We start from the raw sequence: 72089 nt of genomic DNA, 5'->3' as shown, positions 1-72089 counted from the left end.
TCTGTGGGAAGAGCAAACTTGACAGGAAAAAAACAAAATACAAAGCCCCATTAAGAAAGAATTAGAATGAGAGTAATGGTGATAGGAATGGAGAGAAACTAGATTGAAGCCTTGTTTAGAAAATAAAACTGCAAGTATTTAAGTCATTCTCCTATCTTTTAGTCTCATTTATAGTCTTTCCTAAAAGCCATTAGATTAACTGATGTTTCGAATAAAACTGGCTGCTTGGTAATGTTAAGAAACATAGACTTGTGTTTAAACTCGAGTCCAGGACTTATTAATTCTCTGTTGTTGAGCAAATTGGTTAACTTCTTGATCCTCCATTTCCTCATCTGTAAGATAGGAATAATAATTCCTACCTCACACGTTTAATAGTGAGAAAAAGGAAAATAGTAAATGTCTGTGTTAAAGTATTAGAACAGTATCTACCCAAACAATGAAAGATCATTTTTTTCTTAAGAAACGAACAGTTTAACTATGACTATACAATAAAAGCAAAATGGTGTGTTAAAAGTCTACATGCAAATACAAAATAAGGGTGTAGGAATTAAGCAATATATTCATGTGGAAGCAGGGCTATTTAAGGGAGATAAAGTGAAATGAGTAAAACTGTATTACTTTTGTTTTGTTTTCCTTGATTCAATTTATTTTTCCAAGTGGGATTGTGTGAATAGCAGAAAGTTCTCCTGCCAAAATAAAATAAACCGGAGAAAGGAAAGAAGGTAAAGATAAATTACATGTGCCAACATATAATCCTTTTCAAATTTGGAAAAAGAATGATACCCTTGCTGGCAAGTCAGTTGGCCTCATTAGAAAGAAAAGCAAAGGTGAAGACAATGGATGAGATATATTAATACAATGACTTACTTTGATCAGAAGCCAGAGATGGGCAGCCAAATGCAGCTGTTTCACCATATGAGTTCCTTTTCATATCTTGAGTGCTGTATCTCCCTGGGTATGAGGATAAAATCTCTTCCATGAGAAGCCAGGAAAAGTTTCTTTAGTCTTCCTAAAGGGATTGAGAATGAAATTAATTATCAACATGGCAAATTTAGAACTTCTTTATGTGTCTCGTGGATATTTAATTCTAAGTCACACTTCAGAGGCTGGATTTTGAGCAGAGAAGACACGAGTCTGCATGTGAAATCAACTTTTGCCTCTATTCTAGATGCACCTGCTTGATACTAAACAGTGATTTCACTAAGATAGGTGGAACCACTATTAATATCCTAGCACCCTTCTTATGTCTGCAATCACAGGCAGCCAGTTACCCCTAGGAACAAATACTCATTTTTTATCATTTTATTTCTTTTTTGTCATAAAGTATAATTTTTGGTCACATAATATAAGGATAAATTGTGTTGACCTTTGAATATCACCAAAAAGCAGAACATCTAGGTTTTGATTTTTTTTTCTGACACAGGTGATAAATTTTCATTACTTTTTTTTTTTTAGTTCATCTCAGTTCTGGACTCCTATTAAAATGGTTTCTTGAGAAATTCAACATAATGGCATTGAGATCATGTGGCACTGAGCCTCAGTATTATCCCTACAACTTATTCTCAAATGTTTTTTTTATTTAAATATTATCATTAGAATAATTGGAATCTAATATAAACAGCAACACAATGAACTGTCCCCATTAAAAAAAAATAGCATTTATTTGGCTCTGTTAGCTATTAGTTGTGTCAGGGGAAGCACACTGAGTGAAACCACCCACCCTGGCCAGGAGTGAGTTGTTTTACAACAGGAGGTCCTGGTAAGGAACATGTAACTAAAAAGCCACCACCAACCAGAAGAGTTCTGGAAAGGTCAAAAGGTGACACCATGCATCCAACCACCTTCCAGAATCCTTCTTGTGGCATCCATTTTGGCTGAGAAATGCGTGAGCCACCAGGAAGGACTCTGAGTCATAATGACTGGCCAAAGACAACCAGAAAATAATCCCATCACCATAAAACCCAAGACTGCTAGCCATGTGGCAGAGCAGTTCTCCTGGGTTCCCTTACCCTAATGCTCTCTGCTTGGGCACACCTTCCCAATAAAATTTCTTGCTTTGTCAGCTCATGTGTCTCCTTGGGCAATTCATTTCTGAGTGTTAGAAAAGAGTTGCATCATGTGGGATCTTCATTGCATTAGGTGAGATCTTTTGTTGTAGCACATGGACTCTAGTTGTGGAGTGAGTTTGGTTCCTCTGCGGTACGTAGGATGGTAGTTCCCTGACCGGTGATCAAACTCACAGCCATTGCATTGCAAGGCAGATTCTTAACCATTGGACCACCAGGAAAGTCCCTTGCCCCAATTTCTTAACCTCATACTAGGTACCATCATACTGGGCCTTCTGGAGTTTCCCTGGATGCCTTCACACACAAGCTGGCAGGTAGGCAAATACATCTGCCCTAGGCTAAAATCTTTGGGCATGGTCCCAAGATTGGGTGTTTCTTTAGCTTTGCTGAGATAGCTGTAAATGCATGATAAAGGACTTTGCATCACTAAATACAAAGAAATCCAGGTGAAGTGACAAAAAATCTCTGCCCTCATGGAGGTTACATTTTAGTTGGATTGTGGGACACTGTTCACAAGCACATAAATAAAATATATGTTATAACTCATAGAAATAAGTGCTACAGGAGAAACAAAGCAGAGAAGGGGACAAAGGGCATAGACAGAAGTACTATAATTTTAAACAGTGTGTCCTGGGAAGTGTGAAATTAGAAGACACATGTGAGCAGACCTGGAGGGTGTACAGAAACAAACCATGAAAAGCCTGGAGGGTTGTCTTTTAAGCAGAAGTGGGTGCTTCCAGTGTGACTGGTAGTGTGTTCTATGGTAGAGGGGTAGCAAGGAGGCCAGTGTGGCCACAGGGATGTGAGCCAAGGGAAGAGGAGTCAGAGATAAGTACAGAGAATTAGTGAGCAAGACAAGAAAGCAGTGGAGTAAGACCGGAGAAAGAGCAGGTTTGGGGAAAAGATTAAGAGGTCACTATGTAGCATCTTTAGGACCAAGGTACCTACTATTAGCCATCCAAGTGGAATAAGTAGGCTGCTAATGATCAGGATAAAATTCAGGGAGCAATGACTCTGAAGGAAGAGCTGTGATTAGCATTGTGCTAAAACCCAAGCCATGTAGGATAGAAGAGCGGATTAAAAAAAAAAAAAATCATTCTGCAAAGAGGACTATGGTCAAATGAAGCAGAGAGATCATGGCATTGGAAAGCTTAGAGCCACCTCTGAGAAAAGAATGGGGTTGGTGGGACATTTAAAGATCCAGGTGGAGGCAGTATGTTAATTCTAAGGTGGAAAAAGAAATCTAATCCTAGTGTGGGTAAAGAATTAAATTTGTTGAATTCTTCTCATTGTATTTCTCTGTTAAAACCAACAATAGCAACAAAAACAAAACACTCAATTCTTCTGTGAGATGTGAGTGACATTTTGATATGTGTCTATTATAATCTGGGGAACAATGAAGAGGCAGAAAGTACTAAGGAAAGGATGCTAAGCACTTTCGAAGCATCCTGTGAAAGTTCCAGCAAGGATGTGTAGATTAGGACGTGTGATCACTTGGAGACCCTCATCAGACTGAGCCATAAAGGAGGGAAGCAGAAATAACCAATTCTCTTCAACAAAAGGCAGCAAAAACCTGGATTTCCTGCTGATACCACACATACAGAAGATATACACTATGAGACAGAAAAGAACCACTTTTATTATGATAAATAAAATAATTACTCCTCTACTTGATCCCTTTCTTTTGTTCTAAAGAGTGCATGTGCATGCTCAGCCCCTCAGTCATGTCTGGCTCTTTGTGACCTCTTGGACGGTAGCCTGCCAGTCTCCTCTGTCCATGGGATTCTCCTGGCAAGAATATTGGAATGGGTTGCTATTTCTTCCTCCACAGGATCTTCAGAATATAAATGGGTTGCCATTTCCTCCTCCTCCAGAGGATCTTCCCAACCCAGGGGTCAAACCTGCATTTCCTGTATCTTCTTGCATTGGCAGGTAGATTCTTTAGCACTGAGCCACCTGATAAAGTCTGTTCTGGGATCACCCGGAGGGATGATATGGGGAGGGAGGTGGAAGGGTGGTTCAGGATGGGGAACACCTGTACGCCTGTGGTGAATTCATGTTGGTGTGTGGCAGAACCAATACAATATTGTAAAGTAATTAGCCTCCAATTAAAATAAATAAATTTAAATTAAAAAAATAAATAAATAAAATTAAAATGATACAACACCTAAAAAATAAAAAATAAAGAGCAGTATTCTTTCAAGAGTCACAAAAAACAAAACTCTAAAGTCCACTTGTGTAGTAAATTTCATAATGTATCATCTTCAAAATAATTTCTTTTCTCAGTGAATGATTCAAAATTTAGCCTTGCTTAGAAGGAAATGGCAACCCACTCCAGTATTCTTGCCTGGAGAATCCCAGGGACGGAGGGGCCTAGTGGGCTGCCATCTATGGGGTTGCACAGAGTCGGACACGACTGAAGCAACTTAGTAGCAGCAGCAGCAGAGTAATCTAGAATCAAATCCACAGCAGTGAAGTCTGGTTTACATATTTTTTATGAAAATATAACATTTCCCTTTTGGTTGTGATTTGTTGTTCTGATCATCTTTGGATGAGGATTGGAAGAAAGGAAAAGTCCATGAAATAGAACCCTATTATGAGAATTACTACATATAGCAGGAGTTTTTAACTTATTGGGGATCAAAGAGTCTATCAAAAGTCAGATAAAAAACTATGGACATAAACTAAATGAAAATAAAAATAAAATGGTTAGCCCAGAAATATAAACTAACATTTTCATGAGGCTCAGAGTTACTTTACCTAGAAAACATTCATGTGCCTCATTAAATAAAAGGTAAGTTCTGAAGATATCAGCAGCAGCTGCTGCTGCTGCTAAGTCATTTCAGTCGTGTCCGACCCTGTGAGACCCCATAGATGGCAGCCCACTAGGCTCCTCTGTCCCTGGGATTCTCCAGGCAAGAATACTGGACTAAGTTGCCATTTCCTTCTCCAATGCATGAAAGTAAAAAATGAAAGTGAAGTCGCTCATTAGTGCCTGACTCTTAGCAACCCCACAGACTGCAGCCTACCAGGTTCCTCCATCGATGGGATTTTCCAAGCAAGAGTACTGGAGTGGGGTGCCATTGCCTTCTCTGAAGATATCAGTTAGTGGCTAGCAAACCAAAATGAATACAGGGCCGCCTCTTGGCTATCCACTGTTTCACAAAGCCTTTTTGAGAGGAGAAAGGAAATAGAGTGTCAAGTTAATAAACCTATTGAAAAATATGGACTTCTCTAAATTTAGTCCTTTAAACCTGAAAAGCCATCTACCTTTTAAGACAAAGGGATTTTTTCTGCACAACTTTAGAGAAGAGCTGTTTAGTAATGATGCTTAATTTAAAGCAGCTGTTGCTTCTCATAAAGGAGATTTGACAGCACTGCTGGATGAGCCATGAGTCACACATGAATATGGAATTAGCCAGATGATCATTTGTTCAGTTGTCAAGATCTGTCCCTCAAGAATGTAAGTTCGTTATGCATGTGCAGTCTTTGTGAAAACACCAAAGAAGGAACACACTTTTATTATGGACTAGGGACTTTGGATTCATCCTCACTAAGGTAAACCACTATAGAGAACACCTGGTAAGGAATGCAAAAAAGAATTTGAATTTTTAAAAATTATTATAGAATGCAACTAGTTCTTCTCTACTGTCCCCAGGGCATGGTTATAAACCAGGGCACTCTGGTCCATTGCTGCATAGATGGTCCTTCCTAGGATCTTCTACCAATCTGGCTTCTGGAGTAGGGGACTTGTAGTTGAGAACAGAGATGTAGAACTAATTTGACATGACAGATATAGAACTAGATCAAAGAGTTACCCCCTCATATGTTCTATGAATAAATATTAACTTAGCTAAGTTTAAATGACTCTTACACTAGATGAGGTATCTTAGACTGGACTTAGACAACCTTTCCTTCAGAGAAGAGCATGATGTATAGAAAATGGTCTGAGTGATTGGGGAGGGGATGAGGCCTCTCAGATCTTTAAATATTTAGATGTATGTCTCTGATTATATCATTAGAAATCACATTCTTCAAAGCTTAGAGAAGATCATGTTCATTAATGAAGCCTGAGAGTTGTCTGAGAGAGTGCATTATGTTTTTCCTGAGGAACACACACACACACACACACACACACACCAAAGTGAATTTTGACATTTAAAAAAAAAGTTATTCTTAATGAACATTTTTTCTTAGGGAGAAATGTCTATGACAGAATAAATATTAATGTAACTAAAGAATGCATTATTCTTAAATCATACAAATCACATTCAAAGCTTGGAAATTAATAGATTTTTTAATGGTTTTAGGCTTCCCTGTTTAGCTCAGTTGGTAAAGAATCCACTGCAATGCACGAGACCCCGGTTCAATTCCTGTGACAGGAAGATCCACTGGAGAAGGGATAGGCTACCCACTCCAGTATTCTTGGGCTTCCCTTGTGGCTCAGCTGGTAAAAATTCCACCTGCAATGCAGGAGACCTGGGTTCGATCCCTGGGTTGGGAAGATTCCCCTGGAGAAGGGAAAGGCTACCCACTCCAGTATTCTGGCCTAGAGAATTCCATGGACTATCCATGGGGTGGCAAAGAGTCAGAAATGACTGAGCAACTTTCACTTTAATGTTTTAAGTCAGTATTGAAGGCAATTTTAAACCTATTCTTTAAATTTAATTTACAATTTTACACTGTTGATGTGAAGACCACATGCTAATGAGAACTTAAATGCTATGAAATACAAACCATGATACTATTGAATGTGTGTAGTTTTAATAAGCTCCTAAAAGTTAACTTGTACAATCTGTGCAGACTGGTTAAGACTCTAAACTTGAGATGGTTGCATTATGCTCTCCAGTTTGTGCTATTCTAAGCTGTTCAGTTTATCATTTCTATGATACTCTAAGTCAAGTGAGGACAGCTTGATTTTGCTGATAGCTGATGAAACTGTAGAATGCTGCATAATTAGATAGAAGGGAAGTATCTATTTAAGAAGGAAAATAAACATCCAGGAAGTTATTTTATGGTGGGGGAACAGTTGGGTAAAGGAATATGGAAAATATTTTGTGCCCTGTTACCCAACTTTTCCAAGAACTTTGATTTAGCTTTTGTTTATAGCATTAAGTTCGGCATTCCTAAAAGACCTTACTTAAATAATTGCCATTTGAATGGTGCTTTATGATTATGAAAGTGCTCCACACATATTGTCTCCTTCAGGACTCCAAAATAACTATGAGATAGATAATGTTGCTACCCAACTGAATAAGGATGCTTGGGCTGTCTGAATTTAAATTATTTCCCCAAGATTATACATGGTAAGTGATAGAAATGGGAAGTAAATCTTAAAGTATTCTGCCCTTTTATCAGTGCCATGCTGTCTTTCACTTGGGAATTTCCAAGACTGAAAAGAAGAAGGAGCTGTCATCTTGACTTGCCTAAACTATGGTAAAATCTCCTTGACTTGTATCTCCCCTTGCAGCCTCTCCTACCCAGTGGTGATTTCTAAAGTAGGAGCAATGAATTCACTGCTGATTTGGGATGCTTCAAACATCTTAGCTCAGGAAGAAAGCTCTTAAAAATCAGCCACATATATATGTGTTAATATACGATATTTGTTTTTCTCTTTCTGATTCACTTCACTCTGTATAACAGAATCTAGGTTCATCCATCTGAGTTCAACTGACTCAAATTTGTTCCTTTTTATGGCTGAGTAATATAAATATACATGGAATCTAGAAAAATGGTACTGATGAACCTATTTTCAGGGCAGGAATAGAGATGCAGACATGGAGAATGAATTTGTGGACACAGTTGGGGAAAGAGTGGATGGGGCAAACTGAGAGAGTAACACTGGCATATGTATACATTGAAAGTGAAAGTGAAAGTCGCTCAGTGGTGTCTCACTCTTTGTGACCCCATTATACAGTCCATGTATTCTCCAGACCAGAACACTGGAGTGGGTAGCCATTCCCTTCTCCAGGGGATCTTCCCAACCCAGGGATCGAACCTAGGACTCCCTCATTGCAGGCAGATTCTTTACCAGCTGAGCCACAAGACATATATAAAATAGATATCTAGTTGGAAGCTGCTGTATAACATAAAAAGCACAGCATATATATATATATATATATATATATATACGCCCACACACACACACTTAAGGCTGATTAATGTTGTTGTATGGCAGAAACAATACAACATTGCAAAAGAATTATCTTCCAATTAAAAATAAAAAAACAAACACAGCCAAACCTCATTTGCAGTAATGATAATAATAGTAATTACTTACATATATTTCCATTCATTATGTGGCAGGCACTATGTCAAATATTATATGTATATATTATCTCGTTTATTCTAACCAGAAAGCTTATGAAGCTGCTGATATTATTATATCCTTCTTCCAACAGAGGGAATAGGGAAAGCTGCAAGATCAAGTTACCATTTCAGGATGCCTTATCTTCTCTCTCACTAGGTTCATTTCCTTTTCATTAAAAAGGTCAAAAATAGAAGGGTTGGGGGTATACTGCATCTGAATGTAAAGAAAACTGTTTTCAAGTGAAAAGTGGAAGGACTGTAGCAGTGGCACATCTTGGAATTTGAAGTTGAGGCAGGAGGTATATGAATCCCCCAGAGTGAAACAACTGGAGATTCATTCCCTATGGACTTAACCTCCAAAATATCAGTAGCAGGACAATTGAGAGAGGATACTGGGCCCTGCCCAGATAGAAGATAAGAGACCACATATTTTTCATTCTCAAAGTCAGGAGACCTCTCCTACTACATATGTGCAGAAAAGTTCCTTGGAGTTCAAAAGAGGAGTGATGCTATGTGATCCTCTACCCACGGGCCTGGCTAAGAAATACGTGCACGCACACACACACCCACAGGAGGATCCTGAAATATACCAAATATGGACTTACAGGCAAATTAAAATGATTGGCCAAAGGAAACCCAGAAGAAATGCCCCATACAAGTAATTCAAACTACCATATGGGCATAACTAAGCAATTCTGAGTCTGCCCATGTGTCTGTCTACATGTACTGTACTTTTTTCCCCTTCTTAATAAATACTTTACTTGTTTACTACTTTCCATCTTTGTGGAATTTCTGCAAAGATGAAGAGCCACGGTCTTGTTACTGACCATTGGTCTAGTGCTTAGGATTCCGTGCTCTCACTGCTGCGACCCAACTTCAGTCCCTGGCAAGGGGCCGAAGCCCTGCTTCAAGTGCTGCAGGCTGAAGCCACTGGAGATCAAACTGTTTTATAAATTTTGCTTACGATCAAAGAGAAAACTTAGAAAGTTTCAGATTACAAAGAAAATTGCTATTCTCAAAATCCAAGAATGAGACACAATGGGTACAAGATGACCATAACCTTGATATATTGGTATAGAACTCAAATTAGTTTACATAACTACATCCAACTAAATCCTGATTACACAAAATGTTTCTGAAATATTCTAAATAAGTAAAAGTAAAAATAGAGGGGCGATTAAGAGATGAAAGAAAAGAAAAATTGGAAATATAATGGGATATGGCTCAAATTAATTTACATAAGTAGATCCAACTGTATACTGTTTATATGAAACACTTCTGAAACATCAGTTCAGTTCATTTGCTCAGTCATTTCCTACTCTTTGCGACCCCATGGACTGCAGCACACCAGGCTTCCCTGTCTATCACCAACTCCTGGAGCTTGCTCAAACTCATGTCCATCGAGTTGGTGATGCCATCCAACCATCTCATCCTCTGTTGACCTCTTCTCCTTCTGCCTTCAATCTTTCTCAGATTAGGGTATTTTCCAATGAGTCTGTTCTTTGCATCAGGTGGCCAAAGTATTGGAATTTCAGCTTCAGCCTCAGTCCTTCCAGTGAATATTCAGGACTGATTTCCTTTTGAATGGACTGGTTGAATCTCCTTGCAGTCCAAGGGACTTTCAACACCACAGTTTAAAAGCATCAATTTTTTGGCGTTCAGCTTTGTTTATAGTTCAACTCTCACATCCATAGATGACTACTGGAAAAACCATAGCTTTGACTAGATGGACCTTTGTTGGCAAAGTGATGTCTCTGCTTTTTAATATGCTGTCTAGATTGGTCATAGCTTTCCTTCCAAGGAGCAAGCATCTTTTAATTTCATAGCTGCAATCACCATCTGCAGTGATTTTGGACCCCAAGAAAATAAAGCCTGTCAGTGTTTCCATTGTTTCCCCATCTATTTGCCATGAAGTGATGGGACTGGATGCCATCATCTTAGTTTTCTGAATGTTGAGCTTTAAGCCAACTTTTTTGCTCTCCTCTGAAATTTTGTGAAACAGTGAACATTTAAAAAAAATAAAGCAAAAAAAAAAAGAAAACAATCAGCAAATGAATACTGGGGAAAAGGAGAAACTGAAGTATAAATATCAAACTGCTTTGATACAGCCAAGAGAGAGACTTGGTACTTAAACCATAACTGACTTTTGTCTTGAATGATGGAACATGTTTGTGACTAGAGGAACACTGTCTTTATAAAGCTGTATAGTCTTTTTGCAACTAGAGGAGGAAAAATAAGAAATCTTAAAAGGAGAGCAGAGCAGTTTATCTTTTGTATAAGTTAGGACCAGATAGTCTCAGAGCTGGTGTTGGCGGTCTGAGCTAGAAAGAGATCCTTTTAATTATATGAGGGTAGTTAAAAAAAAATTGCTTGTTGTTTATAGCTTCTAAAAGGGATGTTTAAATTTTTACTTATTTCTATTTGAGCCATGTAAATGAGCTCACTCAGCTCCAGGCTCTCTGTAAAATACAGCACAGACACTTGTGTACATGCTGCTGGATGTGCAGGGCTCCAAGTGTGTGGCTGTGTGTATGTGTGTTTACTTTGGGTGTTTTGAGTGACTATTGGTCAAATTTTGACTTATCCAAACACCTCCTAAGTTTCTCAAGATTTTGTCCTTTTTCTCTTGGGCTAATAATAGCAATAATAAATTGCAACTATAAACTATTATCCTCAGATATGTTACATGAATATATCTGTGCACATTTCTTAGGTATATAACTTTCATGTGATTGTTAGAAATTGGCTATGGAATGCATGTAATTCATGAGAAATTTCTATCCAAATTTGTGATGTTGTTCTTAGAATAAAGCAGAGAGAATGCAACCATTACACATAAATACAACCATTATGCATACAAATGTTGTAAGATAGAGTTAACCTTACCATGCCCAGTAATTTCTGCCTGGAGAAATTACTAGAGTTTAATTGTTCTCCACAACTTTGGATCAGATACCTAGGTTTGAGGAAAGCCCCTGTGCCTACATCCACACCTCCACAAACTGAGTCTTTTTCATTTAAATCATTAATAATCTCAAGAAATAGGAAAATACCATAGAATCACAATAAGTGATAAAGGGCATTCTGAGTTATAGATACCAGACATACAGACATAGAGGATGCTTAAGTTGCTATTCTCCAATTTTAACCAAGAATAAATATAGAAGCACAAAAATTCACTAGTCTGGATACTAAAGAATGTTTTTTCCCCCACCAGTGGTCATAAAATTCTTAGTTGATTTAAACTCAAGTAGACAAATAGTCAATCAAACAAATTAAGAGAAACAAAATAGATTCTCTACCATTTCTCATCCAAAAGATGAAAGATCTCAATAAACCTTTAGTCTATTTACAATGATTAGCCAATAATAAGACCATAAAACAAATTATTAATCATTGTGGTCATCAGTGAGAAATAATAACTTATCTGTCTTTAACAAACCAAAAAACACCATAACAGAAAACAAAATTATTGGAGAGGAGAAATCAAATTTTAGAAAAATCAGCCAAGTTCCACTATGATTTGGAATCACCGGAAAGAGACTTGCCCACTTCTCTGGTAGGGAAGTTTATCCAGTTCTGTCAGGTAAATCCATTGAGTATCTCTGAGGAAAACTTCTAAAATTAGATAAAATTATGATATTTAAGCTTAGTACAAAAATAGGAAAATAATTCAATAAAAGGTGAAACAGCCTCAAGTTTATAGAGTATATAGTATAATTTAATATATATTAACAGAGATATTTGGAGAAGGAAATGGCAACCCACTGCAGCATTCTGGCCTGGAGAATCCCAGGGACAGAGGACCCTGGTGGGCTGCCGTCTATGGGGTTGCGCAGAGTTGGACACGACTGAAGGGACTTAGCAGCAGTATCAACAGAGATATTACAGATCAGTGGAAGAAATAAGAATTATTCAATAAAAGGCCCAGAGATTTAGTTATTTAGAAAGAAAATAAAATTAAGTCATAGTCTTATACTATCTAGCACAATCCAGTTCAAATATATCAACTGACAAAATTAAAAAAAAAAATCAATCAGACAAAAAACAATCTGATTGTTTTTACACTGGGGGAAGAGTTTATAATATAGCTGTTTTTTTGTTTTTTGTTTTTAACTCAGATAAGAAAGCTTGATTCTATGGTACTCTTGGTCTGTGACATATTCTTGTCTTTGGTAACTTCTAAGCTCTCATTTTATTCCATTTTTTTTTTGTTTGTTTGTGCTAATGTTCATGTCTCATATTCCTTCCCACCCAGAAAATAGTTTTATGTTTTCAAATATTGGTAGTTTCCATTTATATGTTCATATGTATACATGTTTTTTAGTCTTCATGGGTGCCTTTGTTATATATCTCATTATTTTGTTTTCTTTACTCAGTATCATGTTTCTAAAATTCTGCCTGTTGCCATGTGTACTATTATGACATTGCTTCAAACTGCTTGCATGATACTCCATGTTGGGTGGGCATGGAGTGATTTTGTGTTTTGTTTTTGGTTTAATAAAGGAGAATAAGTTATTGTTCCCCATTGGTGGAAGCAATGATTGAAGATTTGATTTTATGCTCTGATTATTTGATGAGCACTGTAAATGGATCAATGGTTTATAGATATCTTTCATCTCTTGAACGAGAGATAAACAAGAATTTTTGTTATTGATTACTTTGACTGCCTACTAGTCTGTTTGAATTCAGTAGACCCTTTGAAGTGCTACTGACTGCATTTCAATTATATCCAACTTCTGAAACACAGTTACACCTAAATGACTTCATAGATGGTCCTCTGTGCACTTGCACGAATGTTTCTTTGGCATATATACCCAGGAGTATATGGTTGTAGGGAAGGCTTATGTTTAATTTGAATAGATGGTGTCAGTTTGTACTATAGAATGATTCAGTTCAGTTCAGTTCAGTTCAGTCGCTCAATCGTGTCCGACTCTTTGTGACCCCATGAATCGCAGCATGCCAGGCCTCCCTTTCCATCACCAACTCTCAGAGTTCACTCAGACTGACGTTCATCGAGTTGGTGATGCCATCCAACCATCTCATCCTCTGTTGTCCCCTTCTCCACCTGTCTCCAATCCCTCCCAGCATCAGAGCCTTCTCCAATGAGTCAACTCATCGCATGAGGTGGCCAAAGTACTGGAGTTTCAGCTTTAGCATCATTCCTTCCAAAGAAATCCCAGGACTGATCTCCTTCAGAATGGACTGGTTGGATCTCCTTGCAGTCCAAGGGACTCTCAAGAGTCTTCTCCAACACCAAAGAATGATTACAATTATCCAAATGAATTTGATAGCCTTACAAATGGTATAAATAGACTAGCAATCTTTACCTAAGTGAGGCTACAGGAATAGAAGCAAGTTATTAGATTTTAGTTAATCTCAGTTGGTAAAAGGGGTGAATTCTCTTGTCTATCACTATAACGATGCTGCATTATTAACCACCCTAAAATCAATGGCATACAAGCCAAGGCCTTTCTTTCCTTATGCACAGGTTTGTCTGGGGCTGCTCTGCTTGAGTCTACCGATCACTTGGATTTGCTTCCAGATTCTGGGTTACATTCTGATCAGTTTTAGTCATCTCTCCCCTTTCTTTGGATCCACAGTTACCTGAGGCAAGTTATTGGTGGATGATAATTCTGAGTAGGAGAACAAAGAGGATCATTAAGGCTTTAGCTTGGAACAGACTGTTAGGTAGGAAGACAGGCATGAGCAATGAGGGGTGGCCTGGCTGAAAGGGATCCAGGTGATCCCTAAACTCTCTAAACTGATCTTTAAACTCCATTCCAGACACACCCAGGAGACCTCACAGATATGCTACAGAATAACCACAGAAAATTTTCAACTCTTGCACCCTAGGCACACAGTGCATACAAAATAACCATAGGGGCTTCTCCAAGTGACCTTAGGTAGTTAGGTAGTTAGGAGTCTATTAAGGACTCATGAATATTCTACATCTAATTATAGAAGACTGAATTATCGGAAGACAAACAGTACAGCCTGCTGTTAAAACTTGCAATTGTCAACTGGCCTTGAGTGTATGCCTATTTGCATTCCCTTTCATTGACTGGTGGTGGATAGAAGCCTTACTTTGCACCAGGCATAACCAAAAAGAGATGACTGGAAGTATAAATAGGGGAAACCAAGAGGACTTGACAAGAAGAACAAGAAGGGCTTCTTTGCAGCTAAGTTTGTTCCCATACCTTAGGAATCTCTGTCTAATAAAAAATCTGTTTGAGCTGAACTGAGGTATAACTTATATATTCAATGCTCTTTAGTCAATTGCTCCAAGTTTTTGTTGTGAGGAGATAAAGACCAAGGCAAAGAAATAAACTGACATGACAGATCCTTATTTTTGTAACTAAGATGTATAAGGGGTTGGAGACCATAATAAAAATTAGACCTGGCAGAATAAATGCCCTTTAATTCAAATTTTCTTTTTAAGTAGAAATACTTAACAGACTTTTTTCTGTCCCTTTACAGCATTCCACATTTCTTTGAGAGTTACGGGCATTAGGCCTAAATGAGTCCCTTGGCTTGTGGGGCTCAGTTGTCACTGAGTTTGAGCAGCACTGTGAAAATTATCCTAGCTTTTTTCTTTTACCTCTGGATTATGTTCCTATTAACTGAATTAAGCAGAATGAAATGTAAAATAATTGAATGACTATGCCTTAATTAAAAAGAAAGAAAAAAGAGCACTTACTTTCTCATTGTTCTTCATTTGGAAAAAGCAATTAGTTAAATTTTAGAATACTTCTAGTTTAATCAGAACTACAATGATATTAATTTATTTAATCCTAAAAGCATGGGCCTGGTAAGATTAATTCATTTTTTAAACATCAGATTCATTCATCAGTATATGCAAATGATGTCACATATAACACTATCTTTCCCATTCATGCCTGTTCACATTTTCTGTATGCAAATAGATCTGCTCTTCATTGTAAGTGTATTTAATCACTACATAAGCAACACTTTACTACTGACAGCTGAACAAATGAGATCTCAATGCTATGTTCAAAAGACATCTTGATTAAAAACATTTAATGACTTTATATATATATATATATATATATACTTTCTTGAATGCGTGCCTGAATGATTCTTACAAATTCAAGTTTCTTCTATTTTAAGAAGGGCAAAATTGATGGAGTTAGTGAGGCATTTTGAGAGAAACATAATTGTAACAAGACCCCCAGACTCTTTGTCACCTCAGCATTCCAAACAGAAGTATCTAGCACTTAAAACATCCTTATCCTTTAACCCTAAATTTAAAAATATCCTCAGGAGATTTCCCTGGTAGTCCAGTGACTAAGACTCCACACACCCAATGCAAGGGGTCTAGGTTTTATCCCTGGTCAGGGTACTACATCCCACATTTCCCAACCAAGTGTTCCCATGCAGCAACTAAAGATTCCTCATGCCTCAAGGAAGACCCATGGCAGCAAAAAAAAAAAAAAAAAAAGAAACACTTGGTATGGTGGTTGATCTAAGTTATCAGATTCTTATCAGCGATCAGAACTTAAAAATATTTTCTGAATACAAAAAAACCTCTGACTGGTAGAGCTATGTTCAGCAGGACACTCCCTTGCTTGGTTTACATTGCTGGCCCTACCCCAAACCAGGTATCTGCTCTTTCATCCCATTTCTGAAATGGGGCCAAAGTCTCTCCTAAAGTGTTCAGTAATCCATACTAGAAACTCATGAAAGACACATTTACACTCATGGCTGATTCATGTCAATGTATGGCAAAAACCACCACAATATTGTAAAATAATTAGCCTCCAATTAAAAGGAAAAAAAAAAAAAAAGAAGAAGACTGAATGGTGCTTTCTTCATGTGTTCTATCTCTGTCCTCAGAAACAGAATCATAGCTAAAACTGCTGTGGACTCTGTAGGAAATTTTCCCAACTAGCAACTAATATTCTCAAAGGAATGCTTTTAAGCCCAATTTTACTGCTAGTATTTTCACTTCTAGCAGTGTTCATTACAAAATTAACAGTGACAATTATTTGCATATTTTTTCATTATTTCCTTCCAGTAATTCAGTCACTGCCTGCAATGCAGGAGACCTGGGTTCGATCCCTGGATTGGGAAGATCCCCTAGAGGAGGGCATGGCAACCCACTTCAGAATTCTTGCATGGAAAATCCCCATGGACAGAGGAGCCTGGCGGGCTATAGACCACAGGGTCACAAACAGTTGGCCACAACTGAGCAACTAAGCACAGCACAGCTCAGTCACACCCCCCTGACAGAGCTTGACTCTAAGTTCCTGACCTTTACAGAGAGATGTGTGCACAGTGGGCGCAATGAAGGTCAGACTTTTCATCTAACAGATGGAAGATACTATCAGTCTTACCTTCAAGGTCCATGGAATCAAACAACTCGTTACCAGAGGTGGTGATCAAATTGATAACATGGTCTTTAATGGATTTTATCTCCTTCTCACTTTCATTTTCCTGTTCTTAATTCCTCCTCCTTGTGATGGGCTCTAGAATTAATCATCCACATTTAATTTTTTATCTCAAGCTCTACTTTTGTGAGAACTCAAACTAAACCCGTACCTTCACTTCCCCTTATTTCCCTTCTGTTGATTTGTCTGGTTATCTTTCTATTTACTCATTTGTCTTAGAGACATTGTGTTTAGATGAAAATCATGGCATTGAGAGAAATAATAGGTCCATGCATTAGTAGTATGTAATGCTAATAAATGTCAAAATACAAACACTTTTAATATTATAAGTGTGCTTTTACAGGATTTTTCTTCAGAATATTAAATATTTATGCATCTATAGAATATTTTTACAAAAAAATGGGATCCTACTATCTTATATCCACACATATGTATATAGAGAGAGATTCTGCTTTTCAACTAATCTTAACATGGTATTTATTTCAATAACTCTAGATATAAAATCAGAGAATGCAATGGCAACCCACTCCAGTACTCTTGCCTGGAAAATCCCATGGATGGAGGAGCCTGGTAGGCTGAATTTAGAAAAGGCAGAGGAACCAGAGATCAAATTACCAATTTCAACATCATTGAATGGGTCATTGAAAAAGCAAGAGAGCTCCAGGAAAACATCTACTTCTGCTTTATTGATCATGCCAAAGTCTTTGACTGTGTAGATCACACAAAAAAAAACCTGTGGAAATTCTTAAAGAGAAGGAAATACCAGACCGCCTTACCTGCCTCCTGAGAAATCTATATGCAGGTCAAGATGCAACAGTTAGAACTGGACATGGAACAACGGACTGGTTCCAAATCAGGAAAGGCGTATGTTCAAGGCTGTATATTGTCACTCTGTTTATGTAACTTAAGTGAAAGGAAGTGAACGTGATGTCGCTCAGTCGTGTCCGACTCTTTGTGACCCCATGGACTGTAGCCTACCAGGCTTCTCTGTCCATGGGATTCTCCAGGCAAGAATACTGGAGTGGGTTACCATTTCCTTCTCCAGGGGATCTTCCCGATCAAGCCCAGGATCTCCTGCATTGGAGGCAGACGCTTTAACCTCTGAGCCACCGGGGATGCACAGAAAATCATGTGAAATGCTGGGCTGGATGAAGTACAAGCTGGAAACAAGTTTTCCAGGAGAAATATCAGTAACCTCAGATATGCAGATGACACCACCCTTATGGAAGAAAGTGAAGAAGAGTTAAAGAGCCTTTTGATGAAAATGAAAGAGGAGAGTGAAAAAGTTGGCTTAAAGCTCAGCATTCAGAAAATGAAGATCATGGCAACCAGTCCCATCATTTCATGGCAAATAGATGGGGAAACAATGGAAACAGTGACAGACTTTTTTTTCTTGGGCTCCAAAATCACTGCAGATGGTGACTGCAGCCCTGAAATTCAAAGATGCTTGCTCATTGGAAGGAAAGCTATGACCAACCTAGACAGCATATTAAAAAGCAGAGACTACTTTGCCAAAAAAGGTCCATCTGGTCAAAGCTATGTTTTTTCCAGTAGTCATGTATGGATGTGAGAGTTAGACTATAAGCAAAGCTGAGTGCCAAAAAATTGATGCTTTTGAACTATGATGTTGGAAAAGACTCTTGAGAGTCCCTTGGACTGCAAGGAGATCCAACAAGTCCATCCTAGAGGAAATCAGTCCTGAATATTCATTGGGAGGACTGATGCTAAGGCTAAAACTCCAGTACTTTGGCCACGTGATGCAAATAACAGACTCCTTGGAAAAGACCCTGATGCTGAGAAAGATTGAAGGCAGGAGGAGAAGGGGACGACAGAGGATGAGATGGATGGATGGCATTATCAACTTGATGGACATGAGTTTGAACAAGCTCCAGGAGTTGGTGATGGACAGGGAAGCCTGGTGTGCTGCAGTCCATGGGGTCGCAAAGAGTTGGACATGACTGAGCGACTGAACTGACTAACTGATCTTAGTTGTGGCACTTGGGATTTCATTGTCATGTATGGGAACTGTTTAGTTGAGATATGGGGAATCTTTAGTTACAGTATGTGTGATCTTGTTCCCCCATTAGGAATTGAAGCCAGGTCCCCTGCATTTGGAACGTGGAGTCTAAGCCACTAAACCACCAGGGAAGTCCTCCTTGCAGTACTTTAGATATTTTATTTTCTTTCAAACTTCAAAAACTTTGGAATGTATTTGGTTGTAGTTTTAAAATGGATATCTCTTTTTAAGATGAATTTATAAGCATTTTTTCTTCAAGCTTACATTATCCGAAAGACTCTTATAGTTAACCATAGAATTTTCTTGAAGCAAATGTATGTCTTCTGTCACATATTGGTTCAAATCACAGTAATCAAACACCCCCAAACATTACCAAGTCTCTTTCTCTGACCCAATATATGCTTCTCTCTGCTCCTCACTCCTAAAAGACATCTCAATAATTTTGTAAAATCTTTACAACGTGCTCAGTCCATGACAGTTTCCCCAAATTAATATTTTTTATTAATATTAATAAAAATAATACATTTATTAGTCAGCTGTGAAAGTGACAAGCTAGAGAACAGAAATTAATATCTATTTGGTATTCTTTGGCCGTATGTGATTTGGTAAAATTGTTTAGTAATTTTTTAATAATATTTCAAAAATAAAACCAAAGAACTTACCCATTGGTTAAACTTAGACTGCATAAAATTGGCACAGTGAAACAAACAAAATCATTCAGAAAGGGTACATCATCAAAATAATATAATTTGTATAGTCAGTTTCCACGAGGAGGATTAGATTCTCCCTAAAGCAAAGATACTTTGTTGATCTTGAGAAACACAAAATACTTTTGCTTGTAGAAGCTTGAAGTCTGGCAGATGGTCACAAAATATTACCAGAAATATGAAATAAACATTGTCAAATGCATTCCATATTTTACAGGCAGCTCAACCAAAGTAGCTTACAAAAATCTAGGGTCATTAAACTATATAACTAAAAATGTTATTATTTTGATGACAGTAGTAAGAATGCAGTTATTTCCCCCTTCAATTTTGTTTTCTAATTTTAAATACATTTTACATAAACTCTCAAATTACCTGGGAGATAAAATTAGCTTTCATATTATAAATATGAAAAAAGAAGTGATTACTCTTTTCCTGAAGAATTATTGTCTGTGATGAATGACAAGATGCTGGCATAGAATGCAGTCACATTATACATACCTATCCCTTCTCACATAAGGTTTAGATCCTAATTAATTCGGTGAGGTGGAAGAAGGAGGATTGATGTTAGGAACCAAAAAAGTGATTAATTTGTCACACTGATCTGAGGATTCGTCATTTCATTTTGGTGGGGAATCCTCAGCCATGAAGCAATGATTAGCAGAACCTGTAGCAAAGCCTAGATTCAAACTTAGGAGTGGCTCAAGAAAGACAGTGAGTCTTGAGTCCTAGGAAGCTAGTGAGACTCATGAAGAGCTGCCAATGCCACATCCAAGAAGATCAGGACCAGAAAAATATAAACCGTTTGGCCTAACTGCACAGTTTTGGCCAGGAATCATCCTAGTCCTTTGGTAAAAGGTACTCTTGTACACTGTCTTGTCCGAAGAATGGCCACACATCTCCCTGGTCTGAGCTTTGGCACCATGTTGTGTATTTTTGAGAAAGGAAGGGCTTGGAGCCATAAACAGAAGAGGCATCTGAGATAGAGCTGGACTGCCAGGTACTCAGTGATAAAGAATCTGCCTACCCATGCAGGAGACATGGGTTTCATCCCTGAGTTGGGAAAGACCCATGCAGGAGGAAATGGCAATCCACTCCAGTATTCTTGTCTGGGAAATCCCATAGACAGAGAAGCCTAGAGGCTACAGTTCAGGGGGTCATAAAGAGTTTGGACAGGATTGAGCAACTGAGCATGCATACACACATGCTGTAGAAAACTGCTTTTGCTCATGAGCACAGGGGTGCTTTGTGGGGTGCATGAGGACAATGTACTCTAAAATAATACCTTTCTTTTATCATTTATCTTCCTGAAGAATATAAATATCCACTTTAAGGTAAGATGTAGTATTTGCCAAAATTGTAAACCACACTGAAGAGTCAATTCTGGGGTTTAGCAAAACTTCTCCCCTCCCCCATCTAATCTAGTATCTAGTTGTCTAAACTTTTGTTATGTGGTTTAGCATCTATGTTAAGACTAGAATGAGAAAAAATGTAGAGAAAAAAAAAAAAGCAGAGGAGTATAGAAAGAGGAATGAGGGGCTGTATTTCATTGCTAAGACTTAAATTGCAAGTAGGAGGGATTATCTTGGAAGACACAAAATATCTCAAATTATTAAAATTTGATTCTTGTGCCCTAATGATGTACATCACCTGCCTAGCTCTAAATTGCTGTTCTCTTCACTACAAGCCAGTCTGCAGCTCTTCCATTGACTGCAGCATTTGCCAAACCTGTTCTATTCATTCCCTGATGTCAGTTTGCTATGAAAACAAGACACTAGATGTGGTAGTGAACTGATGCAGGTTCTGATGTAAGAGATGCCCTCAACCTGTACGGTGTTCAGGAATACACGCAGTACCAGCCCTCTCCACACAGAATAGTGGTACCCATTCTCTTCTCAAACCAGTCCTGGAGCCACCACTGATATTGTTGGTATCTCCATTTATATCTTATACAAGGAAACAAACAAGAAACATATGGACTTGTCCAAAAGATAGTGCATTTCAAGGTGGAGCCCCTTACATGACAGAGTAATAAGAGGTACTTCACTAACCCTATCCACATTGACTCTTACAGGGCAGAAGAAGCACTTTGGCTGAATCAAAACCCATAACTCTTAGGAAGAACATAATGCTTCTGATGATGTCAGTTATTCAAGACAGGATTGAAAACTATGAATGACTGCTAGCATTTTCTCAATAAAATGCTAAATAACCCAAGGATATCATTTTAACAAGCAGAGAGGAGGTGATTGTGAGCCTCACACTTGATAAGGAAAGCCAAGGTGACAATGGTTTTATTACTGATGGTTAACACTGACAGCTTTCCAGGGAAATGTTTTGACTGACTGCATCACCAAGCTCATTAATGAATTTGAAATTGAGGTTAATTCTAAATAAGACTGCAACTGAGAGGAGGAAAGTCAAGTTCCAATAACCAGCTCCCTTTCAGCAGAAGTCTAAATGTCAGAGGACCATGCAGATATAACAACGGCTGCCTCTTATTTCTTATCAAATGTTGGCAAGGAAGCAATTATGGACATGTACAGACAAATAGACCATGATTCCTGCCTGCCCAACACTTGGGAGAGTGGTTGCAGAATCCCGAGATAACTGAAATTGACTCTGTTGATAGATAAATAGGCCTCTGCTGCTGCTGCTGCTGCTGCTGCTGCTAAGTTGCTTCAATCGTGTCTGACTCTGTGCGACCCCATAGACGGCCTCCTACCAGGCTCCTCCACCCTGAGATTCTCCAGATAAGAACACTGGAGTGGGCTGCCATTTCCTTCTCCAATAAATAGGCCTCTAGAAGAGAATATCCAGGGGCAGGCAGCCTCTTCATACCAAACACCATGCTTGATGTCTTCTGATTAGAAAGCTCCTTATATAACCTTTATAATGCTGCTTCCACTTGAGGACACTCCTCCAACCCTATCTGCTCCTCACCCATGGATTCCAGATCTGGGCTCCAACAAAGTTGGGCTTACTTTTGAAAATGGGCTTCCCTGGTGGCTCAGATGGTAAAAAATCTGCCTGCAATGCAGGAGACCTGGGTTTGATCCCTGGGTAAGAAAGATCCCCTGTAAAGAAGGGAATTGAAACCCACTTCAGTATTCTTGCTTGGGAAATCCTGTGGACAGAAGAGCTTGGTGGGCTACAGTCCATAGGATCGCAAAGAGTTGGATACAACTTAGCGACTAAACGAAAACAACAACAACCTGTACTGTGTCCCATAACCCAGTTCACACTCAGGTCTTAAGAGACTTTGGGCTTCTGCAACAATAATCCCATGGGTTGTGCCTCATTATACCTGACATTGTTTTGTTTTATAGAAGGAGGTTAATTGGTTGCCAGATCACTGATCACAAGATAAATGAAGACATAATGAAAATAGCAAAAAAAAACAAGAAACTCAAGATTGTATTGCCATACTTTATCTCAGTGGACTTCTGTGATATCCTCATGTCAAAAAAATGTTAATTTATGTCTGTAGATTCTAAGTGCAAGCTATTAATTTGTTTTTGTGGTTTCTAGATAAACAGAGATGAGGTGGGGGAAAATAAGGTAACTACCAGAGAGTAAGCAAAAGGGATTGGACCAGGAGGCTAAGCGAGTTTCACTTTATTTGCCAACTTCATTTCATTTTTAGGGATTTCCTGAAGCACTAGGCAGCCAAGGAGTGTGAGGCTGTATCCAGACTAAGTCAAAAAGAGGCAAAGGCTGACTAGTGATGTTGTCAAGGGAGAAAGTTGGGTCAGGGAGAAAGTAGAGAAGGAAGAGTTAGGAGCAAAACTTGGATCCTGTGTTTACTATCCCTTGATGAATAAAGTGGTATTGCGTGTTAAGGACTAGAGACCCTAACTGCACTAATAAATCATAAATAGCTCACTCATAAAATATTTTGAATCTTACTGAATAAGGACATACCTGCTGCTTTTGCAGACTGAGCTACATAACTACTTAAGACCTGAGCTGAATTCACAGAAACCAACATAGCATTATATGGAAAGAAATTCATTTAATAGGCCTCCAGTAGAAAATATTGTTTGTAATGTGATGCATTGTTTGAAAGAGGAAATCTTTTAATCTATACTTGATTTCTGATGTCAACAATAAATTTTTAAAGAATGACAAATAACTCCATTTGAAATCAAAAGCAAAGGCAACAAAAGCAAAATAAACAGTGTAACTACATCAAACTAAAAAGCTTCTTCACAGCATATTAAAATAGAATATTATTTTACTTTTAGGTGTATAACAAAAGGTTCAATATTTGTATATATTGCAATATCATCATACAGTAAGTTTAGTTGACATCTGTTACCATATATAGCTACAGAATTTTTTTTTCTTATAATGAGAAACTTTAAGATCTATTCTTTCAGCAACTTTCAAATTTGTAATATAATATTATTAGCTATACATTGGTATGGGTATAGTCTCCATGCTATACATTACATCCCATGTTTTTTTTTTATCTTATCACTGGAAGACTGGAAGTTTATACCTTTGATTCCCTTCACCTATTCTGCCCACCTCCCATCTGTGCCTCTGGTAGCGACTACGTTATTCTCTGTATTTATGTGTTTGTTCATTTTTTTTTTCTTCAGATTTCATATATGAGATCATATGTCATTTGTCTTTCTCTGTCTACCTTATTTCACTTAAAAGAATGCCTTCAAGGTCCACCCATCTTTTCACAAATGTCAAGATTACATTCATTTTTATGGCTGAATAACATCCCACAATAAATCTATAAAAACAACAAAAAAAGGTCAGTCGTGTCCAACTGTTTGTGACCCCTTGGGCTATACATTCCATGAAATTCTCTAGGCCAGAATACTGGAGTGGGTAGCCTTTCCCTTCTCCAGGATCTTCGCAACCCAGGGATCTACAATAAATCTATATTGATAGATAAATACAAAGACAAACAGATAGATAGCTTGTTATCCATTCTGGACACTTAGGTTGTTGTTGTTGTTTGGCTACTGTAAATAATGCTGCAATGGACCTGGGGTGCATATAACTTCAAGTTAGTATCTTTATTTTCTTCAGATAAACATTAGAAGCAAAATGGTTGGATCATATGGTAGTTTTATTTTTAATTTTTTGAGGAACTGCCTATTTCCATAAGGCCTACACTAATTTACATTCCCACCAACGGTGCACAAATTTTCCTTTTCTCCACATTCTCACCAAAACTTATTATTTTTTGTCTTTTTGATGATACCAATTCTAGAAAACAATAGCACCCCACTCCAGTACTCTTGCCTGGAAAATCCCATGGACAGAGGAGCCTGGAAGGCTGCAGTTCATGGGGCCACTGAGGGTCGGACATGGCTGAGGGACTTCACTTTAACTTTTCACTTTTCACTTTCATGCATTGGAGAAGGAAATGGGAATCCACTCCAGTGTTCTTGCCTGGAGAATCCCAGGGAAGGGGAAGCCTGGTGGACTGTTGTCTATGGGGTCATACAGAGTCAGACACGACTGAAGCGACTTAGCAGCAGCAGCAGGTGTGAGGTGATATCTCACTGTGGTTTTGATTTGCATTTCATTTTATAATTAATGATATTGAGTACCTTTTCATGTACCTATTGTCCATCTGCATATCTTTTTTGGGAAGAATGTCTATACAGATTTTCTGCCCATTTTTAAAAAATCAAATTGTTTTGTTTTAATATTGAGTTATATACACTCTTTATATATTTTAGATATAAAACATAAAATATATGATTTGCAAATATTTTTTTCTCCCGTTCAGTCTTTTGCCTTTTTCATTTTCATTGATGGTTTTCTCCCTTTTTCAGTCTTTTTCATTTCATTGATCGTTTCCTTTACTATGCAGAAGTTTTTTAGTTTCATGTAGTTACACTGTTTATTTTTGCTTTTGTTGCCTTTACACTTGGTGTCAAATACAAAAAGTCATCACCAGGATTAATATCAAGGAGATTACTGTCTATATTTTCTTCTAGGAGATTTATAGCTTCAGGGTTACATTCAAATGTTTAATTCACTATGAATTATCTTTTGTATATGATGTTAGATAGCAGTCCAGTTTTATTCTTTTGCATGTGGCTGTCTAATTTTCCTAACATTGTTTAGTGAAGAGACTGTCCTTTCTCGATTATATATTCACGGCTCCTTTGTCATAATTGGCCAAATATATATGGGATGAACTTTCTATTATGTGATACAGGGTGCTCTTTATTGGAATACTTGATTAGAAGTCAAGTATCCTGGCAACACCTCCTGCTCTGGGCCATTAATTAGCTCTGTGACCCAGCACAAGTCAAACTTTAATTCTTTAATTACCTCCAGTGAAAAATTAGGGGATTAGGCAATTAAACAATAAGTTCTTATTCAGCTTAAAATCTATAGAATTATAAGTTCAGAGAAATTCATATTCTATAACAAATGAAAAATTTTTTACGGTAATGGTTTTAATACATTGATAGATCTGTAATGTTTATAATACTGTAATTCACTAGCCATATGTTCTGAATACAGTTTTTCCTGGGTGGAGGTGGGGGTGGGAGGTAATACAGGCTATTAGTATGTGAAAAAGATGCATGATCTTCCTTGTCAACAAGAAAGAATTGCAAATTAACATTTATTTATTTTAATTGGCACGCCTCCCAGGCATATATTTATCATTTCTAATTTGAATTAGTTTTTTAAATCTGATTTTTGACACCAACCAACCAAATTGAAACATTTTGAGAGCAATTCTTGGGAGGCCTTGATATTATAATATGTCTATATTATGTCACACAACAGGTATAATTCTGACACATTCTGGTTACAAGGAAAGCCTCATGAGGAACCCCCTAGTAAGATTTTTTTTTGCTTCCAAGTCTTGTTCTTCACCATGTGGTCAAAGCCAAAACACAAACAAGGGGTAGGATAAAGGAAAACTGCATGGCATATTTGACACCAGACCTAAACTGCAATTTATGCAAATTAGAAAATCCTGATGTATAATCAAGGCTGTGCCTGTTTGTCCATTCACTACACAAAACACACTGACCATAGTAGTCAGAGAAGTTTATTTTAATGCATTAATGAACAAAATTATAAATAAGTGATAATAGATGACTAAGGGAAGAAGCATCATTAGATTTGTTTAGACTTCTCCCTTTACAGTCCATAATCCATCTGTAAAATTCTGAAGTACATTGCTTTACTGTACAGAAATGTCTAAGCTTAAGGTAAAAATTGTTATGCTTCTTTTCATAGTATAACATGATAGCTAAAAGTACATGCTCTTAGTTTCCTAACAAATTCACATTAAAGTTTATTACAGAAGCTTAAAAATAGAAAATAAATCAAACACAAGCAAAACAAAAAAAGAGACATTTGCTGAACTTAGCAGTTGTGATCAGTTCGGTTCGGTTCAGTTCAGTTGCTCAGTCGTGTCAGACTCTTTGTGACCCCATGGACTGCAGCATGCCAGGATTCCCTGTCCATCACCAACTCCCAGAGTTTGCTCAAACTCATGTCCACTGAGTCTGTGATACCATCCAACCATCTCATCCTCTGTTATCCCCTTCTCCTCCTGCCCTCAATCATTCCCAGGATCAGGGTCTTTTCCAAGGAGAGAGTTCTTCATGTCAGGTGCCCGCAATGTTGGAGTTTCAGCTTCAGCATCAGCCCTTCCAAATAACACCTAGGACTGATCTCCTTTAGAATGGACTGGTTGGATCTCCTTGCAGTTCCAGGGACTCTCAAGAGACTTCTCCAACACCACAGTTTAAAAGCATCAATTCTTCGGTGCTCAGCTTTCCTTATAGTCCAACTCTCACATCTATATATGACTACTGGAAAAACCAACACTTTGACTAGACGGATCTTTGTTGACAAAGTAATGTCTGTGCTTTTTAATATGCTGTCTAGGTTGGTCATAACTTTCCTTCCAAGGAACAAGTGTCTTTTAATTTCATGGCTGCGGTCACCAACCACAGTGATTTTGAAGCCCCCCAAAATAAAGTCTGTCACTGTTTCCACTGTTTCCCTATCTATTTTCCATGAATTGATGGGAGCAGATACCATGATCTTAGTTTTTTGAATGTTGAGCTTTAAGCCAACTTTTTCACTCTCCTCTTTCACTTTCATCAAGAGGTTCTTTAGTTCTTCACTTTCTGCCATAAGGGTGGTGTCATCTGCATATCTCAGGTTATTAATGTTTCTCCTGGCAATCTTGTTTCCAGCTTGTGCTTCATCCAGTCCAGCATTTCACATGACGTACTCTGCATGTAAGTTAAATAAGTAGGGTGACAATATACAGCCTTGACAGACTCCTTTTCCTATTTGGAACCAGTCTGTTGTTCCATGTCCAGTTCTAACTGTTGCTTCTTGACCTGCATAACAGATTTCTCAAGAGGCAGGTCAGGTTGTCTGGTATTCCCATCTCTTCAAGAATTTTCCAGTTTGTTGTGATCCACACAGTCAAAGGCTTTGGCATAGTGAAAAAAAAGGCTTTGGTAGTTGTGATAATGGAGAGGAATGGATAGAAGTGCTTTTGAAACCCACCAATATATTTTTTTACTATCAATTCTTAATTACAAGCACTTAGAATGTCAGAGTAGTCTACATGTAAATAATGCTGATGACACCACCCTTATGGCAGAAAATGAAGAGGAACTAAAAAGCCTCTTGATGAAAGAGGAGAGTGAAAAAGTTGGCTTAAAGCTCAACATTCAGAAAAAAAAAAAAAAGATCATGGCATCTGGTCCCATCACTTCATGGGAAATAGATGGGGAAACAGTGGAAACACTGGCAGACTATTTCTTTGGGCTCCAAAATCACTGAAGATGGTGACTGCAGCCATGAAATTAAAAGATGCTTACTCCTTGGAAGGAAAGTTATGACCAACCTAGATAGCATATTCAAAACCAGAGACATTCCTTTGCCAACAAAGGTCTGTCTAGTCAAGGCTCTGGTTTTTCCAGTAGTCATTATGGATGTGAGAGTTGGACTGTGAAGAAAGCTGAGCACCAAATAATTGATGCTTTTGAACTGTGGCGTTGGAGAAGACTCTTAGAAGTCCCTTGGACTGCAAGGAGATCCAACCAGTCCATTCTAAAGGAGATCAGTCCTGGGTGTTCTTTGGAAGGAATGATGCTGAAGCTGAAACTCCAGTACTTTGGCCACCTCATGCGAAGAACTGACTCACTGGAAAAGACTCTGATGCTGGGAGGGATTGAGGGCAGGAGGAGAAGGGGACGACAGAGGATGAGATGGCTGGATGGCATTACCGACTCGATGGATGTGAGTTTGAGTGAACTCTGGGAGTTGGTGATGGACAGGGAGGCCTGACATGCTGCAATTCATGGGGTCACAAAGAGTGAGACATGATTGAGCAACTGAACTGAACTGAACTGAATGTTCAATCTTAGTCCATGAGAATCATCATATGCACTGCACAGTTGCTTTATTTCCTAGAGAAGCTTTCCTTCTTGCATTTCATTTTAGAATTCTAATTTAGAGCATTAGCATACATACACACATATTCACAGACATATTGTAGAATAAGTTATTTTAGTCTCAGCAGAAGTTCCCCCTGGAGGAAGGCATGGTAACTCACTCCAATATTCTTGCCTGGAGAATCCCATGGACATAGGAGCCTAGCCAGCTACAGTGGATAGGGTCACAAAGAATTGGGCACGACTGAAACAACACAGCACACACACAGGTGCCACATTCTCTACAGAACCTTGGTGGACTCCTTAAGACTGAAATTGACTGTTTCAGGAGAACAAGGCACTCAGAGCTACCATGATGGCTCATCTCCCCAGTTTTGACCATGAGCTTTCTCCCTTTTGTAGCCCCAGTGCTAAGAACAAACATAGCCCATAGATCTGTTCAGTAAATATTTTAAAATGAAGAAATGACATCATAAGTGGACAATAGTGATACAGGACATGACTATAAATTTCTCTATGGACTTAAGGCAATTCGTCCCTTAATCACATAAATATTTACTATTAAAAATTGTCAAAAGAAAATAATACTGGTCATTACACTGTTCATTAACACCATGTACAAGATTTGCATAATGCTTATGCCTGAAGTTTAATATGATTTTAAGACATATATTAGGATAGAAAATTTTTAATGTCAGCCTTACTATTTTAATGAACTGCATTTTATAATTGGAGTGATCTAAAAATTATTACTTTAAAGGTAGAGAGACAAAGGTAAACTAAAAAAAAGAAAAAAGCAGATCCCATGAGAACTTAGTAAGAGCAGTTTAGTGATTAGAATATTCTCATGGAAGAAATGGAGAATTTTTAATATCACACTTTTGATTAAGACATGAGTTTTATGTCTTTACACAGTCTTTAAAAGTCATCTGTAAAAATTTAAATAATCTAATGTAATTATTAATTTTTTACAAAAAGTTATTCATAAAGTGGATCCACTGAATTAATATTCCAATAAGTACATAACCAGCCTCTAGGATTTAAAAATGGAGTTTGGTCATGCTTTCAGTGAGAAGTTTATTTTAATTTAAAACACTATGGTTTACTTTTTTGAAGAAATATAATTTTGAGTAGCTTAGAATTATTTCATACCATTTGAAGAAATCTTGAAATGTGTGTGAAATATCTATGGTTTATAACTTTTCCTATATTCTTACATATTTCAGTTTGTATAGAACTTTCTACCTTAAAATTACTTCAAAGAAAAAATGGTCTACTTCAAACTGCTTTCTTCAAAAATACAGATAGAATTGTGATAGCTGGTATGAGCAGTTTTGCTTTCTAGAATCCAATTTTAGAGTTGAAGATGGAATGAGGTGGGATGCCATCTGTCCCTTTTCTTACATTCGGAGCTTAAATAAATACTGTATCATTTTCAAGACTAATGATTCCTCATAAAGCATATTTGTCCACTGTGAGAAGAGTGGGGCATTCCATTTGGGAAGCAGATTGATGGCCAGACAGCAGAGAGCAATTTCAGCTAGTAAAAGCACTTGGATAAGTTTTGCTCATATCACCCTGTTCTTTTTGTTTGTTTAATTTTCCCTATGACATAAAGGGTCCTGTACTTTAAGTTGTTTATCACTTCCACAGATTGGTTTATGTACTATTTATCTTAGCTATTCTACTTTTTATGTTTACCTTGTCTAAGGCCTTAGAGAAAATAATCTTTCATACACAACATGTAGTATTCTTTCTCAAATGACTCTTTGGGGATTTTGCAATGAAGTTGTATTTTTATGTATTCAGTATTTTGCCATGATCTGTTCTTCATATGTCTGTCCTTAAGGCAAGTTTTACTTCCTTTAGTTAAGAATATCATTTCCACTTCTCTTCACAATACTTATTTATAAGGCAGTTGTTAATTTAAGAGAAAAAAGAATTTAGAATATTTGCTAAATCCTCTTTTAATAGAAAGTAGTGTGCTTAGAAATACATAAAATTATGAAGATAATTCTGTTGACACATCTTATCTCATCTTTATTCACATGAGAAAGTGATCTAATGAAATTCTAAGCTGATGTGCCAAGTGAGTTTCTATTATCAGTAAATCTTTGCTAGTATTGTTACTTTCTTCTAAAAATATAAAATAACTTATACATGGAATTTATAGAAATTTCTAAAAAAATGTAGAGTCTAGGGCAAGCTCCCTACAGTAAATTCTTAATCAAGTGGAAGTGTTAGTCGCTCAGTCATGTCTGACTTTTTGTGATCCCATGGACTGTAGCCCAACAGGCTCCTCTGGACATGGAATTCTGCAGGCAAGAATACTGGAGTGGGTAGTCATTCCCTTCAACAGGGATCTTTCCAACCCAGGGATCGAACCTGGGTCTTCTGCATTTCAGGCAGGTTCTTTTACCATCTGAAACATCAGGAAAGCCCAATCAAGCGGAAAGATACTATGCTTTTGGATGGACACTCAATAAGGTAAAACATTACTTTAAATCCATTATAATTAGGATGAAAAGAAGTTAACAGACACATATGAATGCAAATATAAATATGTATAGTATACAAATATTGATATTTCAAATCCCAGTACAGGTTAATATTTTTAATGTAAGTAAGACTAAACCAGAAAACTAATTATTTTCTACATTGACATTGACACAGAAGCATCTAAGTGTTTATTTGATGCACTTGTTGCCTAACAGATTATCTTTTTACCTCTTTTAATGCATGAGGTTCACTTTGCACTTTGAATCAGTTCTAATGAGGTGGATGAAACTGGAGCCTATTATACACAGTGAAGTAAGCCAGAAGGAAAAACACCAATACAGTATACTAACGCATATATATGGAATTTAGAAAGATGATAACAATAACCCTGTGTACGAGACAGCAAAAGTGACGCTGATGTATGGAACAGTCTTATGGACTCTGTGGGAGAGGGAGAGGGTGGGAAGATTTGGGAGAATGGCATTGAAACATGTAAAATATCATGTATGAAACGAGATGCCAGTCCAGGTTCAATGCACGATACTGGATGCTTGGGGCTAGTGCACTGGGACGACCTAGAGGGATGGTATGGGGAGGGAGGAGGGAGGAGGGTTCAGGATGGGGAGCACATGTATACCTGTGATGGATTCATTTTGATATTTGGCAAAACTAATACAATTATGTAAAGTTTAAAAATAAAATAAAATTAAAAAAATATTGTTTTACAAAAGAACACTCATTTGTATTCATACATGTAATGTTTAATAAAACAGAAAATATAATTTACCCCCTAAAAATGGCAACTATAATGATGAGTCAGTATCTTTCCTTATTATAAGCACAATGAAATATTGGATTAAAATATTTATATGTAAAAAATTATCTGGTTGAATGCAAACCAAAATGAAAAGTCATGAAATCTTCATCAAAGAAGAGGGTACTTAAACCTTGATATCAGAAGATCAAGCCAAAAGTCTCACATGATCATCAGCATTGGAGTTAAGCCTTAGAAGCTGCAATGTGAATGTCCTCAGAGACACAGCCAATGTGTCTTTAGTTAAATCCATTATCAAAATGACATGCAAATGTACTTTCCACATAAATCTTGGAGTCAAGTGCTTCCCAGTTGGTGCTAGTGGTAAAGAACCTGCCTACTAATCCAGGAGATGTAAGAGATGTAAGATCAATATTTGATCCCTAGGTAGAGAAGATACCCTAGAGAAAGACATGGCAACCCACTCCAGTCTTCTTGGCTGGAGAATCCCAAGGGCAGAAGAATCGGACACGACTGAAGCAACTTATATGCACACACTCACACTTGGAGTCAAAGACAGCTAATGTGTCTTTAAAGGAGAAAACTGGAAAAACTCTGCCTAACGATTATGGTATGGATATTGACTCTGGCCTAGAGTGTGAGTTTGTATCATGATTAAAAATGCATTTTAAATTCTCAATGTCTTCAGCTTTGGATATTAATATGAAAACTGAAGATAAAGAAAATGAAAACAAGAAAAATACTTTTCTAGATTGAAAAACACAGCAATTAAAGATAATGTAAGAATCTTGAGTTGCCCTTGACTTAAGGGGAGGCAAACATTTTGCAACAATGTGAAAAATTCTAGACTAGACACTGTTTGATGTTATGGAATTATTGGTAGTTCTCTAAGGTCTGATAACATGGCATTGTGGTTGCAGGATAATATTCTTATACTTGGGAGATATGAGCTGAATCATTTGGTAGTGATGCATCCTAAGCAAAGACAGTTTGACTTTAAAAAAATAATTAGTGTGACTCAACACTTTAAAGGAAAGAGAAAAGCATGTGTTCATCTCAATATTCAAATTTGAAAGGCTTATATCAGTCATGATTTCAAAAATAATTTCATAGCACAAAAGATACAGAATAGAACAAAAATTAATATTTAGCCCATCAACAATTAATATTCAAGTATCTTGACTATATAAAAATCAAGAATAAAGAAAAGGTAAAAGCTAGTTCATAAATATAAGAATATGGGAGGGGCTATGACATATAGAGCATACTTTTTTTAATTTACTATTTCCACATTCTCCAAAGGGGGGAAAATTATCCATACTAATTGTAACTAAGGTGATCCTTAGCACATCTGAAACAGGAGGACATTAGAAACCACACACCGTTTGCAACCTGGGATAACTTATCTAACCTTTGAAAGCTTCAGGAGCCTAATGATAAGTAAACAATAAAATTTAAACTCTTGAACTCACTCAAAACCATTTGCTTTATGAAGGACAAATTCCCATCCCTTGAGATTGTGAGGTATATAGGCACTCAATGAATATTTGTTAAACAAATTAATAATAGTATTAACAAATAAGGCACTATAAGGATTCAAATAAAAGAGATAATACCCAAAAGCACTAAATACAAGCCTTAGTGTATATATAAGCATTCAAAATCAAAAATTGTAGTTAACATCATCATCATTATTTTCTATTACTATTATTATTAGTAATGTAATTAATACCTTCACATCCAAGGACATATCATTATTCTCTCAAGCTTTGATAAGACTGCAACATACCAATTCCAGTGGACTGGGAACATTTGCTCCTGAGACAAAACCTCTGAGCAAATTATAATGGAGTGAATTTTCTCAAGTGTACTAACAATACCAGTGGCTGAGATTGATCATGAAATCTTTGTTGAATTCTGAGATTGAGTGATATTAGTAATGAGAAGGTATTTTAAGTATTTTTAATCTAACAACTTATATACATTTGACAATATGCTGATAATTTTGTCCAACTCAGGTATTTGTATATACTAGAGCCTCTGGGAATATTCTTTATATATAAATTTTGAAGCTTAGTAATTTTCTTACAAGTGAAAAATCATCCAAATATCTGGATAAACCCCAGGCTCTGAAGACCACTTATACTAGTCCACAGAGAAGAAGGTTTAGTTTTTAATGTATCTTTTTGGTAACAGAGCTGCCACCCTTCAGGCACAAAAGTGATATGCTTTCTAACTATTTTTATGTACTAAACTGACTTACTGTAATCAGTAATTTTAAGTTATAAGATATAATATCCAAAAAATGCAGATGCTTTCTTGTAGATTAAATTCTGAGAATGAGAGCCTAGTAAACTCAACTACCTAATGAAATATTCAGATTGACATTTTATTTTACTGTATTTATAAGGGATATAAACAATATGACCTTTAAATGTTATAATTTTTCTTTAGTTGAAAAAAATGCCACATTCAATATAGATTTGCAGTTTTAACACTATATATGAGAATCTATAAAAAGCAACCATAAAAGCTTGAATAGTGTATAATAGGTTGCCTATTACAAGCAACTCAAACAGATAAACACAATTTTGACTGAAGCGTATGATTAATAGCAGTCTTAGTCTGTTGAACAGAAAATAAAATAGGAATATTTCACCTCTACTGTAACTGTACTTTTTTTTTTTTTTTTTGAACACACAGCCTGTGGGATCTTAGTTTCCCAACCAGGGATTGAACCTGGGCCCTCGGCAGTGAAAGTGCGAAGTCCTAACCACTGGACTGCCAGGGAATTCCCTGGACTTTTTAAAGTATAAGAATTTTTGTAAAGGATGATGATGATACTAATAATAACAAAATGATCTCTCGCTTGTGTGGATTGCTTGCCAATTACTAGGTATTTTTATTTTCTTATATAAATTATTGCATTTAATCTCACAATAACCCTATAATATAAAACTATTATCATTTTATAGATGATGAAAAAAGCACAAGACTCAGATCTTGAGCTTGTGCTACAAAAGATGTTTTGCTATAATATGTGATACTATGATCAATCAAATATTTCTGAATATTTCTTCTGTATATAAAGTCTCAGATATATTAATCAATAGATGTGTTAACATGGCAAGTTGCTATTCTCCATATGCTCAAATCAAAGCTAAATCAGTATCAGGTATCACAGTCCTACCTTCATATAATCTGCCACTCACAGCCTAGAGATCTCCTGCCCAGTCACCTCCAGCATCAGCATTAGTGGGTTTGGGCTCATCTTGTCCTTGAGGTAATTCTGACAGAGGCAGTGATTAGATTAAAGCTTCAGATTTAATCCCACCCTCTTCTTTCCCCTGTATTCTGGTGTGACTTGAGTCAGGCTTTCCAAATCTGAACTCAGGCAACCCTGCTAGGTTCTTACTAAGAACCAGAGCTAGGTACATCTGCAGGAATTATTCTTGAGTGCTCACATTTATCAAAGCTCACCTGGTCTTCTTCCTCTGATGCCATGCTTGCCCAAACATAAAAATTGTAATCCTTTTGTTTTCATCCATTTATTCAGCCTGGTTCTTCTATCCCCTTTTATGGCAGGAGTTGTGCTCTGATTATTTTTTGATGATAATTGGCTTCTCTAAGGTTCTTACCTGTGACATCTTCAATGTCACAGGCTACTGACCTACTCTATTCCCATTTAGAAATGCTAGTACCAGCCATTGCTTGAATCTCATCTGAGCATTCTACATACTCTGAACTTTGAGTCTACCCATTCAACTCTACACAGTCTGGAGTCAGTTGCACTTTTTTCTTATTACCTTCTAGTCTTAAAGGGCAGTTGTGCTATTTCCTGGTTTTGGAGTTCCTCTATCTTGTCTCATACCCCGATGTCTAAATATAATCAGCCCGCCAATAATTATGATACTAAACCAAATGTAGCAATTTCTAAGTGTCTACACATTGTTAAGGGTCTTCTGAGATTAAATAAAATTTTTTTCATTGTAAAAAACAATGAGAGTGCAATCCATGAAATGTGTGGTACACGTTTTAGAATTTTGTGACAAGCAGAGGTGGTGAATGGTATGCTAGTAGAGAAATAGCCTCTGGCAACTGTATAGAACAATCAAAGTCTGTTAACATTGCTGACCCGAGGAAATCCCTGGTGGTCTGTGGTTAAGAAGCTGCTTCCAAAGCAGGGGACATGAGCTCGATTCCTGCTGGGGAACTAAGATCCTACCTGCTGCTAAGTCGCTTCAGTCGTGTCCGACTCTGTGGGACCCCATAGACGGCAGCCCACCAGGCTCCGCCGTCCATGGGATTCTCCAGGCAAGAACACTGGAGTGGGCTGCCATTTCCTTCTAAGGGACAATTAAGTCTGAGTGTTACAAAGAAAGGTCCTGCATGAAGCAACAAAGATCTCATGTGCCCCAACAAAGACCCAAGGCAGCCAAATAACTGAATGCTTTTTTTTATAAAAAGCAATATTGACCTGAAACAAACAGATTGCCATATATTTCTCTGGCAAAGATGGGCTCATTGCAGATCAGCAGAAAATTGCAATCAAGGGACTGAAATCATGGTGAGCCATGTGCAAGTTCCTGCAAAACAAGTGAAGGAGGACCCTTTTATAGAGGGGAAAAATAAGCTGGGAGGGCTCCAGTAAGCAAAAAGTTCATGGCTTTTCACTGGAGAGTCCTTCCAGTAAAGAAGAAACTTTTTTCTTCCTCTTAGCCTCTGCTGTAAACCCAGGGCATGAGAACTCCCCCTTCTGGTCTCCCAATTTTGTTTAATTGAATTTTCTGTTTATTATTATTATTTTTTCCCAACAACAAGACAATAGGCCTAAAACAGATTTGCTTATGCTAAGCCTCACATTACCAAACCAAGACTAAAGTTAATTAGAGTTTCAGTTCTTTCAGAAATGGAATCTTGAACCAGTCAGTCAAGACTCACCCAATCAGTGCTATTAATAGTTGGGTAATCTCCTTTCCATTCCCTAAAGGAAAGTAATCTTGTAACAACCAGTTGACTTTCTTTTTTTTTTTTTTTCCCAGTATAACTTCCTTTTTCCTGCCCCCTTCTAAAAGTTCTTTCGTTGTTTACAGCTTCTCAGAACTCCTATCGACTAGATTTGATGCTTCTCGATTCATGAATCATTGAATAACGCCAATAAAATATTTAAAATGGACTCAGTTGGTTTATTTTAACAAGTCCAAATCACATACCACAATTAAATAGTTCAATTTAGTTTCTCTTTGTGGTATATGGGACAGAGTAATATGAGGCAAATCTAAAAAGGCAGACTAAAATCATATTGGGAAGGATATTGAATTCCAGATAGATGAGTGTGTATAAAATATTTTACACAGCACAAATTAATGAGAAACTTTGGTTACTCTTTATTTCACTTTCTCCATCTCTTTCTCTTTTAGAAATTAATATAAAGAGAATTAGGACAGAAAAATATTAGAAGCTGTAAATACAGTTAGGAGGCAATTGCAACAACACAAGCAAGATGAAAATTTAAATGACAGCCTGAAATTAGCTGTTGATAATATAAGAAAAAATTAAGCAAACAGTTAAAAGTTGGTATTTGAAAGAGAGTCTTCTTGTTTCAAGAACCAGAAGAATAACTAAGCCCAATTTTCCTCCACAAAATTGACCTTCCCTCTGGGTCCCCGTGATGATCACTCTCACAAGAGTGGATGGCCAGTGCCACCGCTCTGCCTCTATTCTTTGACCCAAGAGTGGAGAGCTAAGTTTTCTTCTCCACAGACTGAACAGCACCGCAGAGATGAGATTGGAACAACTAAGAAATAATATACTGAAGACTCATCTACACATTGATGCAGAGTATAAAATCTGGATAATTTGGCATATAAAATACAAACATCATCTTTAGCTTGTGACCCACTAAAGAGGACCTAGCCCACAGGCTACCAAAGCTGAATAGATTCTTGGTAATTACCAGAATTACACATCTGAACATAATTCAAGTCAAAGGAAGGCTTCAACTACTTAGGTCAGTACTTCCATTTCTAGCTTACTGCTTCAGAAATTACTTCATTTCCTGGCCAATTTGTCCTAAGAACTCATCCTGTTCAATTATTTGTCCATTGTTTTATCTTTAACCTATTTAGAACAACTGTATCAAAGAACAACACTAATAAAGCAAACATTAGTGGTAGGCTAGTAAATTTTTAGGAGTAGGCTCTCTAGGAAAAACAGAAACAAAAACCAAACTGTTTTTTATTGTGTCCCAATTTCTATGGGTAAATATTGCACGATGTCAAATTTTAAGCTACTAATATGAAGCCACTGAATTAAGAGTTCAGAAGAGTGTGTGTGAACTCTTCATGTACAACAACTACCTATTCATGTACAGCGCTAATAGCTAATATTTGTTAAGTTCTCACTAAGTGCTAGGAAGATTACTATGCAATGAACATACATTCTCCCCTTTACTCTTCCAATTGCTCTCTAAAACAGGCATTATTTTTTATCATTCTTATGTACATGATGAGGATATTAAGGATTAAAAGTGTATATCTCCAAATTTCGCAAAACCAGTAAATGTAAGAGCCAACACTTGAGTTTCATTCTGTTATTGGACTTCAAATATCTTTGTCTATCTCTTAATCAGCAAGTCCTAATGTTAGCATCATTTTTTTCTACCCAAGAATCTTTCTCCAATGCTTATATTCTTGAATATGTCTCTATACTTTCTCTTATAAAAAAGAAAGCACCAATATAAAGATTATTGCCATAAAAGTAATAAGCTATAAAATGATATCATTTTATAAATATTGCAGGTATAAACTCTATATAAGTAGGCAATGTATTAAATATGGTGATGAAAGGGACAAATAAAACACTATTTTTATTCCTAGGTTACTGAAAGAATGGAACAATCTTTAAAATTCTGGAATCTGGGAGAAGTCTCGCTTTATGAGAAATATATTTTAGGAATGTTGGTTTGGGAAGAGTCTAAAGATTTTCAAGGAAAATATATTTAGTAGTCCTCATTCTGGCAAGATAAATGAGAAGTCTGCTGGAATCAGATTGGGCAAGGTGGGAATAAGGTAATTAATTTCCATGACCTTAAGTTTCTCAACTCTAAAAACCCAAAGCCAGGAACTCTGCTCAAATTCTGTTTTCAGAGAATGATGGGAAGATTAATGTGCTTTTATCAAGGAAGCTTTTATATGTATCTCTAGGAGTTGCTGGGGGAAGTTAATGTCAGCTGAAATGACAATCTATCCCTTTCTCTCCATGAGAGAAACCATCAGTTGTAACATCATTCTACTTATCACATTAATTCATTTTCCCATATTTCTTCACATTCCTTTTTTCTTTCTCACAATGATATTTGGGAAAAAATCTCTTAGCATGAGAAAGGTGATTTAAAAAAATAGCTGTACAATTAATGCAGTGGCTTTTTAGCAAAGGTTTAGCAGTTTCAGAGTTATCACAGATTTTAAGCCTTACCTGACTTGCATTCTAATATTTACCAATATTTTCATAAATGATACCTTTGAAATGTACTCCCCAAACTTTATTACCTTAATCAGAAACAACATATACTACATAATACTGATAGCCTTCTTGCTCTGAAATTTCACTTATGCTATCCAGAAGCATGACAGAAGCAGGAAACTTTTTTTTTAATATTCTGGAACGTTTGATTCACAGCTAAATCACTGCCACATTGTTGCTGCCTAGGATAGACAGAAGAGAAAAAATTTATGCAAAGGATTTTTTTTTCTAGGATATGGAGACTAGAATACGGGTGGGTTGAGAATGGAAGTGTACAGTGTTGTGTGGAAGTCAGCATGTACAGGCTTACAGCAGCTAACTGAGTACATCTCTTCCCAATGCATTTTCATTAATGTATGTTGGCATTTTGAAATGGACTGTGGTGGGGTTCTTCACACAGTTGAAATAGACAATTGCTACAACTTAGGGCCTTTTCCCCCAGAGAGTCTGTTGATAAACATTTACAAGTGCACCACTGAAAGTATGCCATTAAGACATCAGTGATGTTTTCCTAGGCAGATAACTAGGCATGAAACAAATAATCCTGAGTGTGAATTCAAGGATGGGTAAGAACAAGAATGACAGCAGAGAAATAAAGGCTGGCAGTGTGGAGGAAGTTCAAATACTGGATAGAGGATTTGGTAGGAATGAATGAAACCTTAATGTAGTGCTGGTAATTAAGAAAGAGAAAGAAGTGGGCAATCTAAATATAGGTTCTGGTGTTAGTCTGGGTCCTCTAAGAAGCAGATGCTAAAGTGAGATTAGACATTCAAGAGATTATTAACTGACTGTGATGGATTAAAGAGAGGAATAGGAGTATGTAGGGAGACTCAGCAGACCATGATATATATCTGATACTTGTGAAAAGATAGTGTAAGGAGGGCAGATTAAATAGCAATAGTCTCACACTCTACCTCAGTTCTAAGAAAGTTTCAACCAGATCCATAGGTACCCTTGGATCTAATGAAGACTCAAAAGCCTTCATCAGAAAATTCCAGGTACTATAACAATAGGCCAACACAGTATTTCTATTATTCTTTATCTGTTATCTTTATTCTTTATCTGTTATTCTGTTATTCTTTTATTTGATGGGAGAAACTGGGAGAAGCATGGCCTTGGCATGAATGCAAGGAAACCCCATGCAGGATGTGAGGTGAACAACACAGTAGGTCCCCTATATATGAAGCTTCAAGTTTTGGTGACTTTTCAAAGATGCAAATGTGCATTCTCATGTCCAGGCGCATACATTAATTCACCTGTCTGGAGTACACTGCTACATGTTTTCAGCCTCTACCAGTGGTTGTGCTTTTGTGTACTTTACTGTATAGTACTGTATGAAGTACAGTAGTACAGTATCTTTATTTCAAGCCCAGGATGCCTGGAAGCAAGGGTAAAAGTAGCAGTGATGTAGCTGGTACTGCTAAGAAATGCCAAGAAAGAAGAGAGAGAAGTAACTGAAGAACAAAAGAGGTTCATAACATAGGACATGGCAAGGGAGTTTCCTTTATTTGAGGAGGCAGTATTATTTTTTGAGGCACCGGACTCAAGTGTAGAGCAGTACACAAAGGTTGCAGCAGCTGTTCGGAAGCTAAACCAGTGGTACTGTGCCATCTAAGATGAGAAAAAAAAAAAAGAGTTAATATCCAGATATCACTGGACTGTTTTTTCAAGATGTAGATAGAATTGAATCCAGCAAGAAATCAGAATCTGTGCCATCAAAGTCAGGGGCAAGTGAAACTGCAGCTTGCCCTCCACCTCCAATTGCGGATGATCCCTAAGTTCTACCATCTCCCACCTCCTCTCCCTCCTCCAGTTAGTAGCTCTTCTTTCTTGTTCCCTTGATGCCAGCCCTTGTATGCCAGCTGTTGTGCTGTGCAACCATACTTTTCAAAGTACTGTACTGTAAGATTTAAAATGTTTTATTTTTTGTGTTTGTTTTTATGTATTATTTGTGTGGAAAGTATTATAAACCTATTACAGTACAGTACTGTATAGCTAGGAGCTTCCCAGATGGTGCAGTGTTAAAGAATCTGCTTGCCAATGAAGGAGACACAAGAGATATGCATTTGATCCTTGGGTCGAGAAGATACCCTGGAATAGGAAATGGCAATCCCCTCCAGTATTCTTGCCTGGAAAATTCCATGGACAGAGGAACTTGGCAGGCTACAGTCCATGGGGTCACAAAGAATCAGACATGACTGAGCACATACACACATATTGTATAGACAATTGTGTTGGTTGGGTACCTAGGCTAAATTTGATGGACTTTCAGAATTCTTGGGATGGAACTCACTCATATGTAGGGGACTTATTTACACACATATGGTACAAAAAAGACTTTTTGCCAGATATTGAGTTTTAATGGTGACACTCAGAGTCCTCTGTAGTAAATGCATCCCACCACATAAATCCAAGCTCTGCATCTAGGCCTTCTCTTCTATGGGTTACCTTGAGAGATATTACTATCTCCTCATAGTGGACTGATGAATCTATTGAGATCTAGTACATTCTCCTGCTACAGTTGGACAAGGACTTGGACCTTGCTAAGCTCTTTAAACAGGGCATTTTATCAACCCCAGAATCTGGGCTTCCTGGTGTTGGGTTCCTTCATGCTTTGAAATTAAAGTCATGTACGTTTTCTTAAATTTGCATATACCATGGCTTTTATTTGATATCTCTTCCAACATCAATATTTTTCTGATCCTTAATAATATGTCCCCATTCCTCAGTTCTGGTCTTATATTTTGTAAGGACTGTCCAGAAGCCAAGCTTTGACTATATGACATGTTTCCCAGCTGGGTTTTGTATTTCTTGAATGTAAGACCCATGTGTTTTTCTAACTCCATGTATTCCCACAGCACATCATATAGTTGGGTATGTGTGGAGGATCTGAGATATTAATCAAGGTCTTTCTTTAATGACTTTACCTTTGAGATGTGGGAGACTTTTTGTGTTTTGTTTGGCATTTATCCTTCCTTCTTTTCATAATATTTGGTTTGATTTACAAGGTGGTACCATTAGCTAGTTGGCCTTGGCTTATACTTTTTGGGAAGCATAGTCAGAGTAGAGGCAAACAGATAATATTTTTAGCATACTTTTATATTTATATTTATTGTTAATACCTAATCTATATAATATTTGCAATAAGAATTTCAAATTGCAGAACTTAACTCACTGAGCAGTGAAATAATTATCTTATCACTACTGTTCCTTCTAACAGCAAATGTATACCTTACCAATGTTTCTACATGGATAAAGAAAAGCATTTATTTTGTATATATAAATAGTGATAATTTGCAAAATGAGCACCCAAAAGCAGTGTGAGAAGAAACATATTTTAGTAGATTTTAATCGAGTCACTTTCTTCTTTTTGTGGCAAGAAGCCTTGCATTGCATCAAAATCAGCAAGAAAAGATAATAATTTAGTTCCTAATTACAACACCGAATATAGCATAGTTTATTTTCTATTAGAAAGCATGTAATTGAAATTTAAAATAAAATAAAATATAACTTTATCTTCTCTTAGCATTTAATCCTGTGCATTTAAAATGATAAAAAGGCCACACTCACTACATAGATTTCAATCAAATTGGTTTCCAACGATTAACAACAAATACACGCAAAAGTGTTATTTTAACCTTCATATGGCAAAGATTTTGATACATTATAAAAGAAACAACTCTTCTCACATTATTTTTAAAGAAGCAAACTTTTAATAAAATTGAATTAAACTGTGTTTTTGGATTGTAATTGAGAATAAAACTGATCACGTTTTATTTTCTGAAAACTTGTGAAATAAATTTGATTAGGGGTCTCCTCTCTTCAAGACATCTTTCTTTTCTGATAGGTGATAAAGAAAGACAAATTCCTATATGACACATCATACATTGTACTAAGTTCTCTAGACAATGGCTCATAGAAATGCTATTTCTTTCTTGCCAATAAGTTATTTATGATTATTGTTGTTGTTTAGTCACTAAGTTGTGTCCAACTCTGTGTGACTTCATTGACTGCAGTGCCCCAGGCTTCCTGTGCTTCACTATCTCCTGGAGTTTGCTCAGTTTATGTTCACTGAGTTGGTGATGCTATCCAACCATCTCATCCTCTGTTGTCCACTTCTCCTACTTCCCTCAATCTTTCCTAGTGTCAGGGTCTTTTTACTAATAAATTGTTATGCTTGTGTTCAAGTCTTACATAGTTAATTTAAAGGATTTTTTTTTTCAAGGAAAGCAATGCATTTTAGACTCTTTGAGTTGTTCATTTAATAATTCTCTAAAATCTTAAATACCAACCTGAAGTATTCTCAAAGGAAACAGATGTGATGTCCTACAGTTTAGTAGGTACTAGACAATTACATTTCTAACCTCAACATTCTCATTTAATCTACTACAACATGGGTTCAGAACCTAAGGTCCAAAACCCAGAATTCAGTAGTGTCAGGCATACAGGTGGGTTATTTTCACTAGCCTGTAATCAAAATTTATTATTTATTTTAATAGTGACTCAGTCAACAAACCATAGCAGTAACAGCAATCCTCATTAATTTGTTACTAATAGAAGCACAAATAATTTTTTCTTCCAGTTTATTGACATGTAGCACTCCACAAGTTAATGGTATAAAGCATACTGATTTGACTCTAAGTCAAATGTATGTAAGTCAAACTTCACAATGCATATTGTGGAATGATTACCACCACATTAAGTTCAGTGAACATCCATTATGTCATACAGATGTAAAATAAAAATTAAAGATAATTTTTCTATCTGATGAGAACTCAGGATTTACTCTTAACAACTTTTATATATCACATACAGCAGTTTTAATCATATTATTCATTCTATGCATATAACCTTAGTATTTATTTACCTTATAACTACCACACAATTGCACTCATTTCACATATTAGCAAGGTAATGCTCAAAATACTTTAAGTTAGGCTTCAGCAGTACATTAGCTGAGAACTTCCAGATGTACAACCTGGGTTTAGAAAAGGCAGAGGAATTAGAGATCAAATTGCCGACATCCATTGGATCATTGAAAAAGCAAGGAAATTCCAGAAAAACATCTATTTCTGCTTCATTGAATACACAAAAGCCTTTGGCTGTGTGGATCACAACAAACTGGAGAATTCTTAATGAGATGAGAATACCAGAACACCTTGCCTGCCTCCTGAGAAACCTGTATGCAGGTCAAGAAGCAACAGTTAGAGAACCAGACATGGAATAATGGACTGGTTCAAAACTGTGAAAGGAGTACACCAGGGTTGTCACCCAGTTTATGTAACTTCTATGCAGAGTACATCATGTGAAATGCCGGGCTGGATGAAACTCAAGCTGGAATCAAGATTGCCAGGAAAAATATCAATAACCTCAGATGGAGATGATATCAGTCTAATGGCAGAAAGTGAAGAGGAACTGAGGAGCCTCTTGATGAAAGTGGAAGATAAGAGTGAAAAAGCTGGCTTAAAACTCAACTTTCAAAAAACTAAGATCATGGCATCTGATCCCATCACTTCAGGGCAACTAGATGGGGAAGAAATTGAAACAGTGACAAATTTTATTTTCTTGACATCCAAAATCACCTGGATGGTGACTGCAGCCATGAAATTAAAAGACATTTGCTCCTTGGAAGAAAAGTTATGACCCATCTAGACAGTATTAAAAAGTAGACATCACTTTGCCAACAAAGGTCTGTATAGTCAAAGCTATGGTTTTCCCAGTAGTCATGTATGGGTGTGAAAGTTGGACTAAAAGGAAGGCTGAGCACCAAAGAATTGATGCTTTTGAACTGTGGTGATGGAGAAGACTCCTGAGAGTCCCTTGGACAGCAAGGAGGCCAAACAGGTCAATCCCAAAGGAAATCAACCCTGAATATTCATTGGAAGGACTGATGCTGAAGCTGAAGCTCCAATACTTTGGCCACCTGATGCGAAGAACTGCTCATTGGAAAAGAACTTGATGCTCGGAAAGATTGAAGAGAAAGGATAAGGGGAAGACAGAGGATGAGATGGTTGGATGTCATCACCGATTCAATGGACATGAGTTTGAGCAAACTCCATGAGATAGTGAAGAACAGGAAGCCTGGCATGTTGCAGCCCATGGTGTTGCAAAGAGTTGGATGCAACTGAACAATAGCAGTCAATATAATTGACATAGTAACACTGTTACTTCATGATGTACAACATTGTTGTACATCAAATCAACATGATTTGATATTTCTGTTTATTACAAAATTATCACCATAAACACTCTAGTTACCACCTATTATGCAAAGATAATACATCATTATTGACTATATCCCCCACTCTGTACATTTCATCTCCACGACTCATTTATTTTATACCTAGATATTTGTTTCTCTTAATCTCCTTCAAAATTTCTTTCCTTCTTCCACCTCCTCCTCCTGGCTACCACCTGTTTGTTCTCTGTACCTATAACTCTGTTTCTGTTTAAATGTATTTCTCTGTATAGTTTTTTAGGTTCCACATGTAAGTAAAATCAAACAGTATTTGTCTTTTTCTATCTGATTTAATTTACATAGCATAATGTCCCCTAGGTCCATCCATTTTGTAGCAAATGGCAAGCTTTCATTATTTTCTCTGGCTGAGTAATATTTCATATATATGTCACATCTTCTTTATTCATTCATCTATTGATGGACACTAACAATGTTTCCATATCTTGGCTATGGTCAATAGCCAAGGAAAAGAGGGGTGAATATATCTTTGTTGAACTAGTGATTCTGTTTTGTTTGGAAAAATACCCAGCAATAGAATCATATGGCCATTTTTAATTACTTAAGAAACCTTCATACTATTTTCCACAGTGGCTGCACCAATTTATATTTGTACCAACAGTGCAGGTAGTTTTTCCTTTTCTCCACATCTTAGCCAGCATTTGTTATTTGTTGTCATTTTGATGACAACCATTTTGAGATGTGTGATGTGTATTTCATTGTGGTATTGATTTGCATTTCTTTGATTATTAGTGATGCTGAGCATCTTTTCATGTGCTTGTTGGCCATCTGGATGTCTTATTTGAAAAAAAAAATCTCTCAGATAGAAGCAGAGACATTTTCATATTACCTGAACTAGTGTTGCCAAGGAGAATGAAACAGAAGAGACATGTATTTCATTCATGACGATAGTTTTGTTGTCTATTTCATATAGAGGACAAATTTATCTAGTGATTATTACATTTGAATATATTTTTTTCTTCCCATTACACATTGAATACTGCTTAGAATATGCGATTGATACAATAAGAAAAACACATATATTAATAGCTTGAACTAGAAGAGGTATACTTATTATTACTATTGCAATAATACGATTGTATGAAAAAAGAATACTTACAACAAGTTCCAGGAAAATGAAAGGAAAAGTTTACAATTTATTAGCAAATTTATTGTTTAGCAGGGATAAACCAAACATATAAGAATTAATGGTTTTCAGGTTTATTACTCATAACTAATTAGAAAATCTGATGGGAATAAATGATTATCTCTCAAAGTAGCTGCAAACACACTGTTGTGAGATTAAGTGCATGAAGAAATGCATGAGACACTTATGAAGAGAGAAGCATTTTTTGATACAAATTATAAAACTTTCAAATTCTTAGGTGAAAAATTATTCCCAAGTGTATGACAAAGAGTCATTGAAATTTTGGAAAATAATTCAACTTTTTTTCTGGCAAAACGACAAGGGAAACAGAGATAAAAACCTCTTTGAAAAATAGTAAAAATGGTATAGTATTTAATACACCTGCTCATAAATATTCCAGACACATAGTTGAACACTACTTTCTAACTTTTTTAAACATGCATGGCCATGCAGCATGTTTTTCTCCAATGAAATGTGAGAAGAAATGATGGGTGTTATCAGTAGAAGCTTAAAGGACCAAATTTTGATTTTCCATGTTCTCTTTATTGTACTGAGTTAATTGTGAAAATTCATTTAAAGACAGAGCTTCCAATTCCAGAAAAATAAATGACCAAATCCAAAAATGGGCCAAAGAACTAAATAGACATTTCTCCAAAGAAGACATACAGATGGGTAACAAACACATGAAAAGATGCTCAACATCACTCATTATCAGATAAACGCAAATCAAAACAACAATGAGGTACCATCTCACATAGGTCAGAATGGCTGCTATCCAAAAGTTTACAAACAATAAATGCTGGAAAAGGTACAGAGAAAAGGGAACCCTCTTACACTGTTGGTGGGAATGCAAACTAGTACAGCCACTATGGAGAACAGTGTGGAGATTCCTTAAAAAACTGGAAATAGAATGGCCATATCACCCAGCAATCCCACTACTGGGCATACACACCAATGTTCATCGCAGCACTGTTTACAATAGCCAGGACATAGAAGCAACCTAGATGTCCATCGGCAGGTGAGTGGATAAGAAAGCTGTGGTACGTATACACAATGGAATATTACTCAGCTTTTAAAAAGAATGCATTTGAATCAGTTCTAATGAGGTGGATGAAACTGGAGCCACAGAGTGAAGCAAATCAGAAAGAAAAAGACCCATACAGTATATCAGTGCATCAGTTTAGTTCAGTTCAGTAGCTCAGTCATGTACGACTCTTTGCGACCCCATGAATCGCAGCACACCAGGCCTCCCTGTCCATCACCAACTCCCAGAGTTCACTCAAACTCATGTACATCAAGTCGGTGATGCCATCCAGCCATCTCATCCTGTCATCCCCTTCTCCTCCTGCCCTAATCTTTCCCAGCATCAGGGTCTTTTCCAATGAGTTGTCTTCACACAAGGTGGCCAAAGTATTGGAGTTTCAGCTTTAGCATCAGTCCTTCCAATGAACACCAGGACTGATCTCCTTTAGGATGGACTGGTTGGATCTCCTTGCAGTCCAAGGGACTCTCAAGAGTCTTCTCCAACATCACAGTTCAAAAGAATCAATTCTTCAGCGCTCAGCTTTCTTCACAGTCCAACTCTCACATCCATACATGACCCTTGGAAAAACCATAGCCTTGACTAGAAGGGCCTTTGTTGACAAAGTAGTGTCTCTGCTTTTGAATATGTTATCTAGGTTGGTCATAACTTTTCTTCCAAGGAGTAAGTGTCTTTTAATTTCGTGGCTGCAATCACCATGTGCAGTGATTTTGGAGACCCCCAAAATAAAGTCTGCCAGTGTTTCCACTGTTTCCCCATCTATTTCCCATGAAGTGATGGGACCAGATGCCATGATCTTAGTTTTCTGAATGTTGAACTTTAAGCCAACTTTTTCACTTTCCTCTTCCACTTTCATCAAGAGGCTTTCTAGTTCCTCTTCACTTTCTGCCATAAGGGTGGTGTCATCTGCATATCTGAGGTTATTGAGATTTCTCCCAGCAATATTGATTCTAGCTTGTGCTTCTTCCAGTCCTATGTTTCTCATGATGTACTCTGCATAAAAGTTAAATAAGCAAGGTAACAATATACAGCCTTGGCATACTACTTTTCCAATTTGGAAGCATTCTGCATATATATGGAATTTAGAAAGATGGTAATGATGATCCTATATAAAAGATAGCAAAAGAGACACAAGTGTGTAAAGAACAGACTTTTGAACTCTTTTGGAGAAGGCGAGGGTGGGATGATTTTAGAGAAAAGCATTGAAACATGTATATTATCTATGTGAAATAAATCACCAGTCCAGGTATGATGCATGAGACACAGTGCTCAGGACTGGTGCACTGGGATGACCCTGAGGGAAGGGATGGGGAGGGATGTGGGAGGGGCTTTAGGATGGGGAACTCATGCACACCCATGGCTGATTCACGTCAAGGTATGGCAAAAAGCACTACAATATTGTAAAGTAATTAGCCTTCAATTAAAATAAAGTAATTAATTTAAAAAGTTTGAAAAAGCAGAAATAGGAAAAAAAAAATAAAGATGGAGCTTCATCAGCCTGGGTTCTGAAGTGACTATAGTGTTCAAAGCACTGTGACAGTATATATTTGATGTTTACTGGGTGAAAGAAACTTTGCATTGTCATGTTGTTGTTCAGTTGAAGTCCATGTCCTTCACTATATCATGGAGTTTGTGCAAATTCATGTCCATTGAGCCAGTGATGCTATCAAACCATCTTATCCTCTGCTGTCCTCTTCTCCTTTTGCCTTCAATCTTTCCCAGCATTAGGGTTTTTTCCCCAGTGAGTCGACTCTTTGTATCAGGTAGAAAAAGTACTGGAGCTACAGTATCAGTCCTTCCAATGAATATTCAGGGTTGATTTCCTTTAGGAAACTTGGTTTGATCTCCTTGCAGTCCAAGGGACTCTCAAGGGTCTTCTCCAGCACCACAGTTTGAAAGCATCAATTCTTTGGTGCTCAGCCTTCTTTATGGTCCAGTTCTCACATCTGTACATGAAAACCATAGTTTTGACTATATGGACCTTTATTAGCAAAGTGATGTCTCTGTTTTTTAATACACTTTCTAGGTTTTTCATAACTTTTCTTTCAAGGAGCAAGTGTCTTTTAATTTCCCAGCTGCAGTCACAATCTGCAGTGATTTTGGAGACCAAGAAAATAAAATCTGTCACTGTTTTCACTTTTTCCCCATCTGAGTGATGGGACTAAATGGCATGATCTTGGTTTTTCGAATGTTGAGTTTTAAGCCAGCTTTCACTTTCATCAAGAAGCTCTTTAGTTCCTCTTTGCTTTCTGCCATTAGAGTGGTATCATCTGCTTATCTGAGGTTATTATTTTTTGTCCCAGAAATCTTGGTTTCAGCTTGTGCTTCATCCAGCTTGGAATTTTGCATGATATACTCTGCATAGAAGTTAAATAAACAGAGTGACAGTGTACAGCCTTATATTGTCATAGGCAAATTTTTTTACATGAGCATAACTTTGCCTATCTTAATTGATACAAATGGAGTACTTCCTTTCCATTAATAAAAGGAACATATTAGTGCAAAAGTTGTTGACCAATATTATATGTGCACAGTAATCTACATAACAAAAATAACATTAATGACATGCATACATGTGCACACATAAAATTTGAATGTTTAAAAATATGAAATAAAAATCATGTAAGATGGAAATGTTCAATGAATATTGCTGAAATTATTTTTGAGAAAAATAATTCCAGGCCTTATAACTGTAAAATAATAAGAGCTTACAATGATGAAGCACTTATTCTGTGCCAGTGTTCTTTTCCATGCTTTACATGTATCAGTTCAGTTCAGTTCAGTTCGGTTGCTCAGTCATGTCTGACTTCATGTAAAATTCAGATTCACTGCATGAGTTAATAATGATGTGTATATTTCACATATGGCAAAACTAAAGCACTGAGAGTGATAATATTTGGCAAAGGTCACACAGCTGATAACTTTAGAAATTAAATTATTGAGAAGAACTCTCAAGCTACAAGCATGAGAAAATTGTAACATTAATATCAGGATGATAGAAGACTCTCTAAAATGAAAAGCATGGGGAAAAAAGGAGGTATTTGATCATATAAAATTATGCCAAAATATTTAAATAATCTTTAAAATCAAAATACATTTTAGAAAAAAATCAAATAATACAATTTTAATACCAAGTATGTAAAAACCACTTATATATTCAAAAAGAAGAAATTAAAAGCCTGAAAAATGTTCAAATGTACTAGTAATCTAATATGTTGATAAATTAGAGGTTACCCTTTGGTAAAAATATAGGAAAATATTTTAAAATGATTTTTATCTTTATACCTGAATATTGTGAAATACTTAGATAATTATTATAACAAGGTTTTATTAATATGGGAAATTTTATTATAGCATCAATGTTTTCTAGGTGTTTTTAAAATGTAGGAATGACATTTTAAATAAATGCATGTGGGCATATACAAAAACATATTGGGTTTTTGTATTTGCTATTTGTTACAGTTATCTCTGAGAAGATAAATAACAGACAATTATTATACTTATATATTGTCTTAAATTTCCTAATACACTTTAATGAATATGCATTATTTCATTTGCAGGGAAAAATATGATGCTGATTTAAAACACCAAATGCATATTCAAACTGACCTGAACAAAGTTAAAATCTATCCTTACTCTCTGATGATTTCGTACTCATAAAGTTTCTGATTTGGACATGGAGAACTTTGGCTTTGAAAGATTTTATAAATCTCCATCTCTTGTGACAAATTAAAAGTTGTGTGTGAGTGTGCTAAGTCAATTCACTGTTGTCTGACTTCTTGTGACCCTATGGACTGTAGGCTGCCAGGCTCCTCTGTCCATGGGATTCTCCAGGCAAGAATACTGGAGTGAGTTTCCATGTGCTCCTGTAGGGGATCTTCCTGACCCAGGCATTGAACCCTGGTCTCTTACATCTCTGGCATTGGATTCTTTACCACTAGCACCACCTGGGAAGCTCAATTAAAAGGTGAGGAACCAAAAAAGGAGCAAGGGGTGACATTTGGTTGCCAGTACCAGAGTTAAGAAAAAGTTAAGCTACATTGTAACTAGATGGGGAGGGCAAAAAACAGACAACAATAAAAAAAAAATTATCTTTCTTCTATCTACTCCTATATGATTCCTTCCAAATACTTGTTGGAAAAGGTGGCATCTACAGAGTGGACATCATCTTCATAATTCCTTTCAACTCCTAAATTCCTTTAGGTAATATAGGATAAAAAAATAGTCTGAACATTCAATTATACTGCTATATCAGTATTTAAAAATAATGATCATGGCACTAGTTGGAATCTGAAAATGTTTGAGGTTTAACTTAGGATAATGAAACAGTCAAAAACATTGAACTTACAACATTATTTTGGATTATTTTTTTAAAAATATTTTCAACACTGTATATGCAAAAAACAAACAAAAAAGTCCCCTGCCAAAAGATAGTGATCCGAACCCCATCAGTCAAAATAAGTTTGCCAAAAATGCAATGATTTTTAATGTACTCTAAATGCATTCTTTTATTTTTTTAATATAAATTTATTTATTTTAATTGGAAGCTAATTACTTTACAATATTGTACTGGTTTTGCCATACATCGACATGGATCCGCCATGGGTGTAAACATGTTCCCCATCCTGAACCCCCCTCCCTGCTACCCAGCTCCCTCCCCATACCATCCCTCTGGGTCATCCCAGTGCACCAGCCCTGAGCATGCTGTATCATGCATCAAACCTGGACTGGTGATCTGTTTCACATATGATATTATACATGTTTCAATGCCATTCTCCCAAATCATCCCACCCCACCCTCTCCCACAAAGTCCAAAAGACAGTTCTATACATCTGTGTCTCTTTTGCTGTCTCTCATACAAGGTAATCATTACCATCTTTATAAATTCCATATATATGCATTATTATACTGTATTGGTGTTTTTCTTTCTGGCTTACTTCACTCTGTATAATAGGCTCCAGTTTCATCCACCTCATTAGAACTTATTCGAATGTATTGTTTTCAATGGCTGAGTAATACTCCATTGTGTATATGTACCATGGCTTTCTTATCCATTCATCTGCTGATTGACATCTAGGTTGCTTCCATGTCCTAGCTATTATAAACAGTGCTGTGGTGAACATTGGGGTACACGTGTCTCTTTCAATTCTAGTTTCCTCAGTGTGTATGCTCAGCAGTGGGATTGCTGAGTCATAAGGCAGTTCTATTTCCAGTTTTTTAAGGAATCTCCACACTGTTCTCCATAGTGGCTGTACTAGTTTGCATTCCCACCAACAGTGTAAGAGAGTTCCCTTTTCTCCACACCCTCTCCAGCATTTATTGCTTGTAGACTTTTGGATCACAGCCATTCTGACCGGTGTGAAATAGTACCTCATTGTGGTTTTGATTTGCATTTCTCTGATAATGAGTGATGTTGAGCATCTTTTCATGTGTTTGTTAGCCATCTGTATGTCTTCTTTGGAGAAATGTCTTTTTATTTATTTGACCCATTTTTTGATTGGGTTGTTTATTTCTCTGGGATTGAGCTGCAGGAGTTGCTTGTATATTTTTGAGATTAATTCTTTGTCAGTTGCTTCATTTGCTATAATTTTCTCCCATTCTGAAAGCTGTCTTTTCACCTTGCTTATAGTTTCCTTTGTTGTGCAGAAGCTTTTAATTTTAATTAGGTCCCATTTGTTTATTTTTGCTTTTATTTCCAAAATTTTGGGAGGTGGGTCATAGAGGATCCTGCTGTGATTATGTCGGAGAGTGTTTTGCCTATGTTCTCCTCTAGGAGTTTTTTAGTTTCTGGTCTTACGTTTAGATCTTTAATCCATTTTGAGTTTATTTTTGTGTATGATATTAGAAAGTGTTCTAGTTTCATTCTTTTACAAGTGGTGGACCAGTTTTCCCAGCACCACTTGTTAAAGAGATTATATTTTCTCCATTGTATATTCTTGCCTCCTTTGTCAAAAATAAGTTGTCCATAGGTGCATGGATTTATCTCTGGGCTTTGTATTTTGTTCCATTGATCTGTATTTCTGTCTTTGTGCCAGTACCATACTGTCTTGATGACTGTGGCTTTGTAGTAGAGTCTGATCAGGCAGGGTGATTCCTCCAGTTCCATTCTTCTTTCTCAAGATTACTTTGGCTATTTGAGGTTTTTTTCTATTTCCATACAAATTGTGAGATTATTTATTCTAGCTCTGTGAAAAATACCGTTGGTAGCTTGATAAGGATTGCATTGAATCTATAGATTTCTCTGGGTAGTATACTCATTTTCACTATATTGATTCTTCATATCCATGAACACAATATATTTCTCCATCTATTAGTGTCCTCTTTGATTTCTTTTACCAGTGTTTTATAGTTTTCTATATATAGGTCTTTAGTTCCTTTAGATAGATATATTCCTAAGTATTTTATTCTTTTCATTGCCATGGTGAATAGAATTGTTTCCTTAATTTCTCTTTCTATTTTCTCATTATTAGTGTATAGGAATGCAAGGATTTCTGTGTGTTGATTTTATATCCTGCAACTTAAAGAAAGCACATGTACATTTATTGGGGCATTTTTAGCCAAAGGAAAAAGACTTTCTTTGAACATGAGTTCTCTGACTTCAATTTTATTTTGTTTTTATTGCAAATATATATATATATATATATATATATTCAAAGAGGATTGTCTGTGGTTTTCAGTCCCTGTGAAATTAAACAACCCCATAACCACTGCAAAGTTGGTATAGAAGCCTTCTAGATTTGTAGAATATTTCTCCAATCTCTTATGCTTATCTTCTTCCTAATCTGACTGATTTCTTAGCAAGTCATCATTATTGATTGTTTTCATAGAAATCAATCATGGAAATAAGAATTATTTTTATTATGCTGGCCAAATGAGATTTATTTAAATAATATATTTATAATAAGAATTCTAAGCTAGTGTTATAAATAGCTCTTATGAAAACACAATTCAGTTCAGTTCAGTTGCTCAGTTGTGTCTGACTCTTTGTGACCCCATGAATAACAGCACGCCAGTCCTCCCTGTCCATCAACAACTCCCAGAGTGCACTCAAACTCATGTCCATCAAGCCGGTGATGCCATCCAGCCACCTCATCCTCTGTTGTCCCCTTCTCCTCCTGCCCTCAATCCCTTCAAGCATCAGGGTCTTTTCCAATGAGTCAACTCTTCGCATGAGGTGGCCAAAGTATTGGAGTTTCAGCTTCAGCATCGGTCCTTCCAATGAACACCAGGACTGATCTCCTTTAGGATGGACTGGTTGGATCTCCTTGCAGTCCAAGGGACTCTCAAGAGTCTTCTCCAACACCACAGTTCAAAAGCATCAATTCTTCAGTGCTCAGCTTTCTTCACAGTCCAACTCTCACATCCATACATGACCCCTGGATAAACCATAGCCTTGACTAGACGGACCTTTGTTGGCAAAGTAATGTTTTTGCTTTTCAATATGCTATCTAGGTTGGTCATAAGTTTCCTTCCAAGGAGTAAGCATCTTTTAATTTCATGGCTGCAATCACCATGTGCAGTGATTTTGGAGCCCCCCAAAATAAAGTCTGCCAGTGTTTCCACTGTTTCCCCATCTATTTGCCATGAAGTGATGGGACCAGATGCCATGATCTTAGTTTTCTGAATATTGAGCTTTAAGCCAACTTTTTCACTCTCTTCTTTCACTTTCATCAAGAAGCTTTTTAGTTCCTCTTCACTTTCTGCCATGTTAACTATTGATAAATCAATTGGAAGAATGAAAGTATAGGTTTCATTGCTAGCTCGTGTTCGACTCTTGCGACCCCACAGACTGTAGACTGCCAGGCTTGTCTGTCCATGGGATTCTCCGGGCAAGAAATCTGGAGTGGATTGCCAATTTCTTCTCCAGGGTAATTTCCCAACCCAGAAATTGAACCCAGGTCTCCTGCATTGCAGGCAGATTTTTTTTACCAACTGAGTACAAGGGAAGCCCCTTGACGGTATACAAAAAAGTATATATGAAGGTATATGAAAGTATAGGCATACTAACAAATGTCCTTCTATTAATAATTTGGAGGATTCCACACAGTCTTGAGACTGAAATTGAAGAAAAATCATTTTGAAAATAAAGTGCTATGTGCAGTCATAATTTTGTTCTACTGAGAGAAGAGAGAGTGCCAATTAATCTGACACATCCCTTCGATTAAGATGGTAACAGAGTTGAGGAATTTCTCCACCTCATGTATATTATTTACAGTTTCCACTATATTTACAAAAAGTTGCTGCCAGGCTTAATGTACAATTCACAAACATAAAACAATCCTCAACAAAAATGTCTCAGGTGCTAGATGATTTCCACTGTCATATTTCCTAAAATATACCAATCAAAATTATGTGTAAATCAACTTGCAGTTAGAAAATTCTGAAGAGACAAATACGCATCACCTCTGACTTTGTATATGACAGTGATTTTCAAGGTATCACAGAGCAGAATCTCCTAATTACTATAGTCATCAGCAACACTTCACACACATTGAATCATTCTCTGATGATTCAGCTTAAAAGCTACTTTATAATTGTAAGAAAAACATTGTATTTAGAGAGAAGAAGAACACAATAAAAAAAATTAACCTGTATATATGAAAATATCGTCTAAAGGTATTTGGCTAAGAGCTATAGACTTCATTTCACAAGATATTAAAGGAAATATGCAAATTATAAAACATAAAGGGAAGAAGATAAAATATTTTAGACCTTTTCTAGAATCAATGTGGATATAAGTAGAGAATTTTCAGTTCCATAGTATGGGTTTGGTCAATAGCACAGGAAGCTATGGCACTGCTTTCACTCGAAACCAACAAGCTTTCTCCTCAAATACTCCGCTGAAGCATACTTTGTTGTCTCACAGGTGTTCTGAGAATAACTTTATTCGGTGACTTTAAGAAGTTTTCTGGAATAAGTTATATTTATCTCCAAAATTTCTTCAAATTCCATAGACATCAATTAAACCTTCTTTATGTAATGGGAAAAATACACCCGTACTTCTATGATTGTATTTCTTTCAAAATTTATCATATAGGAAATGAGTAATAAATACCAAATACAATGAATTATACTACCTGATTTGAGAAAAATACCTATTAAATTATTTATGCACTACATCGTAGAAGCACACTGCCAGTCACTGAACACATTATAAACAACTACAATAAAATGGCCTCCTTGGTTATATACTATAATAAAAAGCTACAGATTTATTTTAGGTCATGTAAATACAAAAGTACATGACATGGATAATGTATTTTACAACTTTAAAATTTCTTATATTTGACACATAAAGATAGAATTCAGAGGAACTAACATGTATTTAGTGTGTATGTATGAACCAGAAATTTTATAATACATATTATTTCATTTCATTCTCACGACAAGATTTTCATACTTTAGGTGAGCTCAAACTGTTTATCATGACATAACACAAAGAACAAACATGTTCTGAAGAGAGGGAGTTAAAGTAACTCTATTTCACCTGTAAGCTTTCCACATAGATGGACAATACTTCTCAAATAGCATTCTGCAAAACAAGAATTTAATAGAATAGTAAAATTCATCATCAATAAAAAATGAAAGTGATAAGTTAAAGAGGTTTATCATTGCATCAGAAAGAAAAAATATCCAGAAATAAATGTACATAAGAAGTTAAAAAACTTGTACTCAAAATTGTAAGATGCTGAAGAAAGAAACTGAAGATGACACAAACAAGTGGGCGAATACATCATGTTCTTGAATTGGAAGATTCAATATTGTTAAAATGAACATACTACTCAAGGCAATCTACAGACTGAATGCAACTTCTAAATAATTATTGATGGCATTTTTCACAGAACTAGAATGAAAATGTTTTAATTTGTATGGATACATAACAGACCCTGAATAGCCAAAGTCATCCTGAGAAAGAATGGAGCTGGAATAATCAGGCATTCTGGCTTCAAATATACTACAAAGCTATAAAACTCAAAACAATATGGTACTGAACAAAAACATACATGTAGTGTAATGGAATAAGATAGAAAGCCCAGAAATAAATGCATGCAATTTTGGTCAACTAATATATTAAAAAGGAGGCAAGAATACACAATGGAGATAAGAGAGTTCCTATAATAAGCAGTGTTGGGAAAACTGGACAGCTACATGTAAAAGAATAAAACTAGAACATTCTCTGATACTACATGCAAATATATAATCAAAATGGATTAAAGACATAAAAGTAAGACCAGATACTTCAAAACTCCTAGAGCTATACATAGAAAATTCTCTGACATAAATTGCAGCAACATTTTTTTGAATCCATTTCTTATAGTAATGGAAATAAAAACAAAAATTAACAAATGGAACCTAATTAAACTTAGAAGCTTCTGTACAACAAAGGAAATCATAAACAAAATGAAAAAAAAAACTATAGAGTGAGACAAAATATATGCAAATGATGTGGCTGACAAGAGGTTAATTTCCAAAATATACAGACAGCTCTTACTGCTTAATATCAGAAGACAAACAACACAAATAAAAAATAGTCAAAAGACCTAAACAGACGTTTCTCCAAAGAAGACAAATGGCCAAAATATACATCAAAAGATGATCTCAATATCACAAAATATAACAGGGATTGAAAATCAAAACAATAAACTTACACCAGTCAAAATGGCAATCATATAAAGAGTCTCAGTTCAGTGCAGTTCAGTCACTCAGTCATGTCCAACTCTTTGTGACCCCATGGACTGCAGCACACCAAGCTTCCCTGTCCATCACCAACTCCCAGAGCTTGCTCACATTCAAGTCCATCGAGTTGCTGATGCCATCCAACCATCTCATCCTCTGTTGTCCACTTCTCCTCCTGCCTTCAATCTTTCCCAGCCTTTCCTGCCTTTCAATCTTTCTGAAATTTGAAACTCCAATACTTTGGCCACCTCATGCGAAGAGTTGACTCATTGGAAAAGACTCTGATGCTGGGAGGGATTGGGGGCAGGAGGAGAAGGGGACGACAGAGAATGAGATGGCTGGATGGCATCACGGACTCAATGGACATGAGTTTGAGTGAACTCCGGGAGTTGGCGATGGACAGGGAGGCCTGGCGTGCTGCAGTTCATGGGGTCACAAAGAGTCGGACATGACTGAGTGACTGAACTGAATTTGACTGAACTGAATACTGTATTGGTGTTTTTCTTTCTGGCTTACTTCACTCTGTATAATAGGCCACCTCATTAGAACTGATTCAAATGTATTCTTGTTAATGGCTGAGTAATACTCCATTTTGTATATATACCACAGCTTTCTTATCCATTTGTCTGCTGATGGGCATCTAGGTTGCTTCCATGTCCTGGCTATTATAAACAGTGCTGCGATGAACATTGGAATACACATGTCTCTTTCAATTCTGGTTTCCTTGGTGTGTATGCCTAGCAGTGGGATTGCTGGGTCATATGGCAAAATATATCTACCTAAAGAAACAAAAGACTTATATATAGAAAACTATAAAACACTGGTGAAAGAAATCGAAGAGGACACAAATAGATGGAGAAATATACCGTATTCAAGGATCAGAAAAATAAATATACTGAAAATGAGTATACTACCCAAAGCAACTTATAGATTCAATGCAATCCCTATCAAGCTACTAATGGTATTTTTCAGAGAACTAGAACAAATAATTTCACAATTTGTATGGAAATACAAAAAACCTTGAATAGCCAAAGCAATCTTGAGAAAGAAGAATTGAACTAGAGGAATCAACCTGCCTGACTTCAGGCTCTACTACAAAGCCACAGTCATCAAAACAGTACGGTACTGGCACAAAGACAGAAATATAGATTAATGGAGCAAAACAGAAAGCCCAGAGATAAGTCATCACACCTATGAACACCTTATCTTCAACAAAAGAGGCAAGAATATACAATGGAGGAAAGACAATCTCTAACAAGTGGTGCTGGGAAAACTGGTCAACCACTTGTAAAAGAATGAAACTAGAACACTTTCTAACACCATACACAAAGATAAACTCAAAATGGATTAAAGATCTAAAAGTAAGACCAAAAACTATAAAACTCTTAGAGGAAAACATAGGCAAAACACTCTCCGACAAAAATCATAGCAGGATCCTCTATGATCCACCTCCCAGAATATTGGAAATAAAAGCAAAAATAACAAATGGGACCTAATTAAACTTAAAAGCTTCTGCACAACAAAGGAAACTCTAAGCAAGGTGAAAAGACAGCCTGCAGAATGGGAGAAAATAATAGCAAATGAAGCAACTGACAAAGAATTAATCTCAATATGCTTTCTCATTAATAACAGGAATTAGGCAAAGATGTCTGCTTTTACCACTTATATTTAGTAGTATAGTGGACGTTATAGCCAGTATAATCAGGCCAAAAAAAAAAAAAAAAAGAAAAGAAAAGAAAAAAAAAATAAGAAAAGAAATGGAAAAAAAAAAGGCATTCAGAGAGAGGAAAATATGTAAACTGTCTTTATTCAAAGAAGACACGATTGTCTATGTGGAAAAGCCTTATAATCTACAAAGATGCAGATACAAATTGTTCAACAAGGTCTCCGGATATAAGATAAAAATGAAAATGAGTTTTGCTTCTATATACTAGTAATATACAGTAAGAAATTGAAACTAATAAACAATAACATTTACCATAGCATCAAAGAATGTGAAATATTTGAGGCTAGCCCTGACAGATTTCTCTACTCAAAACTATAAATCATTTCTGAGAGAAATTAAAAATAAATAAATGAAGATATATACCCTTCTCAATAGATCAGAAAATAATTTTTGTTAAAACAGAAATCATTGAATTGATCTATAGATATGGTGCAATCATAATTGCAGTGAAAGCCAGAATTTTTAACACAGGTGACAAGATGGTTTTGAAATTTGTATGGAAACACAATGCACCTAGAAAAGCCAAAACAATTTGGGAATTATTTCAAATTTAGCATCATCAAAACTGTGTGGCCTTTAACTAGACAAACATATTAATGACTTATAAAAAAAAAAAAGTACGGTATAATACTGATACATATACAGTCAATTCATTTTTGAAGACGTTTCATAGATAATTCAATTAATAAAGGATACTCTCTTCAGCAAAAATCCTGAATAGGGTGTCATTCTCAAATAAATTATTTATAAATTTTCATAATTCAATAATTATGAAAATGAATTATTTATAATAAATTCAATAATTTAGTGAATAAAGATAGAGCTTAGTGGTCTAGAATACATAAGGAAAGACTTCATGTAATAGGTCCTGGCTTCATCACTTAGTAAGTGAAATATGACTTTAAAGTTATTTAATCGTTCTAAGCCTCTAATCCATGATCTTCCTTTTTATATCCCACCTCAAAACAAACTTTGTCAGAGAAGGAAACCAATAGAAATTTAACTTAACTTCAATCTTTACTTAGCAATATCCCTAAAAATTAGATCATTAAGGATTATAGATTTATACATGAGAGCAAAGACTATAAGATTTCTTGAGTTTAGTTCAGTTCAGTTGCTCAGTCATGTCCTATTCTTTGCAATCCCATGGACTGCAGCACGCCAGGCCTCCTGTCCATCACGAAACTTCCAGAGTTTACCCAAACTCATGTCCATTGAGTCGGTGATGCCATCCAACCATCTCATCCTCTGTCGTCCTACTCTCCTTCTGCGTTCAATCTTTCCCAGCATCAAGGTCTTTTCAAATGAGTCAGCTCTTCACTTCAGGTGACCAAAGTATTGGAGTTTCAGCTTCAACATCAGTCCTTCCAATGAACACTCAGGACTGATCTCCTTTTGGAAGGACTGGTTGGATCTCCTTGCAGTCCAAGGGACTCTCAAAAGTCTTCTCCAACACAATTCAAAAGCATCAGTTCTTCTGCATATAGTCCAACTCTCACATCCATACGTGACTACTGGAAAAACTTGACTAGACGGACCTTTGTTGGCAAAGTAATGTTTCTGCATTTTAATATGCTGTCTAGGCTGGTCATAACTTTCCTTACAAGGAGTAAGTGTCTTTGAATTTCATGGCTGTAGTCACCATCTGCAGTGATTTTGGAGCCCCCACAAAATAAAGTCAGCTACTGTTTCCACCGTTTCCCCATCTATTTGCCATGAAGTGATGGGACTGGATGCCATGGTGTTAGCTTTCTGAATGTTGAGCTTTAAGCCAACTTTTTAAAAGGAAAATACTGTCAATCCTGATGGTTGAATTAGCTCCAGAGACAGTGGGGGAAAAAAGTGTTAAGTTGCTCAGTTGTCTTTGCAACCAAATGAATTGTAGCCCACCAGGTTCTTATGCCTTTGGAATTCTCCAGGCAAGAATATTGGCGACTGTAATCTTTCCCTTCTCCAGGGCATCTTTCTAACCCAGGAATTGAACCCAAGTCTCCCACATTGCAAGCAGATTCTTTACCACCTGAGCCACCAGAGACAGTGAGGAGTTTCATATTATCCAGGAGTTATCAGAAAAAGTCAGGTCACTGCCAGGAAGAGAGACTGAAAATTGTTGGATATGCACCAAATATAAGACACCTTCAGCTTTCATCTATGAACAGGATGTTTGGTTTAACCAGTATCAGACAAGAATATTATGAAAAGGTAATCCTTAATCCTCTTATGCAAAATTAAAACAAATCAAAATCATCTCACTCATTCTGGTTTCTCAATGTTTATTTATTTTTTACTTTATTATTTTTTTATTTTTTAAAATTTTATTATTTAACTTTACAATATTGTATTGGTTTTGCCATATATCAACATGAATCCACCACAGGTATACACGTGTTCCCCATCCTGAACTCTCCTCCCACCTCCCTCCCCATAAGTCTTTCAATTTCATGCCAAGCTAAAGGCGTGCCTACATTGTTTCTCCATTTTAAGTTGACAACAATCTAGGAAGTACCTTGTTTTTGAAACCACCTAAGGTTGAGTTCAAATATTAGCTCTGCCATTTATTAGTTGAGTTACCTGAAACAATCCTTTTAAACATTCTTTGTCTCAGTCTTCTCAAAAAAAAAAAAAAAAAAATGGAGTGGGGTGGGGTGGAGAATAGATTTTATTGTAAACAGTGAATGATGAAGCATGGTTAAAATGTGTGTCTCACAGTAGTCATTAAAAAAAAATTAGTCTCCTTTTTTGAATATCAAACTTTACATTTTATTTGCAACTCAAGCCAGCCCAGCTTCTTTTTAATTCCTCAAGAAATTTTCAGAGCAAAAGTTATTTTAGTACTACTCTAAGTAAAACCATTGTATAACATTTTTTTTTCTCCCCTTGTATGGTCCTTCACTCATTTAAACTTTTGTTTTGGTGAATTCATACTTCAGGACTGAGGTAAAATGGTCCATTTTGTCTTATTTGTGCTAATGGGAACAACCAGTGAAATAGAAACAATTGAAATCATTAGTAGTAACCCATAACATCCTTGTAACAATCTTGGTTGAAAACAAACCATTTATCATATAGGAAACAAGTAAAAATTAAACAAATATCTCTCCTTTATGTGCTTCTTTTCTCCCCAGATCTGGTCTCATCCTCTTTTAAAGCTGTAAATTGTTGTAAAAGCAATCAGACATTTTTAGCAAAGAAGGAGGGTAGGTAAAGTGTTTATGTTATCAACAACAGGAGATGAGTTTTTAATAATAAGGAACAACCTCTTTCTCAGGAACCAGCACAAGAACATCTAGTGGTGTGTTTATGGCCATGCTTCATTAGCTAAAACACCTTCACAACTATTACCACCAGCAGCAGCAGCATCTAAAACCCTTTCAGTGACAAGAAAGTATGTCTAATGGTATTTTCCCTCTCACTAGTAATAGCTATTATGATCCTTCAAGGTCAATATACATAAAAGGAAATGGAAATTTAGAAGAAAGAATGTGAGGGGTTTTTTGAGAACGGAAAAAATACTCAAAGGCTTCGTACAAAAGTGGCAAATTATTGTAATATTTCTTAGACATGATTGAAATAACAAGTATATAATAGAAAAACTACTTTTTAAAATTAATAATAATCATTCTGAGTATTAAGTTTCCAAGGGAGAAAAAAGAATTCAACCTAGCTCTTAATTTTCTCTTGGTGCAAAGGATTCATGGTATTTTGATAATGCAGAAGGATATGTGTGTGCCCAGTCATGCCCAACTCTTTGTGATCCCTTGGACTGCAATCTGTCATGCTGCTCTATCCATGGGATTTTCCTGGCAAGAATATTGGAGCAGGTTGCCATTTCTTACGGCAACCTAATCTAGGGATGGAAACTGCATCTCATTAATTGTATCCATGACATAATAGGAGAAAATTTCAAATATTAGGAACTCTTCACCTTTAAAATCTAACAGGGTTATTTGCAATAATTCTATTATTATTTCCTCATATCTCTGGGTACAGATATCTGGTATCTGTTGTATTTATCAGTTATCTAATACTTACTACATTACAGGCATTCTGCGAAATAATTTACATGGATTTTTAAATTTAATCCTCACAAACCTTTGAAGTAATTTTTACTTGCACTTGAGAAAAAAGATTGTTTGGTTCTTCAATATCACTCCCTGAGAAATTAGAGCAGGTTACATTTTAAAATGGTATCTGTCTGGTTACCAAGTTTAGGTCATTGACATAATGTCTCCAGAACAAAGCTTCTTTCCTTCATTATCTTACTGTATTTAACCTTCATTTATTTTAGGCATTCCACAGTCACTATTTCTTTTTAAATTAATTATTTACTTTTGGCTGTGCTGGATCTTCATTGCTGTGTGCAGGCTTTCTCTAGCTTGGTGTGTGGGCACACATTGTGGTGGTTTCTCTTGCTGCAGAGCACAGGCTGTAGGGCAGGAGGGCTTCAGTAGTTGTGACTCCTGGGCTCTATAGCACAGGCTCAGTAATTGTGGTGCGTGGGCTTAGTTGTCATGCAGCATGTGGGACCATACCAGACAGGGATTGAATCTGTGTCTCCCATATTGGCAGGCAGATTCTTTACCAATGAACCACCAGAGAAGCCTGTCACTATTTCTTAAATAATGTTTCCACATTGAAAATAGAAACATGAATCTATAATTTCACTCATAAAATCATACAACAAAAACTATTTTCTAGGATTTTAAAAATCATAAAATTCATATTGCTTTAGCAATACTCTTTAGAATAATTTTTAAAAGATAAAATAATGACTCAGAGAAACCTGAAGTGGACACACATCAAATAATAACTCATTAATGTGGGGATATATTACAAGGGGTTCAAAGGAGAATTCAAAGAGTACACACACATGTTTGGGAAGTCAGACATGCTGACATAAAATTCCCTAATATATGGAAAACCAGACAATATTAAAAAGGCAAATCAACCCTATCTACAAGGAAATTTACATTTCTCTGATGAATATTTGGTATTTTACAATTTTCAGAAGAACTTAAAGAAAATGAAAGGCTTAGAGAGTCCACAGAATCACAAACTCAGATGGCACCTAGGTTTCTTTTGAAGACACACAATAATCTTTTCATCCTTCTTAAAGTCTTTCACAATTTTTCCCTAACTTCTCTAATTTTACCTAAATTGTAACACCAAGAAAAAAAAAAGGGCGGCAGTGGGGGATGGGGGTGGTGGTGGTGTCAAACTTGCTTACCACAGCTAGTACACTGAAATAGAAGAATCCTCACATACATTTATCTCCTTTCTCTCTGAAATCTCACTGGAATTAAAATATAGAAATGAAAAAGTATAATCCCTCAAAAATAGGGAAAAGGTCACAAGTTGGACCACAGAAAGCTACCAGCATCCTACAAATAGCATGTAAGCCCATGAACTCTTGCCTCCTGTGGGCAAGAGATTGATCCAACATTTAATTTTCATAGGAATTTAACCAGAAAAGCTCTGGGCTCAGTAATATCAAGAGCTCTTGATAGAGAGGAGTAAGCACAGGAATGAAAGCAGGAGGATTAAGGGAAAGGTGCCCCAGTGAACCATGAGACGTTTTGTACCTTCTCTCTCCTCTCTGGAATATGCTTGTAAGACCCGGGATTTGAAGATTCTTCCCTTAAGAAACCAAAAAATTCCAAAGAAATGAACTTCATGTACTCATACTGCAGATCTGCCAAGTTTTGCTTAACAGACAAAAGAAAGCAAGTATTGAGGAGAATTAACTTTTCCTCTACTCTCTTAGACTGGTTTACTGAGGGTGTGAGAATTAAACTCATGGAAGATAGATTAGCAAAGACAAAAAAAAAAATAGATTTAATTATGTATGTCTGCACTGGAGTGACAAAGAAATGTGGCTCAAAGAAATTAGAATTTGAGGTTTATATACTATCTTAATGGACTTCCCAGGGGTGCAGTGGTAAAGAATCTGCCTGCCAATGCAGGATATGCAAGACATGGGTTCAATCCCTGGGTTGGGAAGATCCCCTGGAGAAGGGAGTGGCAGCTCACTCCAGTATTCTTGCCTGAAAAATTCCATGGACAGTGGAGCCTAGCGGTCTATAGGCTATGGGGTCAAAAAGAGTCAGACATGACTGAGCAACTAAGCCCAAGCACAAGAACGAAACACAATACTCTCTTAATAGGGGATAAGGTGGGACACAGGGGAGAACAAATAACTTATTTGTAGGAGGGAAAAGGGTCACTTATGAAAAAACAAACAAATAAACAAACAAACAAAAATTGGGGATATATAAATAAGCCCTTATAAGAAAAGATAGGTGATATGGTAGTTTTGTGACAATGTCTGTTTGGGTATAGCACTGATTTATCTTTGGGAAGAGAAAACTGAAGTTATTCTGAGGAAAGAGTTTTTGACAACTGAGTTGATTTGGAGTCTCTGCATTTAAGCAGTTAAGGATTTCAGGAACTCAAATCCCTTCAGCTCAAGGTAATTTTTATGCCAATTGGCTTATTCAGGACCCTCTCACAAGTCTTTCTATACCACACCATTAAAACAATTAAAATTGGATAGGGCTTTGCTGGTGGCTCAGCCATAAACAATCTGCCTGCCAATACATGCGAATGCAGGAGATACAGGTTCGATCCCTGAATCAGGAGAAACCCTAAAGAAGGAAATGGCAACACAATCCCATATTGTTGCCTGGGAAATCCCATGGGCTATAGCCCATGGACTCACAAAGAGGACATGACCTAGCGACTAAACAACAACAACAAAATGTTAGAGTAGCAACAACCACACGTATTGAAACTGGCAAAGAATACAAATGACCTCTGTAGAGAAAATAAAAATTAAAACTCCATACTCTCTACACAATTTTACACACCAATAATATAAAGTTTGAGATATCAAAATGGTGTAATTCATTAAATTGGCTGACAAGAGAAAGATGTATTCAATGTATTAATACATCTACTTTGGAAGGGATTATTTCTTTTCTGGTTCAGTTCCCTGCTGGCTCAGATGGTAAAGAATCCACCTGCAATGCAGGAGACCTGGCTACAATCCCTGAGTTGGGAAGATCCTCTGGAGGAGGGCATGGCAAGCCACGCCACTATTGTTGCCTGGAGAATCTCCATGGACAGAGGAGCCTGGTGGGCTATAGGCCATGGGGTTGCAAAGAGTTGGACATGACTGAGTGACTAAGCACAAAATGTGGTCCACTCCATGAAAATATGAAAAGGCAAAAAGATAAGACACTGAAAGATGAATTTCCCAGATTGGTAGGTGCCCAATATGCAACAAGAGATCAGTTCAACTCAGTTCAGTCGCTCAGTCCTGTCCGACTCTGCAACCCCATGAATTGCAGCATGCCAGGCCTCCCTGTCCATTACCAACTCCCGGAGTTCACTCAAACTCACGTCCAAGGAGTCGGTGATGCCATCCAGCCATCTCATCCTCTGCCATCCCCTTTTCCTCCTGCCTCCCCCCTTTTCCTCCTGCCCCCAAACCCTCCCAGCATCAGAGTCTTTTCCAATGAGTCAACTCTTTGCATGAGGTGGCCAAAGTACTGGTTTCAGCTTTAGCATCATTCCTTCCAAAGAACACAAAGGGCTGATCTCCTTTAGAATGGACTGGTTGGATCTCCTTGCAGTCCAAGGGACTCTCAAGAGTCTTCTCCAACACTACAGTTCAAAAGCATCAATTCTTCAGTGCTCAGCTTTCTTTACAGTCCAACTCTCACATCCATACATGACCACTGAATGAACCATAGCCTTGACTAGACGGACCTTTGTTGGCAAAGTAATGTCTCTGCTTTTCAATATGCTGTCTAGGTTGGTCATAACTTTCCTTCCAAGGAGTAAGCGTCTTTTAATTTCGTGGCTGCAATCACCATGTGAGGTGATTTTGGAGCCCCCCAAAATAAAGTCTGCCAGTGTTTCCACTGTTTCCCCATCTATTTCCCATGAAGTGATGGGACCAGATGCCATGATCTTTGTTTTCTGAATGTTGAGCTTTAAGCCAACTTTTTCACTCTCCACTTTCACTTTCATCAAGAGGCTTTTGAGTTCCTCTTCACTTTCTGCTATAAGGGTAGTGTCATCTGCGTATCTGAGGTTGATATTTCTCCTGGCAATCTTGATTCCAGCCTGTGCTTCTTCCAGCCCAGCGTTTCTCATGATGTATTCTGCATATAAGTTAAACAAAAGATCAGTCGAGAAATAACTCCAGATAGAATGAAGAGATGGAGCCAAAGCAAAAACAACGCACAGTTGTGGATCTGACTAGCAATGGAAAGAAGGTTCAATGTTGTAAAGAGCAATATTGCATAGGAACCTGGAATGTTAAGTCCATGAAACAAGGCATATTGGACGTGGCAAACAGGAGATGGCAAGAGTGAACATCAACAATTTAGGAATCAGTGAGCTAAAACGAACTGGAATGGGTAATTTTAACTCAGATGACCATTTTATCTACTACTGTGGGCAAGATCCCTTAGAGGAAATGGAGTAGCCATCATAGTCAACAAAAGAGTCTGAAAAGCAGTACTTGAATGCAATGTCAAAAATGACAGAATGATCTCTATTACTTTCCAAGGCAAACCATTCAACATCATGGTAATCCAAGTCTAGGCCCCAACCAGTAACGCTGAAGAAGCTGAAGTTGAACAGTTCTATGAAGACCTACAAGACTTTTAAAATTAACAACCCCCAAAGATGTCTTTTTCACCATAGGGGACTGGTATGCAAAAGTAGGAAGTCAGGAAACACCTGGAGTAACAGGCAAGTTTGGCCTTGGAGTACAGAATGAAGCAGGGCAAAGGCTAATAGAGTTTTGCCAAGAGATCGCACTGGTCATAGCCAACACCCTCTTCCAACAACACAAGAAAATGCTTTACACATGGACATCACCAGATGGTCGACATCAAAATCAGATTGATTATTCTTTTTGGCCAAAGATGGAAAAGCTCTATACAGTCAGCAAAAATAAGACTGGGAGCTGACTGTGGTTTAGATAATGAACTCCTTATTGCCAAATTCAGACTTAAATGGAAGAAAGTGGGGAAAACCACTAAGCCATTCAGGTATGACCTAAATCAAATCCCTTATGACTATACAGTGGAAGTGAGACATATATTTAAGGGACTAGAACTGATAGAGTGCCTGATGAAGTATGGGTGGAGGTTCATGACATTGTACAGCAGACAGGGATCAAGACCACCCTCAAGAAAAATAAATGCAAAAAAGCAAAATGGCTGTCAGAGGAGACCTTAAAAATAGGTGTGAAAAGAAGAGAAATGGAAAGCAAAGGAGAAAAGGAAAGGTATACCCATTTGAATGCAGAGTTCCAAAGAATAGCAAGGAGAGATAAGAAAGCCTTCCTCATTGATCAGTGCAAAGAAATAGAGGAAAATAATAGAAAGGGAAAGACTAGAGATTTCTTCAAGAAAATTACAGATACCAAGGGAACATTTCATGCAAAGATGGGCTCAATAAAGGACATAAATGGTATAGACATAACAGAAGCAGAAGATATTAAGAGGAGGTGGCAAGAATACACAGAAAGAATATTCAAACAGAATATACAAAAAAGATCTTCATGACCCAGATAACCAAGATGGTGTGATCACTCACCTAGAGCCAGACATCCTGGGATGCAAGGTCAAGTGGACCTTAGGAAGCATCAGTACAAACAAAGCTAGTGGAGGTGACAGAATTCCAGTTGAGCTCTTTCAAATCCTGAAAGATGATGCTGTGAAAGTGCTGTACTCAATATGCCAGCAAATTTGGAAAACTCAGCAGTGGCCACAGGACTGGAAAAGGTCAATTTTCATTCCAATTCTGAAGGAAAGGTGGCAAAGGAAAAGAATGTTCAAATTACTGCACAATTGCACTCATCTCACACACTAGCAAAGTAATGCTCAAAATTCTCCAAGCCAAGCTTCAACAAAATACATGAACTGAGAACTTCCAGATGTTCAAGCTGGATTTAGTAAAGCCAGAGGAGATCAAATTGCCAACATTCGCTGGATCATCAAAAAAGCAAGAGAGTTCCAGAAAAACATCTATTTCTGCTTTATTGACTATGCCAAAGCCTTTGACTTGTGGATCTCAATAAATTGTGGAAAATCTGAAAAAGATGGGAATACCAGACCACCTGATCTGACCTGACTCTTGAGAAATTTGTATGCAGGTCAGGAAGCAACAGTTAGAACTGGACATGGAAAAATAGACTGGTTCCAAATAGGAAAAGGAGTAAGTCAAGGCTGTATATTGTCACCCTGCTTATTTAACTTCTATGCAGAGTACATCATGAGAAACACTGGGCTGGAGGAAGCACAAGCTGGAATCAAGATTGCTGGGAGAAATATCAATAACCTGAGATATGCAGATGACACTACCCTTATGGCAGAAAGTGAAGAGGAACTAAAAAGCCTCTTGATGAAAGTGAAAGTGGAGAGTGAAAAAGTTGGCTTAAAGCTCAACATTCAGAAAACTAACATCAAGGCATCCGGTCCCATCACTTCAGGGCAAATAAATGGGGAAACAGTGGAAACAGTGACAGACTATTTGGGGGGGCTCCAAAATCACTGCAGATGGTGACTGCTGCTGTGAAATTAAAAGACACTCCTTCTAAGGGAAGTTTTGGCCAACCTAGACACCATATTAGAAAGCAGAGACATCACTTTGCCAACAAAAATCCATCTAGTCAAGGCTATGGTTTTTCCAGTAGTCATGTATGGATGTGAGAGCTGGACTATAAAGAAAGCTGAGCGCCAAAGAATTGATGCTTTTGAACTGTGGTGTTTGAGAAGACTCTTGAAAGTCCCTTGGACTGCAAGGAGGTCCAACCAGTCCATCCTAAGAGAAATCAGTCTTGAATATTCATTGGAATGACTAATGCTGAAGCTGGAACTGCAATACTTTGGCAACCTGATGTGAAGAACTGACTCCTTGGAAAATACCTTGATGAGGAGAAGGGGATGACAGAGGATGAGTTTGGATGGCATCACTGACTCAAAGGACATGATTTTGAGTAGACTCCAGGAATTGGTGATGGATAGGGAAGCTTGGCATGCTGCAGTCCATGAAGTCCGAAAGAGTCAGACATGACTGAGCGACTGAACTCAATTCAACTGAGCAACTAAGCACACATAGTATAAAGTGGATAAAATTGCTTAAATGAGAAAATGCCTTTGTTTACAAATGAGGAAAGAATAAAGGAAGCAAAAGCATGACCAAATAATAATGCTGTAAGATGTTACATTAGTTATGTTTTCATACCTCTTTGATCCTAGAATACCAAAGAACTACTTAAGTGATTGTATTTGGATTTCCTGTCAGTTAGCAGCAGCAAAATAGAGACATGGTATATCAGAAATGGAAGAATCTGAAGCATCATTTAGGCCAACTGCTTCATTTCACAGGTAAGCAAATCAAGTTCTAGGGAGGCTAAGAAAGATCCATGAGGTGCCTCAGTGTGCTCAGATGCCCCAGGTGCTTAAAATCAAAGATCCAGTTCCCCTGCCTTTGGCTAGATTGAATCAGTTTTTA

The sequence above is a fragment of the Bos indicus x Bos taurus genome, chromosome 28 (genome assembly GCF_003369695.1).
Source record: "Bos indicus x Bos taurus breed Angus x Brahman F1 hybrid chromosome 28, Bos_hybrid_MaternalHap_v2.0, whole genome shotgun sequence".
In the NCBI taxonomy this organism is placed as follows: domain Eukaryota; kingdom Metazoa; phylum Chordata; class Mammalia; order Artiodactyla; family Bovidae; genus Bos; species Bos indicus x Bos taurus.
This window is presented reverse-complemented; position numbering follows the sequence as displayed.